Genomic DNA, 71,204 nt, shown 5'->3' with positions numbered 1-71,204 from the left:
GTAGACCGCAGTTCCCCAGACTCTGTATCTCTCACATGTGTTTGTAATGTCTGTTCGTTTGCACTGCTTCTTTCTGGATATTCTCCAGCAGTGGGTTCACTCTCTCTTAATTCAATCTCATCTGTTGCTGGCTCTCTAGCCCTCCGCTCCTCTGTAACTAAAGACTCTGCAGGCACATCAATCCCTAATATCCTGGCTGCCCTCTCCTCTATGGATTCGTTCTCTGGGATGCCCTCGGCACATTTCACTTCGTATAGATTGTTGAGATCCTTGGTTGCTTGGTTTTGATTGGTCTTCTCAGCAGTAGCACTCCCACCCACATTCTTATCATCTGTGAGTGACAGCTGCTCCCTCCAATCTTGACACAGAGTCTGAGCCTCTGAACGATTCGAGCAAGAGTCGGAGGATAGCTGTGTGTCTACTTCGTCCTCAGCTGGTTCTTCATATGTTTCAGCTCCTTGTGGACTACCACTGTCACCGACGATCGTGGCGCTACTTTGATCAGACAAGTCTGGGCTTGACTCCTCATGGAGCGGAGACATTGGGCTTGGTCTGGACATCTGGCTCTGGCTCTCTTTTTTACAAATGGGGCATTCCTCTTCGGAGTCTAGACCGGCGCCCCCTGGAGGCACTGTATTGCCTCTACCACCACCAAGTTTAGATTTGGCTGTCAAAGTTTTGTTAACTTCTGTTGAGTCTCGAGTCTTTTGTAAAGACTGACATATGTCCTCATAATCAGGGGGACTCGTAAGTGTGGAGGCGTCCTGCATCGGCTGCCTATCTGCCCAGGGGACTTCTGCTGCCGTGTGCGTTGTTGGCGTCGTTGGGCTTAAGTCTCTGATCTCGCTGGGATCCCTAGGAGAGTCAATAAAGTCACTAGGGGCGGTAAAGTCACAAGGCGGTGGTGTCTCCGAAGGTGAAGAGAGGTCTAGCTTCACCGACCTGCCACTGCAGCTACTTCTCCGTGACAAATTCGAAACAACCCTGTATTCTCTGAATCCTGTAGGATCGCGTGGCGGGACAGGGAGCTCCTCTCTTAGCTGCTTGCTGAATGTCACTGACTTTCTTTCAGCGGGTCTTGAGAAGGCGCTCTTGACCTCCCTGTACTCTGGGTCGACGGACACAGTCCAGCTCTCGATACTGCGCCTAAGGCTGCTGGGTTTGCTGAGCCCCGCCTCCCCCGCCAGCCTTATCTTGATCCGCTCAGGGATCTGCACAGCGCCGCCATTGTTGGGAACGTTATTGCTGGCAGTGCCTAGCTCTAAGATGTCTTTGTAGGCCTCGTTGAGGTCCTCGATGCACTGGTCAACACTGGGCCTCTTGCTGCTCTGCTGCTGTGGTTGTTGCTGTTGATCCTGGAGCTCTTTGTTGATAGTCTCTAGCTCCTCAATGGCATCCCATGGCCGTCTGCTGACGGGCTTCAGCAGGAACTGACCGAAGCCCTCCTGCCCACTGCAGGCCGCTGCTGGTTTGGCCTCCATCGTGTTTCCTGAGGGTGGTGGTGGTGGCGCTGCTGCTGGCGGCTGAACTGTGCTCTTGTTCAGCTGGCTGGAGATTGAGAAAGTGGCCGTCCTGGAAAAGGCGCTGTTGCTGGATGGTTTCAGGCTCTTCACCCCTTTTATGGGATAGCTGAATGCAGTGCTGCCCACACCGCTGGGGTCTGGGGTGACGCCTGGGTCGGGGGAACCTGGGGCAGGGACTTGAGGGTCTTGTGCTTCCTTGTTTTCAGGACCTGGAGGAGGAGGAGGGGGAGGCTGACGCTTTCTGGCCTCTGGGCTAGTTTGAGTCTCCTGGTCACGGTATTGGTTCCCAGGCCAGGATCCTGAGAGTTTCAGCTCCTTGTGATGGTTTATTTTTGGGGGTTTAATGGGGAGTTTTCTCACTATTTTGCTGCTTGATCTGCTGCTTGCTATGCTACCAGTTAGTGCTTGCAGCTCAGCCTCTGCTGAAGATGTGCTTTGGAGACTTTGGTTTGTTAAGTGGCCAGTTTTGTTCTCGCTCGGACTGTCCACTGGGCTTGGTGGCCGGACTGGGCTTGGCGGCTTCTCATCATTGTTGTTTTGATCATGGGACGTACTGCCCTGCGTTGGGGGGATGGGAACAGACACCAAACAGAATATTGTTTCGCTAAGTTTCTTTTTTACGCTCTTTTTCTCTACTTTCTCTGCTTTCTCTGAGGAGTCAGGCTTTCTTGGTTTCTCTTTCTCTGAGGAGTCAGGCTTTCTTGGTTTCTCTTTCTCTGAGGAGTCAGGCTCTTTCTTTTTCACTTGAGTCACAGTTTCTGACACACCTTGGTCCACAAGCCTGATCTGCTGAGGGGGCGGTCTAACCTGAAAAGCGGTTGGATAGTTACCACAGCTCTGGTCAGGAGCTACACTGTCTACACTTCCTTTGTTTATTAAACCCCTGTGGCACCATCTAGTACTACTACCGTCGTTGTCATTGACAGATGTCTTACGGCTGTCGGTATTGAGAGATAGCCCATGTGGGGGGGAAAAGGCACTATCATGTGTGGATTGTCCTAAAACCTTAGCACAGGGAATCTCTTTGTTGATGTTTCGGATAAGCTTGTCCGAGTCAGTGAGAGAATTTCCGCCAGGCCCTCCTGAGATGTGTCTCACTCGCGGATCATCAAAGGGTAAATAGTGAACATGCCCCAGATGTTCCTCGGTGTATCCAGGGTTAAGATTTGGGTTAGGGTTAACCTGTTTCCTGTAGGGTATACCTCGATCCCCATAGTGTTCCAGCCACGACCCTCCTGTCTGTCTGGAAAACCACCTTCCCGCCTCTGAGCTCACAGGCATCTGCATCTGTATCTGCATCTCCCCCCTCCACTTATAGTTCACCACTTCATTGCGGTTGATTGGGCCTCCCCTGATTGGGGGAGGGGCTCTCTTATAAGACGGGGGCGGGATGTAACCGGGGGGCTCCATGCCAAAGATTGCGGAGTGTTGTGCGAAATAGTCTTGTCTCTGCAGTTCTCCACCCCTTGGATGATAGATAGGCCTGTTGTCCTTCTGTTGTTTGGACCCACCCTGTTCATCTACTACAGCTACAGAAAGCATCTCCTGGCTACCCCTAGTCTGCTGGTGTATCTCGTACGACGGAGGCTTGACAGGCCTGCTGAACCTGGGCTTTGGTAAAAGTGCAACATGACCGCCGCTTTGCCAACTGTTTCTGGCCCACCGGTCCCGGCCGACTGCGGCGCTGTGGTAATACCTACTATAAGGCCCGGAAAAGACGGTGCTGTTCACTCTCTGTCTATCAACCTGGCCCGGTCGAAGCTGGACACTGACCAAACTGGACTGTGTGTCTGTGTGTTCAGTAGCTCCATCAGGCGACAGCACTCTGGGGAGGGACTGGGACTTCCCTCTGGTTCTGGGAAGGATAGAACCAGCGCTCTCTGGAGTCCTCAGGCGGTGCTGCCGGTCCTGAGCCCACCTCTCGCCCTCCCCATCCGACAGCTGCCTCCCCAGCCCCACTGCAGGCTTCCACTCCTCTGTGCCCAGGCTCTGGCACTTCCGCTCCCCAGTCACCCCAGTCAATACCCTCAGCTGTCCAGGAGCCGCGTCAGCTTCCCTCAGCCAGGAGATGGGGGTGTCATCCCATAGCTGCTTCTGTTGCTGCTTCTCCCTCTCCCCCCTGTGGTCCTCTGCTATCAGGGCCTGTGGCCTCCATGCCACCTCAGAGGCCTTCATAAAGCTAGCGGACGCTCTCAGCTCCCGGCCATCGGCGTAATCCAGGAGGACACTGAAGTCCTGGCCTCTCCTCCTCCAGTAGGAGACATCCCTCTCGTCCAACTGCTCTCTTCTCTCGATCTGCTCAGAATAGGTTAAGCTGGGAGCGTCATAGAACCTGGAAAGACAACAAAGCACAATTGGTTGGTGATCATCATATAATGAAAATAGAAAAGAAAAAAGAAGAAAGAGAAAGAAAGAAAGAACCATGAAGTGTTAAGGTACTGCAGTTATAATACTGTACCTTCATTAATATGAAAAATGTTATATTTGAACCCATGTCTTACATAGGAAAATCTACAAATATTATTAAGAGTGAACATGTAGGTTGTAATACAAACAACCTGGATATGGGATTAACTTGGTTTTTGCACATAACACCAAAAATAACAAAACTCTTGAAGCATTTCCGTTCATAGATTTATAAGCTTGTAATACCAACATAATTCAGTTAACCTCCCTTATATTTGTAATGATAAAGTCTGCTGACCTTTCCATGACCTGCCAGTCTATAGTTGCATCCCAATTGGCACCCTACTCCCTCTGTAGTGCATTAGGCCCTGGTCAAAGGTAGTGCACTATATAGGTAATATGGAGCCAATTGGAAGACATTCTAAAAACGGAATCTCAGATGCAACTTCTGGCTCCCACAAAACAAGATCAAAGAGAGAGAAGACAAAATAATCATGAATGAGCTTTATCTGGAACGCTCTCTTATGGAACCATACCTGCGCTCCATACTCTGTTTAACTGTGATGACACAATGCTGACCAGCCCGCCGTGGTTTTATACGATCTGAGAGATATTGATAACTGTGACATTTTAAATGCTGGTATGTCTGGCTAGCCTCCACGCTGATGTTTTGGCTTTGGGAGTGAAGAAGAGGGTTACATCCTAAATGGCATCCTGTTCCATAAATAGTGCACTACATAGGGAATAAGGTACGATTTGGGACGTAGCCTAGGAATCAATATCTCCATCTCCAATCCAAGAGGGCGGAGTCAGGCAACACACATATATCTGACGGAAGTGCTTGAGTCAGCGGCTCCCAACTCCCTTGAAGATGCCGTGAAATTGTGCGGCTGCTGCAATATGATCTGCATATTAGAACACACGCTGACCTTAATTCAGAAAGCTGGGCGTTCGTTCCCTATATAGTGCCCTACTTTTCACCGGGGTCCATAGGGCTCTCTGGTCAGAAGTAGTGCACTATGCAGGGAATAGGGTGCCATTTGAAGTGCTTTGAAAGGCTGTTCATGACACACATCAACACCATCATCCCAGACACCCTGGACCCACACCCAGTTTCCATACCGCCCCAACAGATCCACAGATGACGCAATCTCAATTGCACTTCACACTGCCCTCTTCCACATGGACAAGATGAAAATAACTACATGAGAAAGCTGTTCATTGACTAAAGCTCAGCGTTCAACACCATAGCCCCCTCCAAGCTCATCACTAAGCTTGGGAAACCTGGGACTGAAAACTTCCCTCTGCAACTGGATTCTGGACTTCCTGACGGGCCGGCCCCAGGTGATGAGGGTAGGCAACACCACCTCCGCCACGCTGATCCTCAACACGGGGGCCCCTCAGGGATGTGTGCTTAGTCCCCTTCTGTGCTCCCTGTTCACCCACGACTGATGATCGTAGACTATAGGAGAAAGAGGGGAGAACACACCCCCATCCACATCGACAGGGCTGTTGTGGAGCGGGTCGAGAGCTTCAAGTTCTTTGGCGTCCACATCGCTAAGGACTTAACCTGGTCCACATACACCCACAAAGTCGTGAAGAGGGCACGGCAGTGTCTCTTCCCCCTCAAAAGGCTGAAAAGATTTGGCATGGGCCCTCAGATCCTCAGAAAGTTGTACAGCTGCACCATCGAGAGCATCTTGACTGGCTGCATCACCGCTTTGTATGGCAATTGCACCGTCCTTGACCGCAAAGCTCTACAGAGGGTGGTGTGGACAGCCCAATACATCACTGGAGACGAACTCCCTGCCATCCAGGACCTCTATACCGAGCGGTGTCAGAGGAAGGCCCAAAAATTCCCAAAGACTCTAGCCACCCAAGCCATAAACTGCTCACTCTGTTATCGTCTGGCAAACGGTACCGGAGTATCGCTCTCAGACCAACAGGCTCCTTCTACCCCCAGGACATAAGCCATAGCCAGACTGCTAAATAGCCAGACTGCTAAATAGTCAATTAATGGTACCCAAACTATCTGCACTGACACTACGCACACTCACTATACATACACATCATATACACACTCACTAGACTATATATACACACTATATACAGACTCACTAGACTATATATACACACCATGTACACACTCACTAGACTATATATACACACTATATACACACTCACTAGACTATATATACACATTATATACACACTCACTAGACTATATATACACACCATGTACACACTCACTACACTATATATACACACTATATACACACTCACTAGACTATATATACACATTATATACACACTCACTAGACTATATATACACATCATATACACACTCACTAGACTATATATACACACCATATACACACTCACTAGACTATATATACACACCATGTACACACTCACTAGACTATATATACACACTATATACACACTCACTAGACTATATATACACATTATATACACACTCACTAGACTATATATACACATTATATACACACTCACTAGACTATATATGCACATCATATACACACTCACTAGACTATATATACACACCATATACACACTCATTAGACTATATATACACACTATATACACACTCACTAGACTATATATCCACACCATATACAGTTGAAGTCGGAAGTTTACACACCTTAGCCAAATACATTTAAACTCAGTTTTTCACAATTCCTGACATTTAATCTTAGTAAAAATTTGGATTAAATTGTTTAACTTGGGTCAAACGTTTCAGGTAGCCTTCCTCAAGCTTCCCACAATAAGTTGGGTGAATTTTGGCCCATTCCTCCTGACAGAGCTGGTGTAATTGAGTCAGGTTTGTAGGCCTCCTTGCTCACACACGCTTTTCAGTTCTGTCCACAAATTTTCTATAGGATTGAGGTCAGGGCTTTGTGATGGCCACTCCAATACCTTGACTTTGTTGTCCTTAAGCCATTTTGCCACAACTTTAGAAGTATGCTTGGGGTCATTGTCCATTTGGAAGACCCATTTGCGACCAAGCTTTAACTTCCTGACTGATGTCTTGATGTTGCTTCAATATATCCACATAATTTTCCCTCCTCATGATATCATCTATTTTGTGAAGTGCACCAGTGACTCCTGCAGCAAAGCACCCCCACAACATGATGCTGCCACCCCCGTGCTTCACGGTTGGGATGGTGTTCTTCAGCTTGCAAACCTCCCTCTTTTTCCTCCAAACATAACAATGGTCATTATGGCCAAACAGTTCTATTTTTGTTTCATCAGACCAGAGGACATTTCTCCAAAACGACGATCTTTGTCCCCATGTGTAGTTGCAAACCGTAGTCTGGCTTTTTTATGGCGGTTTTGGAGCAGTGGCTTCATCCTTGCTGAGCGGCCTTTCAGGTTATGTCGATATAGGACTCGTTTTACTGTGGATATAGATACTTTTGTACCTGTTTCCTCCAGCATCTTCACAAGGTCCTTTGCTGTTGTTCTGGGATTGATTTGCATTTTTCACACCAAAGTACGTTCATCTCTAGGAGACAGAACGCACATCTCCTTCCTGAGCGGTATGATGGCTGCATGGTCCCATGGTGTTTATACTTGCATACTATTGTTTGTACAGATGAACGTGGTACCTTCAGGCGTTTGGAAATTGCTCCTAAGGATGAACCAGACTTGTGGAGGTCTATACTGTTTTTTCTGAGGTCTTGGCTGATTTATTTTGATTTGCCCATGATGTCAAGCAAAGAGGCACTGAGTTTGAAGGTAGGCCTTGAAATACATCCACAGGTACCCCTCCAATTGACTCAAATTATGTCAATTAGCCTATCAGAAGATTCTAAAGCCATGACATAATTTTCTGGAATTTTCCAAGCTGTTTAAAGGCACAGTCAACTTAGTGTATGTAAACTTCTGACCCACTGGAATTGTGATACAGTGAATGAAAACTGAAATAATCTGTCTGTAAACAATTGTTGGAAAAATGACTTGCGTCATGCATGAAGTAGATGTACTAACCGACTTGCCAAAACTTTAGTTTGTTAACAAGAAATTTGTGGAGTGGTTGAAAAACAGGTTTTAATGACTCCAACCTAAGTGTATGTAAACTACCGACTTCAACTGTATCTACCTCAAATACCTTATTATTATCTATCCTGATGCCAAGTCACTTTACCCTGCCTTCATGTACATATCTACCTCAAATACCTCGTACCTCTGCACATTGATCTGGTACTGGTACTCCCTGTATATAGCTCCACAGTGATCTGGTACTGGTACTCCCTGTATATAGCTCCACATTGATCTGGTACTGGTACTTCCTGTATATAGCTCCACAGTGATCTGGTACTGGTACTCCCTGTATATAGCTCCACAGTGATCTGGTACTGGTACTCCCTGTATATAGCTCCACATTGATCTGGTACTGGTACTTCCTGTATATAGCTCCACATTGATCTGGTACTGGTACTCCCTGTATATAGCTCCACAGTGATCTGGTACTGGTACTTCCTGTATATAGCTCGACAGTGATCTGGTACTGGTACTCCCTGTATATAGCTCCACATTGATCTGGTACTGGTACTTCCTGTATATAGCTCCACAGTGATCTGGTACTGGTACTCCCTGTATATAGCTCCACATTGATCTGGTCTGGTACTCCCTGTATATAGCTCCACATTGATCTGGTACTTCCTGTATATAGCTCCACATTGATCTGGTACTGGTACTCCCTGTATATAGCTCCACATTGATCTGGTACTGGTACTCCCTGTATATAGCTCCACAGTGATCTGGTACTGGTACTCCCTGTATATAGCTCCACATTGATCTGGTACTGGTACTTCCTGTATACAGCTCCACATTGATCTGGTACTGGTACTCCCTGTATATAGCTCCACATTGATCTGGTACTGGTACTCCCTGTATATAGCTCCACAGTGATCTGGTACTGGTACTTCCTGTATATAGCTCCACATTGATCTGGTACTGGTTGTCACGAATCCCGCTTCCTGAGTCTGGGTTTGCCTGTGTGTCTGTCCTGGAGTGTGTTTCAGGTGTCCTGGAACGCACCCTGTCTGGTTGCCGGGCGAATTAGCTCATTGGGAGATTGATTTCACCCGCACCTGTTTCCCGTCAGTAATCTGCACACCTGTCCTGATCATCATCTCTACCCTTCAAAAGCTCTGACCTGACTTCCATTCCCTGCCGGATCGTTAGCCATGAACAGTATGTTGTGCCTGAGTACCAGACTCCAGTTGGATAGAATTTGTTTTGTTGTTTTCATTTACGTATTGCTTGCCTTGAACTTACCTCCGTTTGTTTTGTCTTCAGTTACTCACCTGGATCATTCACTCCATTCCCGCCTGGTTGACAGAGGATTCTGCTACTACATTGGATTCACCTATTTCCTCTCATCTACTCACCACCGCTGCCCGCTACGCCATCTGGATATATCTACCTTTTCACATTTCACTGTAAATAAATACTCACCTTCTTCCTACGCTCCTTGTCCTGGTCTGCTTCTGGGTTCGATCTTGAAAGATCGTGACAGAACGATCCGGCCAGTAATGAACCCAGCGGACCTGGACTCCGTTTGCCATGCCATTACCCTGCAGGAGAAGAAATTGGGACAACACAAGACGGCGCTACAGGAGATAGCGAGTTCGATCCAGAATTTATCTGCTAGCTTGACACAAGTCCAGGATCAGCTCAGTTTGCAGGTGATTCATTCACCACCGGTTTCACCCATCTCACCTGCCGTGTCTGAAGCGGTTCCATTTCGTGAACCCAAGGTACCGACGCCTGATAAATATGAAGGGGATTTGGGAAAATGCCGTTCGTTTCTTATGCAGTGTGGGTTAGTGTTTGATCTACAGCCCCATTCTTACGCCACTGACAAGGCTAGGATAGCCTTGGTTATTGAACTGTTGCGTGGAAGAGCTCTGGAATGGGCTTCAGCCGTTTGGGAACGACAGGGAACCTGCACGGCTTCATATCAGGAGTTCACGGGAGAGATGAGGAAGCTTTTTGATCATCCAGTCCGAGGTAAGGACGCAGCTAAACGTTTGTTCTCTCTTCGCCAAGGAGATCGCAGTGTGGCAGATTTTATGATTGAGTTCAGGACATTGGCTGTGGAGAGTGGTTGGAATGAGGAGTCACTACAAGCGGTTTTTTACAAGGGGTTGTCAGATGAACTTAAGGATGAGCTGATTTCTTATCCAGAGCCTAGTGACTTAGACAGCTTGGTCGCTTTATCTATTCGGGTTGATAATAGAGTCCGAGAGAGAAGGAGGGAGAAGCAGTGGGGTCTATCCAATCAATCTGTAACTCGGTTACCATTCGGTTCAGGAGGTGAACCAGGACGTATTGATCGTTATTCTCCACACGGGATTAGTGGAGGAGTCTTGCCACCAGATTCTGAACCAATGCAAGTGGGGCGACACGGGCTAACTAAGGAGGAGCGCCAACGTAGACGTGAGACCAATAGCTCTTTCTACTGTGGTAGATCGGGACATTACAACTCCGCTTGTCCACAGCGCCCGTTAAACTGCCCGGCTCGCTAAATGTGGGAGGAATTTTAGCGAGCCAGTTTCAATCTCTCAAGGATCTTGTCAGACCCCGTTTTCCTGCGACCCTTATGAATAAGGATCAGAGTTTTGACCTGAACGCTTTTATCGATTCAGGTGCCGATGGCAACTTTATGGATGCCGACTTGGTGGAACAGCTGGGGCTTTCCAAGGAGCAATTGCCGGAAGCCATTGAAGCAACCACTCTGAACGGCAGTAGTCTGGCACGGATCACTATGAGGACTGAACCGGTTAAGATGTTGGTGTCGGGAAATCATTCAGAGTTTATCTCTTTCTTCATTTTGTCCTCGCCCCATGTTCCTCTGGTTCTTGGTTACCCCTGGCTGAAGGAACACAATCCCTCGTTTGATTGGGTGACAGGGAAGGTAACTAGTTGGAACATTGAGTGTCATGCTAACTGCCTTAGGACTGCCTGTTCTCCTGCTGTTTCCAGTCAGGTCAGTGACTCTGCTCCTCCTGATTTGTCCCTGGTTCCAGAAACATATCACGAGTTGGGTGAGGTATTCAGTAAACAGAAGGCTCTGTCTCTTCCTCCCCACCGACCTTATGATTGTGCGATTAATCTGTTTCCTGGATCTGCCTTTCCCAAGGGACGGTTATACAGTATCTCTCGACCGGAACGTGAGGCCTTGGAGACCTACATCAAGGAGTCTCTAGCTACAGGTCTCATTCGGCCATCGTCATCACCTTTGGGAGCAGGATTTTTTTTTGTGAGCAAGAAGGATGGTTCTCTTCGACCGTGTATTGATTATCGGGGTTTGAATGAGATTACGGTTAAGAACAAGTATCCCCTGCCCTTGATGAGCTCGGCTTTCGATTCCTTACAGGGTGCTACGGTTTTTACGAAGCTTGATTTACGTAATGCTTATCATTTGGTTCGGATCAAGGAGGGGGACGAGTGGTTGACTGGGTTCAATACTCCGATGGGACATTTTGAGTACCAGGTGATGCCGTTTGGACTGACCAACGCTCCGGCGGTGTTCCAAGGTATGGTGAATGACGTTTTGAGAGATATGATTGGTATTTTTGTGTTCGTTTACCTGGATGATATCCTCATCTTCTCAAAGGAGCTTTCTAGCCACGTTCTGCATGTCAAGCAGGTCCTGCAGCGGTTATTGGAGAACCGTCTGTTCGTGAAGGCGGAGAAGTGTGATTTTCACGCCCATACAACGTCCTTCCTCGGGTACATCATATCCAGGGGAGAGATCAAGATGGACCAAGAGAAGGTTCGGGCGGTTCGGGATTGGGTCCAGCCCGGTACAAGATTGCAGCTCCAGAGATTCCTGGGGTTTGCGAATTTTTATCGGAGGTTTATCCGTGACTACAGCCGGGTGGCTGCACCTTTAACTGCCCTGACGTCTTGCACCAGAAAGTTCTGTTGGACTCCTGAGGCAGACCGAGCATTTCTGGACTTGAAGAGCCGATTCACCAACGCCCCGATTCTCTCTCAACCTGACACTTCCCGTCAGTTCGTTGTGGAAGTGGATGCTTCTGATGTGGGTGTGGGCGCCATCCTGTCCCAGCGTAGCTCCACTGACGGTAAACTCCATCCCTGCGCTTTCTACTCTGGTCGTCTTTCTCCAGCTGAAAGAAACTACGATGTGGGTAACCGGGAGCTTCTCGCTGTGAAGCTTGCCTTGGAGGAGTGGCGGCACTGGTTGGAGGGAGCGGAGCAACCGTTTGTGGTCTGGACTGACCACAAGAATCTGGCTTACGTACAATCGGCTAAACGTCTCAACGCCCGTCAGGCTAGGTGGGCCTTGTTTTTTGGACGTTTCAATTTTTCCCTGACGTTCCGACCTGGGTCTAAGAACGGGAAGGCGGACGCCCTGTCCCGGATGTTCTCTAAGACGGAGGAGAGTGGGGTCAAGACTGAGACGATTCTTCCCCAGAATGTTGTCGTGGGAGCCGTTACATGGAGGATAGAGGAGGATGTGATGGCGGCCCTTCGGACGCAGCCCGGCCCCGGTAACGGTCCACCCGGTCGGTTGTTCGTACCCGAGTCGGTCCGTTCTGCTGTCCTTCAGTGGTCCCACGCCAGCAAGATAGCTTGTCACCCTGGCGTTGCTCGGACTATGGCACTACTGCGCAGACGTTTTTGGTGGCCTGCCATGGGAGAAGATACCCGGAGGTTTGTTGCAGCATGTCCTGTTTGTGCCCAGAACAAGAGTACCAATCGGCCCAGCTCTGGGCTTCTTCACCCCCTACCTATTCCTCGGCGACCTTGGTCGCATCTGGCCCTGGATTTTGTCACGGGATTGCCCCCTTCTGTTGGGAACACGGTCATTCTGACCATTGTGGACAGATTCAGCAAGTTTGCTCATTTTGTTCCTCTCTCCAAGCTTCCATCGGCTACGGAGACGTCCGAGATCCTGGTCAGGGAGGTTTTCAGGGTTCACGGATTGCCCAGTGACATTGTGTCTGACCGTGGTCCTCAGTTTACCTCTGCTGTCTGGAAATCCTTCTGTTTGGCCATTGGAGCTACAGTCAGTCTCACTTCTGGATTTCACCCACAATCTAATGGTCAAGCGGAGAGAGCCAACCAGAAGATGGAGTCCACGCTGCGTTGTCTTGTCTCCTCTGATCCCACCTCTTGGTCATCTCAATTACCCTGGGTTGAGTATGCCCATAATACCCTTCCTTCATCTGCCACTGGGATGTCCCCCTTCCAATGCCTTTACGGATACCAACCTCCTTTGTTTCCTTCTCAGGAGAGGGATCTCTCGGTTCCCTCTGTCCAGACCCATATTCGTCGTTGCCACCGGACCTGGCATCGGGCCAGGAAGGCTCTCCTTAGAGTTTCTGACCGGTATCAGATACAGGCGAACCGTCGCCGTATTCCTGCCCCAGCTTATACGGTTGGAGATAAGGTTTGGTTGGCTACACGGGATCTTCCTCTACGGACGGAGTCAAGGAAGTTGTCACCTAAGTTCATTGGTCCGTTTGTAGTGGAGAGAATCATAAATCCTGTGGTGGTTCGACTCAAGTTGCCTGCAACACTTAGAGTGCATCCCACTTTTCATGTCTCCTGTCTCAAGCCGGTTCACCTCAGTCCTCTGTTGCCTCCTCCTCCTCGTCCTCCTCCTCCTCGGATGATCGGAGGTGGTCCTGTCTACACGGTGCGCCGCATCATGGACTCCAGACGGCGGGGTCGAGGGTACCAGTTTCTAGTGGACTGGGAAGGATATGGTCCAGAGGAGAGGAGTTGGATTCCTCGGCGACAGATTCTGGATGACGACCTGATTCGTGACTTCTACCGCCTCCATCCTGGCGCTCCAGGTAGTCCGCCCGGTGGCGTTCGTCGGAGGGGGGGTACTGTCACGAATCCCGCTTCCTGAGTCTGGGTTTGCCTGTGTGTCTGTCCTGGAGTGTGTTTCAGGTGTCCTGGAACGCACCCTGTCTGTTTGCCGGGCGAATTAGCTCATTGGGAGATTGATTTCACCCGCACCTGTTTCCCGTCAGTAATCTGCACACCTGTCCTGATCATCATCTCTACCCTTCAAAAGCTCTGACCTGACTTCCATTCCCTGCCGGATCGTTAGCCATGAACAGTATGTTGTGCCTGAGTACCAGACTCCAGTTGGATAGAATTTGTTTTGTTGTTTTCATTTACGTATTGCTTGCCTTGAACTTACCTCCGTTTGTTTTGTCTTCAGTTACTCACCTGGATCATTCACTCCATTCCCGCCTGGTTGACAGAGGATTCTGCTACTACATTGGATTCACCTATTTCCTCTCATCTACTCACCACCGCTGCCCGCTACGCCATCTGGATATATCTACCTTTTCACATTTCACTGTAAATAAATACTCACCTTCTTCCTACGCTCCTTGTCCTGGTCTGCTTCTGGGTTCGATCTTGAAAGATCGTGACACTGGTACTCCCTGTATAAAGCTCCACATTGATCTGGTACTGGTACTCCCTGTATATAGCTCCACATTGATCTGGTACTGGTACTTCCTGTATATAGCTCCACATTGATCTGGTACTCCCTGTATATAGCTCCACATTGATCTGGTACTGGTACTCCCTGTATATAGCTCCACAGTGATCTGGTACTGGTACTCCCTGTATATAGCTCCACAGTGATCTGGTACTGGTACTCCCTGTATATAGCTCCACAGTGATCTGGTACTGGTACTTCCTGTATATAGCTCCACATTGATCTGGTACTGGTACTCCCTGTATATAGCTCCACATTGATCTGGTACTGGTACTCCCTGTATATAGCTCCACAGTGATCTGGTACTGGTACTTCCTGTATATAGCTCCACATTGATCTGGTACTGGTACTCCCTGTATATAGCTCCACATTGATCTGGTACTCCCTGTATATAGCTCCACATTGATCTGGTACTGGTACTTCCTGTATATAGCTCCACATTGATCTGGTACTGGTACTCCCTGTATATAGCTCCACAGTGATCTGGTACTGGTACTCCCTGTATATAGCTCCACAGTGATCTGGTACTGGTACTTCCTGTATATAGCTCCACATTGATCTGGTACTGGTACTCCCTGTATATAGCTCCACATTGATCTGGTACTGGTACTCCCTGTATATAGCTCCACAGTGATCTGGTACTGGTACTCCCTGTATATAGCTCCACATTGATCTGGTACTCCCTGTATATAGCTCCACAGTGATCTGGTACTGGTACTTCCTGTATATAGTTCCACATTGATCTGGTACTTCCTGTATATAGCTCCACAGTGATCTGGTACTTCCTGTATATAGCTCCACAGTGATCTGGTACTGGTACTCCCTGTATATAGCTCCACATTGATCTGGTACTCCCTGTATATAGCTCCACAGTGATCTGGTACTGGTACTTCCTGTATATAGCTCCACATTGATCTGGTACTGGTACTCCCTGTATATAGCTCCACATTGATCTGGTACTGGTACTCCCTGTATATAGCTCCACAGTGATCTGGTACTGGTACTTCCTGTATATAGCTCCACGGTGATCTGGTACTCCCTGTATATAGCTCCACAGTGATCTGGTACTGGTACTTCCTGTATATAGCTCCACATTGATCTGGTACTGGTACTCCCTGTATATAGCTCCACAGTGATCTGGTACTGGTACTTCCTGTATATAGCTCCACAGTGATCTGGTACTCCCTGTATATAGCTCCACAGTGATCTGGTACTGGTACTCCCTGTATATAGCTCCACAGTGATCTGGTACTGGTACTTCCTGTATATAGCTCCACAGTGATCTGGTACTGGTACTTCCTGTATATAGCTCCACATTGATCTGGTACTCCCTGTATATAGCTCTACTGTGATCTGGTACTGGTACTTCCTGTATATAGCTCCACAGTGATCTGGTACTGGTACTCCCTGTATATAGCTCCACATTGATCTGGTACTGGTACTCCCTGTATATAGCTCCACAGTGATCTGGTACTTCCTGTATATAGCTCCACATTGATCTGGTACTCCCTGTATATAGCTCCACAGTGATCTGGTACTGGTACTTCCTGTATATAGCTCCACAGTGATCTGGTACTGGTAGTCCCTGTATATAGCTCCACATTGATCTGGTACTGGTACTCCCTGTATATAGCTCCACATTGATCTGGTACTGGTACTCCCTGTATATAGCTCCACATTGATCTGGTACTGGTACTCCCTGTATATAGCTCCACATTGATCTGGTACTCCCTGTATATAGCTCCACATTGATCTGGTCTGGTACTTCCTGTATATAGCTCCACATTGATCTGGTACTGGTACTTCCTGTATATAGCTCCATTCTTGTGTATTGTATTTTATTCCTCTTGTGTTAGTTACTATTTTATTTTTTATTATTAATTTTAAACTCTGCATCGTTGGGAAAGGTTTGTAAGCAAACATTTCCCTGTTAAATCTACACCTGTTGTATTTGGCACATGCGATAAATAAAATTGGATTTGATTTGATTAATTTGGAACGCAGGCCTGATAAGATGCACTGCCTGCCTGCCTGCCGCTGAGCAGAAAAACGTAACTTACTCTTGTATATAAAGTGCCAGTTACGTGATCACGTGATGTCAACACAAACAAGGTACCGCTGGCCCCCAGACATCTTCTTTACCAGGAGTTTGATGTACTGCCCTCGGGACAATGTTACCGGGCAGGCACCAGGGCCTAACATAAATAAAGCCAAACGATCCTTTGTCCCAGCGGCGGTAAGGCTCCTGAATGTTTAAAACCACAAGCAGCACCAGCGGGCTGGCCTACAGTTGACATAGTAGATGACAGATTGTGCTCATGTGTATAGTGTATATAGTGTGGTCATTGATTGGTTATGAACTTTTTTTCTACCTGTAGTTATTGTCTGTATGTGTCCTTGTCTATGTTTTGGCACAGAGCCGCAATCAGAATTTACCCCACGAGGATAATAAAGACATTATCTTATTATCTTGCAGGGACAGACAACTCCATAGTCTTATTTCTTAGCCATTTAATCCAATGCTACGAGGATCCCAAAATAGGATTTAATTTAATTGTGTAAAAAATATAATCAAATAAAAAAAGAGTGTCCCTTCAGGCTGAGTGATGTACCTGATTATCGTAACATGGTCAGCCACATTCATACATGCTCTCAGTCCCATGGACAGCAGGCAGAGTGGCTGGGCCTGTTGTTATGGAGTAAAGTGTTGCTTCCCAAAGTGCACCCTGGCTATTTAGGTTAGACCTCAACAGTAGACAGAGTAGAGGGATACTGTTCACCCACATTAGGTACGGTGATAATAGCAAATGAACTGGTTTCTGGATGTAACTCAGACAATCATATGTCTATGAAAAAATAAAACAAACCCTAAAGTAATGATCATAGTTATCTGGCAATTAGTTATTTCAGTGAATGATCTAAACTGGCAATATACAGTCAGACCCTGATCAATTTCACCTCTTTTTGCTCGTCTCCACCCCCCCAGGTGTCGCCCATCTTCCCCATTATCCCCTGTGTATTTATACCTGTGTTCTCTGTTTGTCTGTTGTCAGTTCATCTTGTTTGTCAAGTCAACTGCTTTTCCCAGTCTCTCTTTTTCTTGCCCTCCTGGTTTTGACCCTTGCCTGTCCTGACTATGAGCCTACCTGCCTGACCACTCTGCCTGACCCTGAGCCTGCCTACCGACCTGTACCTTTGCCCCACCTCTGGATTATTGACCTCTGCCTACCCTGAGCCTGCCTACCGACCTGTACCTTTGCCCCACCTCTGGATTATTGACCTCTGCCTACCCTGAGCCTGCCTGCTGTCCGGTACCTTTGCCCCACCTCTGGTTTACTGACTCCTGCCTGCCTTGACCTGCCTATTGCCTGCCCTGTTGGATTATTAAACCATTGATAATTTGACATTGTCTGCATCTGGGTCTTACCTACATACCTGATACTATTGGTCCTAATCAAAAGTAGTGCACTAAATAGGGAATAGGATGCCATTTGAGACGCGTGCACTTGTTTACACTACCATCCAGTGTGTAATATGTATTATCAACACAGACATTAGTGTAAACAACTCAGGCTCTGTGCACTGCACACACACTCTGCAGAGTGAGGATGCCTCTGGACAAGTGTGCACGTATCCATACACTTGTCCAGAGGCATCCTCACTCTGCAGGGTGTGTGTGCAGTACAGGGCGCCTGAGCTGTTTACAGTGTGGTGGTTGGTTACGCTCTCAAGGCATCACGTACAGTAAGCTACTCTGCCCAGCGTCCTGTGCTGCTGTTTACATGGTCTGGCTGCGTCCCAAATGACACATTGTTGTTATAATCTCCACCCGGCACAGCCAGAAGAGGACTGGCCACCCCTCATAGCCTGGTTCCTCTCTAGGTTTCTTCCTAGGTTTTGGCCTTTCTAGGGAGTTTTTCCTAGCCACTGTGCTTCTGCACCTGCATTGCTTGCTGTTTGAGGTTTTAGGCTGGGTTTCTGTACAGCACTTTGAGATATCAGCTGATGTAAGAAGGGCTATATAAATACATTTTATTTGATTTGATTCCCTATTTAGTCCACTACTTTTGACCAGGGCCCATAGGGCTGCAGGCTGTGTACCTGTATGTGTGTTGGTAGAGATGCTGGTGGTGGAGGGATGGACTGATCCAATGGAAAGACGAGTGCTCTCTTTAAACATGGATTCACATCGCAATGTAAACAAGCCAACAGCGCAGAAGGGCGGCAGCTGTACATTATTCCTCATATCACAGCATAAAGCACCCTATTCCCTATACAGTGCACTACTTTTGACCAAGGACCATAGGGAATGTAGAGAACAGGGTGCCATTTGGAGCACAGACCTCATATCCGATCATATCACAGTGGTGCAGAAGCCTCAGTGTTCGTTCTACAGCCCTGGAAGGAAGGAAATGGGGGGACAGAAGAAAACACCCTCCTGCGCAGTGCAGACGGAGTGGCTCGGCTTTACATGCAACGCCGAAGGGCCCGGAGAGAAAGAAAAAGGGAGGGAAGGTATGGGGTGAGGGGGGGTGAGGGAGTCTCAAAAGAGAGAGAGATAAGGGGGGGGGGGGGACTCACCCGCTATCCGTGGCGAGAGAATCTCCCAGGGGCTGTGCTAGGCTGTCACCTAGGTTACCGCTGCCAGCTTCTTTTCTCCTTTGGTTCCTTTCCCCGCCGCTCTCATTGTCACCGCTGCCGGGGTAGACCTTCGCCAGTAGTGCCTGCCTGCTGCTGCTCCTGAAGACGCAGGCCCCCCTGTCTGCTGCCTGTTCATACCCGTTCAGTGAGCCAACACGGCCAGGCCTCTGGTTCTCTGCTGCTGGGATTTCACGGTGGCAATCGGTCGTGGCGGCGACGTGGCGCTGTTTCTCGCAAGGTGCGGTGGCGGATGAAGTTGAAGAGGGGCAGGGGACGCTTGTCTTGGGCAATTTGTATCCGTGAGAAATGAGGAGGTCGTCCACACTGTACATGGTGCTGTGTGTCTCTCTGTCTGGCTTGGCAGCAGGAGGGCGAAGGGGGTTCTGCTGTTCTTATGCTCAGTGCTGCTGGTGAGAGCTGGAGCAGAGCTGCTCAGTAGAGGCCATCACTATGGGGAGAAGAGAAACGGGGAAAAAGGTAACGTTTAGCTTTTAGCATCTCATCTTCAGAAATATAGATACCCAGTGCTTGTACGGGAAACTAATGTATGTACACTATACTGTAAATAAGGGGAGAACAAACAGGGAGAGTGAAACGGGAAGAAGATCACGTTCTGACAGCGCTGTCCCAAAAGTGCACTACTTTTGACCTCTACAGTATGTCCCAAATGGTATCCTAATCCCTACAGTATAACGTGCACTACTTTTGACCATCTACAGTATGTCCAAAATGGTATCCTATTCCCTACAGTATAACGTGCACTACTTTTGACCATCTACAGTATGTCCCAAATGGTATCCTATTTCCTACAGTATAAAGTGCACTGCTTTTGACCAGGGCTCAGGTTAAAAGCAGTGCCCTATAGAGGGAACACGTGCCATTTTGGGATGCCATTTTGGGATGCAACCTAAGTGATCATGTCTTCACAGTACTGTGTGTATAAAATGATCAACAGTATGTTGGCTGCTGGAGAAAAGGGAAACAGCACAGATCTGATGAAGGTCCCCTGGTTGGCAGCCACAATAATACATCTGTTTACATGCAGATTTCACATTAGTCACACAGTACACAGAATGTTCCTGTGGGGCGACTTCACAGGATAAGAGAGGTCACTGGATACGTCCCAAAATGCACCCTAAGTGCACAACTTCTGACCAGAGCCCTACGGGACCTGGTTAAAAAGTAGTGCACTATTTAGGGAAAGTAGTAGTGCACTAATAGGGTGCCATTTGGTTAGTAGACTATTTGTATTTGTAGGTGTTCCTGTTACAGCCCAGTTAAAACAGGCACTACCTCTATAGCAATCAAACTCCCGGAAGTCAATCCTTTTCTAAAACACGGAATCTCTTCTAAAAAATATAATGAAGTAAAATGACGTGAAAATGTATTTCCTTAAATCCTATAAATGTATTTCCTGAAGCGAGGATAGCAGAGTTGCTTCCAAAAACATCTGAAGCCCTACCTTACTTCAAATAGTATCTTAAATGACCGCCCCCCCCCCCCCCGCTCTGCTAAATGACTCAAACGTACAAATGCGTCTCAAACTTGCAACATAAATACCTTGTTCTGTCTTCCACTGCAGGATTCCCGGGCTATACTGTGTGTGTGGGTGTGGTTGTGTCTACTGTATCTGCATGTGTGGTGTATGTGTGTTTCTCTCTAAACAGCCCAGCTTGTCTGATATACATTGCATTCAGACCCCTTGACTTTTTCCACATTTTGTTAGGTTACAACCTTATTCTAAAATTGATTAAATAGTTTTTTACCCTCGTAAATGTACACACAATACCACATAATGACGAAGCAAAAACAGGTTTTAAGAAATATCACATTTACATAAGTATTCAGACCCTTCACTCAGTACTTTGTTGAAGCACCGTTGGCTGTGATTACAGCCTTGAGTCTTCTTGGGTATGACGCTACAAGCTTGGCACACCTGTATTTGGGGAGTTTCTCCCATTCTTCTCTGCAGATCCTCTCGCTCTGTCAGGTTGGATGGGGAGCATCGCTGCACAGCTATTTTAAGGTCTCCAGTGATGTTGTCCCGAATTCAGTCCTGCGTTGTCTTTGTGCTTTGGGTCGTTGTCCTGTTGGAAGGTGAACCTTCGCCCCAGTCTGAGGTCCTGAGTGCTCTGGAGAAGGTTTTCATCAAGGATCTCTCTGTACTTTGCTCCATTCATATTTCCCTCGATCCTGACTAGTCTCCCAGTCCCTGCCGCTGAAAAACATCCCCACAGCATGATGCTGCCACCACCATGCTTCACCGTAGGGATGGTGCCAGGTTTCCTCCAGACGTGACACTTGGCATTCAGGCCAAAGAGTTCAATCTTGGTTTCATCAGACCAGAGAATCTTGTTTCTCATGGTCTGAGAGTCCTTTTGGTGTCTTTTGGCAAACTCCAAGTGGGCTGTCATGTGCCTTTTACTGAGGGGTGGCTTCCGTCTGGCCACTCTACCATAAAGGCCTGATTGGTAGATTGCTGCAGATATTATATTCCTTCTGGGAGGTTCTCCCATCTCCACAGAGGAACTCTGAAGCACTGTGAGAGTGACCATGGGGTTCTTGGTCACCTCCCTGACCAAGGCCCTTCTCCCACGATTGCTCAGTTTGGCCGGGCGGCCAGCTCTAGGAAGAGTCTTGGTGGTTCCTAATTACTAGGCCACTGTGTTCTTGGGGACCTTCAATGCTGCAGACATTTTTTGGTACCCTTCCCCAGATCTGTGCCTCAACACAATCCTGTCTTGGAGCTCTATGGCCAATTCCTTCGACCTCATGGCTTGGTTTTTGCTCTGACATGCAATGTCAACTGTGGGACCTTATAGACAGGTGTGTGCCTTTCCAAATCATGTCCAATCAATTTAATTTACCTCAGGTGGACTCCAATCAAGTTGTAGAAACATCAAGGATAATCAATGGAAACAGGATGCAACTGAGCTCAATTTCCAGTCTCATAGCAAAGGGTCTGAATACTTATGTAAATAAGGTATTTCTGTTTTTATTTGTAATAACTTTGCAAAAATGTGTAAAACCTGTTTTCGCTTTGTCATTATGGGGTATTGTGTGTAGATTGAAAGTCTTAACGTAACAAAATGTGGAAAAAGAGAAGGGGTCTGAATACTTTCTGAATACACAGTATTAATTAGTGCCCATCACAGACTCAGCCTGCCTGGAGATGACAGTGGCAGGGCTTATAAAGCAACAATTCTGTGATCAAAGGCTTTGCACACATTAGCATGCTGATTATCAGGTTTGGACGTGATTAGTGGCTTGCCATTCAGTTTTCATGAAAAAGTCGGCATTCAATGGACAAATGTCGAGTCATAAGCGATATGATTGCCTGGCCAGACTAACACTAAGTTAGAATACACTTTTAATCTAGTCCGAGTGGCGCAGCGGTCTAAGGCACTGCATCTCAGTGCAAGAGGTGTCACTACAGACTCTGGTTCGATTCCAGGCTGTTTCACAACCGACCGTGATTGGGAGTCCCATAGGGCGGCGCACAATTGGCCCAGCATCGTTAGGGTTTGGCAGGGGTAGGCCGTCATTGTAAAATAAGAATTTGTTCTTCACCCACTTGCCTAGTTAAATAAAGGTTAAATAAAATATACAAACAAAAAGGGCTCTGGTTGAAGGTAGTGCATTTGGGTGCCCTTTGGAACATCCTACTGTATGTAAAATCCTACTGTATGTAAACTCCTACTGTATGTAAACTCCTACTGTATGTAAACTCCTACTGTATGTAAACTTCTACTGTATGTGTTTTAGATACCCAGAAGATGAAGACGAAGAAAAAGTTGCTCTGATGCTAAATGTTGTTACCGGTGTGATTACTACTAACAACATTGATGCTAAATGTTGTTACCAGTGTGATTACTACTAACAACATTGATGCTAAATGTTGTTACCAGTGTGATTACTACTAACAACATTGATGCTAAATGTTGTTACCAGTGTGATTACTACTAACAACATTGATGCTAAATGTTGTTACTGGTGTGATTACTACTAACAACATTGATGCTAAATGTTGTTACCAGTGTGATTACTACTAACAACATTGATGCTAAATGTTGTTACTGGTGTGATTACTACCAACAACATTGATGCTAAATGTTGTTACCAGTGTGATTACTACCAACAACATTGATGCTAAATGTTGTTACCAGTGTGATTACTACTAACAACATTGATGCTAAATGTTGTTACCAGTGTGATTACTACTAACAACATTGATGCTAAATGTTGTTACAGGTGTGATTACTACTAACAACATTGATGCTAAATGTTGTTACCAGTGTGATTACTACCAACAACATTGATGCTAAATGTTGTTACTGGTGTGATTACTACTAACAACATTGATGCTAAATGTTGTTACCAGTGTGATTACTACTAACAACATTGATGCTAAATGTTGTTACCGGTGTGATTACTACTAACAACATTGATGCTAAATGTTGTTACCAGTGTGATTACTACTAACAACATTGATGCTAAATGTTGTTACTGGTGTAATTATGTTATTGCTACACAGGTATAAGTGCAATTTAAAGGGGTAGTTCCCCTAAATTACAAATTACATGTTGGTTTAAGTTAGCATTTGAAGACAGACTCCAGGTAAACAAAACCAAAGCATTGATTGCTGTCTTACCTGGTCCATAGACTGCTTATAGGTCAAGGAAACCATGTTATTGTGTAATTTGGGTGGACTATCCCTTTAAACAGATCAGTGGCCTTGTGGTTAGTGTGCTTGCCCTGAGATTGGAAAGTTGGTAGTTTGATCCCTGGCTGAGTCATACCAAAGACTGTAAAAATGGGACCCCGATGCTTCTCTGCTTGGCACTCAGCATTGAGGAGAGTGATTGAGGGTATGGCCCTGCGATAGACTAATGTCCTGTCCAGGGGGTGTACTTGTACGTCAAGCTGTTGACTATGGATGCAAGGCCTGACCATCTATGATATCAAAATGACAGTGTTTGTTTACATTTACTTTGTTTACAAACACTGGAGTAAAAATAAATGTATATTTTAGGTTCTGATGGGGTACGACAATTAGACTAAATTCATTAGGCATTTATAAGCTATATTCTACATGAATCAAATGGGTACATATCATTTATTTACAGGTCAACAAATTGATGTAGCAACTGCAGATTACCCTTTTAAGTGTTACCAAGAATTGAATAACTAAGATTCCTGTAACAGAATCACGCCCCCTTTTAAATGACAACAATAAGACATTATAGAGAGAGAGAGGCCGTGTTCGGGAGCATCAAAACCGTGATGTACAATGGGTAAATTGTGACTGACTCTACAAATAACAATGAGTAGTTATTTATGATGCGTGGAGTCTCCTCCTTAACCAGGCAGACACGGGAACAGTTTACTGCACCTCTCTCACTGTGTTCCTCAACCCATTCACCCTTTAAGGGGAGCACATTTACCTTCCAACCTTGTACTAAACACACCTGATTCAACTAATATGGTTTGGTGATTACTTGTATCAGGTATGTTAGTGCAGGACTGGAACAGAAAACGACCCTCCCTGGATGAGTGTCCACAGAAATGGCTTGAGGAACACTGTTCTAATACAAGATCAACACTGCAATGTAAACCCATTAAAGGGGGCAATCTGGGATTCAAACAAAAACAAAGTGGAAACCCTGCCGCTTTTTTGGTTAACAGATGAGGGATGAGGCTGAAAAAATGCAACCACTCTCAAATTCATAAAGAATCGATGGCTATATATCATTAATTTAAAAGTCCAAAACAGGATGTATAAATCCCAGATTTCTCCTTTAATCTGCTTGTTCAAAACAGCTGTCCCTTTGCCATAAAACTAGCTGACACATACAGTACATCGTTCGTTCGCTTACACAAATGCACACAATTTCAAATTCAATGTAGTTGGGTAGTCAGTAACAGATGTCCATGGAAACTTTAGCACTTTCGGTAGGACACCAACACAAAGGGTGCATCTACTTTTGACTAGAGGCTAATGGGCCCTGGTCAAAAGTAGTGTACTATACAGGGAATAGGGTGCTATTTGGGATGCGGATAAAGTCTAGTCGCTCGTTATAAACAAGTCAAGTAAATGGCATAGTTTGTGGGGCGAAAGGGTAGCCAGGGTTCGGTAATTCTACTATTACCATGTGTGTTTAATGTTTGATAATATAGTCATAGTATGGAGAAACATTTAACCTTGAAATGTTGTGGTAAGCCTATGGGTGGCCGGGTCAGATTCATATCTGCCTTTTCCTGATAGTAGTTCTTACAAGTATGTGAATAAATCTGTGGAAGCATCCCAAATAGCACCCTATTCCCTACATAGTGCACTACTTTTAACCAGAATCCTATGGGCCCTGGTCAAAAGTAGTGCACTGTAAAGAGAATAACGATACTTCACATAATATACATCCACATCATTTCACACTTTCCATATACTATTTACATCAAGTTGCTATTTATTTTTCTTAATTTCTATTTATATTCCAGTATATTCTCTTGACCTCAATTTGACCTTCGAACATTAAACATCATTTAAAAACCTTGTATACATCACAAATGGCCCCCTATTCCCTATATAGTGCACTACATTCGACCAGGGCCCATAGAGGACTATATAGGAAATAGAAAGACATTTGTTACTCCCCTTATGAGTCCTCAGTAAATACCCAAAGGGGGCACTTGAGATAGAACTTTGAGTAAATAACGTCTTAAAATAACCTCTAACGTCTAGAATAACGTCTAGAACTTCTAACATCTAGAATTAAGCAATATGGCCCGAGGGGGTGTGGCAAATGGCAATAAGGTACCTCGTGGGTTTGTGGTATATGTCCAATATACTACGGCTAAGGGCGCATTGCGTCGTGCTTAAGAGCAGTCATGGCATATTGGGCATTTGCCACACCCCCTTTGAGCCCCTTTGATAGCCCCTTTGATGACTCCAGGCTCCTTGTGTGTGGTGTCAAACAGTTGAAGCACCTGCTGCCTGCCTCTCTACAATAACCTACAAAATATTTCCTTAAGGGTTTCATTTTGAAACTAGCACACCATGCAGGAGCATTGTAGAGGACTGAATATAGGTAACCTAAGCCTCGTCCGAGCATAGAATAGTCCATAGGGGCAGAACTCCCTTCTCCTGTTCCAGGAGTGAGGCAGCTTGATGTACAAGTACACCCCCTGGACAGGATGCTAGTGAATTTGGCAACTAAAATTGACACAGTAGATGAAAAGCACGTGCTCTATGACTCTCTCTGTTGCCATGGTGAAGAAAACCCATAGACCAAACAAACTGTACAGACAGAAAAGTAGTTTGGAGAAGATGAAGAAGGTGGCTACTGAAACCATTCAGTGTCAGTATCCGAAATGGCACCCTATTCCCTATATAGTATATCACATTTGACTAGGGCCAATATGGTTCATATTTGAGCAAGGTCACCACTGGACACCATAGAAGAAGCACTTGGGCACATGTGTCTCCAGGTTGTATCCAAAATGGCACCCTATTCCCACAGGGTTCTGGTCAAATGTAGAGCACTATATAGGGAATGAGGTGTCATTTGGAATGCGCACATGTGCCTCCTTGTAGGTTCCAGCAGCAACTGCAATGACAAACAGTCACACACCGACTCACAAGACTAATACCCTGACTGATTCAACGCATGCAAGGAAAAATGGCAATGCTGAGGTTGTTGAAACCACATCAGAGATTCTGTCTGCTGTTGATCTGGCTCACACCTCTTCCTCCCCTCATCTCCCCTAATGTCCCCTCCCCTCCTCTCTTCTCCCTCCCCTCCTCTCCCACCCCTCCTCTCTTCTCCCTCCCTCTCTTCTCCCCTCATCTCCCCTAATGTCCCCTCCCCTCCTCTCCCACCCCTCCTCTCTTCTCCCTCCCTCTCTTCTCCCTCCCTCCCTATCTCCCCCTCCCTCCCCTCCTCTCCCACCCCTCCTCTCTTCTCCCTCCCTCTCTTCTCCCTCTCTTCTCTTCTCCCTCCCTCCCTATCTCCCCCTCCCTCCTTTCCCCCTCCATCCCTCCCTCCTCCCCCTCTTTCCCTCCCTTCCCCTCTACCCCTCCCTTCATTTTCCTCCCCCCTCCCTTCCCTTCCCTCCCTCCCCTGAGTAGTCAGGTAGTAAGTAGTGCACTGTGACACCGTGCAGCAACACCGTGCAGAAAAACCATGCAACCAACACCAGCCTGCATCCCTAATGACACCCTTTTCACAATATAGTACACTTCTTTTGACCAAGGCAAATAGGAACGCAGCCCTTGCAACACCATGCAGCCTACCTCTGTGCTAATGATGGATATCTAGAATGTCATCTTATTGCAGACCTGAAAGTCAGACAGACACTTTATCCTATGTTGTTTTCCTATGTCCTATATTTCGGACCTAAGCTAGTGTCTGAACTTTGACCCATGACTTAAGCTAGTGTCTGAACTTTGACCCATGACTTAGGCTAGTGTCTGAACTTTGCTATCTAAGTTGAACCATAAGTTGAATACCACGTTTGGACCTTGTCCTGGATATATATAAAAACAAATAGCATATGCATTACGCTTATTTTCATATATGATTCAACCTGCCTCTATAAAGGCATAACCGTCTGAAACAGAGAAGCCGCCACGGCCTATCAATAACTGATTATTCCTGTTACTATGTAGACTAGATAGATACATTATGGTTAGCTATAGAGCCTTGCTATACTGCAGTGTTAGATGGTACAGCCTACATATAATTGACTGTTAAGAATGATTTCTCAAGGCAGCTTTGCACTCCCATACAATACAAAACATTGCTTTACGCAGCAGGCTAGGTTACTGCAGGTATATACTTGCGCCTATGAAGAAGAAAAAAGGTATATACGTGCACACACACTAAGTTAAAAATGTAGTGAACCGTAGTGCATTGCCAACGGTCGTTAGCCAAATTATAACCCCATTGCAATTTTACACGTCTCCCCAAAAAATACACCCCACCATGTCATCAAATACATATTCACATCGCGCCATCAATCGCTGTTTAACGTTGATCAATCGAAGGCTGAACATGTTCCGTGTGTGCAAGTTTAAAGCGCCGTTAATTATAAGGTTTGCAGATGCGTCTTAGCTGACTGTGTGTGTTTACCAAGACCCACACAGCCACCCTGCGCTACCGTGTACGTGAAGCAAAAATAGACAGCCCCTCCCCTGAAAAATTATATCTGCATGGCAAAGCATTATCAGAGTATAAAAAATGCATAAATATTTGCGAGATCATTATAAACGCGAAATGACAGAGATACGCATCCTACCTGGAAGATGCTTGGCGCGGCCGTTGCAGTCCCCCTGCGCCCAGCTTCAGTTGCTGAGAGCACTGCACAGCCCTTCTGCTGAGCATGCCTATTACGATAAGGAAGGAAAGACGCGCTGCCTGGACGGAGTGGAGTTTCCTCCACCAGCTCATCAGCCTGTGCTGTGCTGTGCGTTCGTCGTTCCTTTAAAAGGGATTTCAAAATGGTTTCTTCCAAACTGTGTAATAAGTTTTTTTTTTCTTGACAGAGGCGTCAATAAATATTATTGATTGTGTTTCAATGGAAGCATGTATCCGTACATACCATTATGCCATAAATATATGTCTCTGAATACATTCATATATATACGTGAGTATTCATGGGTTTACACGTACCACACACACACACAACACACACGATGATTATATTCTGTCATTCAAACCATAATTCCCCTCAATGTAAAAGACAGTGTAATACGTGTGTAATTACTCTATAATACCTGAAAGCAGCTCACCCATTCCACAATACATCTACCCTTAGACTTGGTTTGACAAGGGGAGACCCTCATACAACGAACCACATGAGGCCACATGTTGCCGATGTACCATAGCATCTGCACTCCGTGGTCTCTCTGTGTTCTTATTATATTCACAACCCCCTTTGGACAGACACCACGCATACAGTGACAGAACGACCACTCTGAATACCCCATCAGCCTTAGAATCTGTTTTTTCCCTGCTTTAGTAGGTAGGGGTGCTCATTCTCTCCCTCCTCTGACATCACTGTACTATTTTATGACATGCTATCATCTCCTCCCTCTGCTATTCACTGTAAGGCCTATGCTGTCATAGGGTGCGTCCCACATAGCACCTTATTCCCTACACAATGCACACATTTTGAACAGGGCCCTATTCCCTATATAATGCACTACTTTTAACACCCAAACAAAATATTTGTATAAAAGGGAATAGGGTTCCATTTGGGATGCCCCCTCTGATGCCCCCTCAGAACATGAGCTCCTTTAACACGTCGTCTGTAATACATTTCTCGGTGAGGTTCATGTGGTCACGGTGGTCACGGTTCCCTTTGAGTGCAGCATGTCACAGCTGGCACGGGAAGGAAGGCCTGAGCAAGAGTTCATTTAATTAACCAAACTATCTTGGCATTGGATGGGACAGGGACACACTCGCTGGCGAGTCATCACCGTTAGCAATGCACCACCAAGGGCAAGTTTCAGCAACTGCCATACAGTTAAAACTTAACACTGAGGGAACATGCTGCTGTGCTATCTGTGGGAAACTGTGCTCTGATAGTTCATGGTGGTCTTTAATGAATGCTCACTGTACTGTAGAGAGGGTCTAGTAGTCTCTTCTTTTACTGTAGAGAGGGTCTAGTAGTCTCTTCTCTTACTGTAGAGAGGGTCTAGTAGTCTCTTCTCTTACTGTAGAGAGGGTCTAGTAGTCTCTTCTCTTACTGTAGAGAGGGTCTAGTAGTCTCTTATCTTACTGTAGAGAGGGTCTAGTAGTCTCTTCTCTTACTGTAGAGAGGGTCTAGTAGTCTCTTCTCTTACTGTAGAGAGGGTCTAGTAGTCTCTTATCTTACTGTAGGGAGGGTCTAGTAGTCTCTTATCTTACTGTAGGGAGGGTCTAGTAGTCTCTTATCTTACTGTAGGGAGGGTCTAGTAGTCTCTTCTCTTACTGTAGAGAGGGTATAGTAGTCTCTTCTCTTACTGTAGAGAGGGTCTAGTAGTCTTCTCTTACTGTAGAGAGGGTCTAGTAGTCTCTTCTCTTTCTCCAGAGAGGGTCTAGTAGTCTCTTCTCTTACTGTAGAGAGGGTCTAGTAGTCTTCTCTTACTGTAGAGAGGGTCTAGTAGTCTTCTCTTACTGTAGAGAGGGTCTAGTAGTCTCTTTTCTTTCTCCAGAGAGGGTCTAGTAGTCTCTTCTCTTATTATACTGTAGGACGGTTTAATAGTATTTTCTCTTACTGTGGAGAGGGTCTAGTAGTCTCTTCTCTTACTGTAGAGAGGGTCTAGTAGTCTCTTCTCTTACTGTAGAAAGGGTCTAGTAGTCTGTTCTCTTACTGTAGAGAGGGTCTAGTAGTCTCTTCTCTTACTGTAGAGAGGGTCTAGTAGTCTCTTCTCTTACTGTAGAGAGGATCTAGTAGTCTCTTCTCTTACTGTAGAGAGGGTCTAGTAGTCTCTCATCTTACTGTAGAGAGGGTCTAGTAGTCTCTTCTCTTACTGTAGAGAGGGTCTAGTAGTCTCTTCTCTTACTGTAGAGAGGGTCTAGTAGTCTCTTATCTTACTGTAGAGAGGGTCTAGTAGTCTCCCTCCCCATGTTCTGGGCTCTACGCTCTGTTTCCTCCTCCCGGGAATAATATGTCTGGGTTTTTTTTTTTTTTAAAGCGAGGGTGCGTTTGTCTACTCTTATCAGCAGAGGTGTAGGGAGAGGATGCGTTTGTCCACTCTTATCAGCAGAGGTGTAGGGAGAGGGTGCGTTTGTCCACTCTTATCAGCAGAGGTGTAGGGAGAGGATGCGTTTGTCCACTCTGATCAGCAGAGGTGTAGGGAGAGGATGCGTTTGTCCACTCTTATCAGCAGAGGTGTAGGGAGAGGATGCGTTTGTCCACTCTTATCTGCAGAGGTGTAGGGAGAGGGTGCGTTTGTCCACTATTATCAGCAGAGGTGTAGGGAGAGGGTGCGTTTGTCCACTCTTATCAGCAGAGGTGTAGGGAGAGGGTGCGTTTGTCCACTCTTATCAGCAGAGGTGTAGGGAGAGGGTGCGTTTGTCCACTCTTATCAGCAGAGGTGTAGGGAGAGGGTGCGTTTGTCCACTCTTATCAGCAGAGGTGTAGGGAGAGGGTGCGTTTGTCCACTCTTATCAGCAGAGGTGTAGGGAGAGGGTGCGTTTGTCCACTCTTATCAGCAGAGGTGTAGGGAGAGGGTGCGTTTGTCCACTCTTATCGGCAGAGGTGTAGGGAGAGGATGCGTTTGTCTACTCTTATCAGCAGAGGTGTAGGGAGAGGGTGCGTTTGTTCACTCTTTTCAGCAGAGGTGTAGGGAGAGGGTGCGTTTGTCCACTCTTATCAGCAGAGGTGTAGGGAGATGCGTTTGTCCACTCTTATCAGCAGAGGTGTAGGGAGAGGGTGCGTTTGTCCACTCTTATCAGCAGAGGTGTAGGGAGAGGGTGCGTTTGTCCACTCTTATCAGCAGAGGTGTAGGGAGAGGGTGCGTTTGTTCATTCTTATCAGCAGAGGTGTAGGGAGAGGGTGCGTTTGTCCACTCTTATCAGCAGAGGTGTAGGGAGAGGGTGCGATTGTCCACTCTTATCAGCAGAGGTGTAGGGAGAGGGTGCGTTTGTCCACTATTATCAGCAGAGGTGTAGGGAGAGGGTGCGTTTGTCCACTCTTATCAGCAGAGGTGTAGGGAGAGGGTGCGTTTGTCCACTCTTATCAGCAGAGGTGTAGGGAGAGGGTGCGTTTGTCCACTCTTATCAGCAGATGTGTAGGGAGAGGGTGCGTTTGTCCACTCTTATCAGCAGAGGTGTAGGGAGAGGGTGCGTTTGTCCACTCTTATCAGCAGAGGTGTAGGGAGAGGGTGCGTTTGTCCACTCTTATCAGCAGAGGTGTAGGGAGAGGGTGCGTTTGTCCACTCTTATCGGCAGAGGTGTAGGGAGAGGATGCGTTTGTCTACTCTTATCAGCAGAGGTGTAGGGAGAGGGTGCGTTTGTTCACTCTTTTCAGCAGAGGTGTAGGGAGAGGGTGCGTTTGTCCACTCTTATCAGCAGAGGTGTAGGGAGATGCGTTTGTCCACTCTTATCAGCAGAGGTGTAGGGAGAGGGTGCGTTTGTCCACTCTTATCAGCAGAGGTGTAGGGAGAGGGTGCGTTTGTCCACTCTTATCAGCAGAGGTGTAGGGAGAGGGTGCGTTTGTTCATTCTTATCAGCAGAGGTGTAGGGAGAGGGTGCGTTTGTCCACTCTTATCAGCAGAGGTGTAGGGAGAGGGTGCGATTGTCCACTCTTATCAGCAGAGGTGTAGGGAGAGGGTGCGTTTGTTCACTCTTTTCAGCAGAGGTGTAGGGAGAGGGTGCGTTTGTCCACTCTTATCAGCAGAGGTGTAGGGAGAGGGTGCGTTTGTCCACTCTTATCAGCAGAGGTGTAGGGAGAGGGTGCGTTTGTCCACTCTTATCAGCAGAGGTGTAGGGAGAGGGTGCGTTTGTCCACTCTTATCAGCAGAGGTGTAGGGAGAGGGTGCGTTTGTCCACTCTTATCAGCAGAGGTGTAGGGAGAGGGTGCGTTTGTCCACTCTTATCAGCAGAGGTGTAGGGAGAGGGTGCGTTTGTCCACTCTTATCAGCAGAGGTGTAGGGAGAGGGTGCGTTTGTCCACTCTTATCGGCAGAGGTGTAGGGAGAGGATGCGTTTGTCTACTCTTATCAGCAGAGGTGTAGGGAGAGGGTGCGTTTGTTCACTCTTTTCAGCAGAGGTGTAGGGAGAGGGTGCGTTTGTCCACTCTTATCAGCAGAGGTGTAGGGAGATGCGTTTGTCCACTCTTATCAGCAGAGGTGTAGGGAGAGGGTGCGTTTGTCCACTCTTATCAGCAGAGGTGTAGGGAGAGGGTGCGTTTGTCCACTCTTATCAGCAGAGGTGTAGGGAGAGGGTGCGTTTGTTCATTCTTATCAGCAGAGGTGTAGGGAGAGGGTGCGTTTGTCCACTCTTATCAGCAGAGGTGTAGGGAGAGGGTGCGATTGTCCACTCTTATCAGCAGAGGTGTAGGGAGAGGGTGCGTTTGTCCACTATTATCAGCAGAGGTGTAGGGAGAGGGTGCGTTTGTCCACTCTTATCAGCAGAGGTGTAGGGAGAGGGTGCGTTTGTCCACTCTTATCAGCAGAGGTGTAGGGAGAGGGTGCGTTTGTCCACTCTTATCAGCAGAGGTGTAGGGAGAGGGTGCGTTTGTCCACTCTTATCAGCAGAGGTGTAGGGAGAGGGTGCGTTTGTCCACTCTTATCAGCAGAGGTGTAGGGAGAGGGTGCGTTTGTCCACTCTTATCAGCAGAGGTGTAGGGAGAGGGTGCGTTTGTCCACTCTTATCAGCAGAGGTGTAGGGAGAGGGTGCGTTTGTCCACTCTTATCAGCAGAGGTGTAGGGAGAGGGTGCGTTTGTTCATTCTTATCAGCAGAGGTGTAGGGAGAGGGTGCGTTTGTCCACTCTTATCAGCAGAGGTGTAGGGAGAGGGTGCGATTGTCCACTCTTATCAGCAGAGGTGTAGGGAGAGGGTGCGTTTGTTCACTCTTTTCAGCAGAGGTGTAGGGAGAGGGTGCGTTTGTCCACTCTTATCAGCAGAGGTGTAGGGAGAGGGTGCGTTTGTCCACTCTTATCAGCAGAGGTGTAGGGAGAGGGTGCGTTTGTCCACTCTGATCAGCAGAGGTGTAGGGAGAGGGTGCGTTTGTCCACTCTTACCAGCAGAGGTGTAGGAGAGGGTGCGTTTGTCCACTCTTATCAGCAGAGGTGTAGGGAGATGCGTTTGTCCACTCTTACCAGCAGAGGTGTAGGGAGAGGGTGCGTTTGTCCACTCTTATCAACAGAGGTGTAGGGAGATGCGTTTGTCCACTCTTACCAGCAGAGGTGTAGGGAGAGGGTGCGTTTGTCCACTCTTATCAGCAGAGGTGTAGGGAGAGGGTGCGTTTGTCCACTCTTATCAGCAGAGAGACCTCGTCTTTGATGCCCATCCTAGGGTTTTTCCCAAATGGTGCCCTATTCCAGACCCCTAAGGTCCCTGGTCAAAGGTAGTGCACTACGAAGGGAATAGAATGCCTTTCGGGAAGCAACCCTACTGCTTTAGGCGATGACAGCAGTATCTCCCGCCACAGGAAGGCCCAGGCTCCGGCCTTGTGTTTGACGTCCAATCAGATTACAGATCCTGCCAGTTGTGAACACCAACGCTGAGTGCTGCGTCATCTTTTCCAGCACTGCTGCCTCCCTGATGAGGCAAGGCTGGATACTCTTGGCACCCTATTCCCTACACAGTGCATATCCCTATGGGCTCTGGTCATAAGTAGTACACTAATAGGGTGGCATTACAATACTACTAGCTAGAAGTGTTTTCCTGCCACTGTAACAAGAGTATATCATTAAATGACAGATGGGAATTCATTCAGTCTTAAGGCCGTGATACATTTGCAATTTTGGTGGGGGGGGGGCAATATGTCAGGAATGGTTGCTGCAACATTTTTCCATAGACATTTTTTAATAATCTGGGAATATTTATCGACAGTGCCATTTAGTGGGCAATTTTTAATAATCCTCCAATCACAGCACAGATATAATGTGATCAGTCTGCAGTTCTAAAATATTTTTGGAAAACGTGGCAGACGTTTTTGAGCTGAAGAGAGAGAAAATCCACTCCTGTTTTGGAGTGAAATGTTGTCAATTCATGTCTCAAATGTTTCTGCACTACAATATTTGATCATGCCTGCTATGTTAGGTGACAGTAATACATAGTGTTCAGTTTGTCATTTCTAACTGACAAAAATATATTAACACTGGGGTGCATGCTAATCAATCAGCATGCTAACCAAAACCCATGCTAAGTCAATGGGACAAACAGGCTAATTCGCTTGCCAACTAGCCATGTAGGTTTTACCTTTAGTTTTTTGTTTTAGATTGTTTTTTTTGTATGTTAAACTAGCTGGCTAGCTGGATGAATACCACATATGCTTCCTAGCTTAGAATTGTGACATAAAACGTTTGCTAAATGTAGTTATCCTTATGTCTGCATTGCCACTGAAAGGACTGGCAGAAGGTTGAGTGGAGGTCCTGGAGAGGGGCAAGGCCTATTCGTTTCTTGTTGTTACAATTACAATTCCTGTAAAGATGTGGCAGTGAACAGGTAGCAACAAGCTGTAAGAGATGAGGAAATAAATGAGGAAATTGAGTTTTAAGTTCATATCTGCTTCATATGAAATCTATTATTCATGTCTATGTTCTCATTGCTCATCATTGCTCCAGTGTCTCATACCCCACTCCATTGCTCCAGTGTCTCATACTCCACTCCATTGCTCCAGTGTCTCATACTCCACTCCATTGCTCCAGTGTCTCATACTCCACTCCATTGCTCCAGTATCTCATACTCCACTCCATTGCTCCAGTGTCTCATACCCCACTCCATTGCTCCAGTGTCTCATACTCCACTCCATTGCTCCAGTGTCTCATACTCCACTCCATTGCTCCAGTGTCTCATACTCCACTCCATTGCTCCAGTGTCTCATACCCCACTCCATTGCTCCAGTGTCTCATACTCCACTCCATTGTTCCAGTGTGTCATACTCCACTCCATTGCTCCAGTGTCTCATACCCCACTCCATTGCTCCAGTGTCTCATACCCCACTCCATTGCTCCAGTGTCTCATACTCCACTCCATTGCTCCAGTGTCTCATACCCCACTCCATTGCTCCAGTGTCTCATACTCCACTCCATTGCTCCAGTGTCTCATACTCCACTCCATTGCTCCAGTGTCTCATACTCCACTCCATTGTCAGCAATATTGCCTAAAAGAATTGCTAGTGTATCATCATTTTTACCTGTGTCTGTCTGGCAGTCCATGGTGGTCTGACCCTGACTGAAGCCATGTTGAGCCTGTCTGACCTCAACCCCAACTTGAAGTCATGTTGATCCTGTCTGACCCTGACTGAAGCCATGTTGGGCCTGTCTGACCCCAACCCTAACTGAAGCCATGTTGGGCCTGTCTGACCCCAACCCTAACTGAAGCCATGTTGGGCCTGTCATGTTGAGCCTGTCTGACCTCAACCATAACTGAAGCCATGTTGAGGCTGTCTGACCTCAACCATAACTGAAGCCATGTTGAGCCTGTCTGACCTCAACCCTAACTGAAGCCATGTTGAGCCTGTCTGACCTCAACCCTAACTGAAGCCATGTTGGGCCTGTCTGACCCCAACCCTATCTGAAGTCATGTTGAGCCTGTTATGTTGAGCCTGTCTGACCTCAACCCTAACTGAAGCCATGTTGGGCCTGTCTGACCTCAACCCTAACTGAAGCCATGTTGGGCCTGTCTGACCCCAACCCTAACTGAAGCCATGTTGAGCCTGTCTGACCCCAACCCTAACTGAAGCCATGTTGGGCCTGTCTGACCTCAACCCTAACTGAAGCCATGTTGGGCCTGTCTGACCCCAACCCTAACTGAAGCCATGTTGGGCCTGTCTGACCCCAACCCTAACTGAAGCCATGTTGGGCCTGTCTGACCCCAACCCTAACTGAAGCCATGTTGGGCCTGTCTGACCCCAACCCTAACTGAAGCCATGTTGGGCCTGTCTGACCCCAACCCTAACTGAAGCCATGTTGGGCCTGTCTGACCCCAACCCTGACTGAAGCCATGTTGGGCCTGTCTGACCCCAAACTGAAGCCATGTTGGGCCTGTCTGACACCAACCCAAACTGAAGCCATGTTGGGCCTATTTCAGAACAGAGGGTTGACTCACTGGGTAATAAAATCATTTTGATACAAAATTACAACTTTCATTAGTACTCAGATTATTACAGAGGAGTGTAACAGAAAAGCAGTAAAATGAAAAGCCACAAGTAGCATTTAGTTCTTATGGAAGTTGGATCATACTGGAGACACAGGACGTGACCCTAATGGCCCCCTAATCCCTATATAGTGTACTACACTTGACAAAGGTCCATAGAGCTCTGATGAAAAGAAGTGCACTATAAAGGGAATAAGGCCCCATTTGAGATCCATCCACATTCTCTAACACTGTCATCTGAATTGAACTACCAGTGTGGGCCCTCAGAAAGTTAAATATTCCATAAAAACATTTGCTTTCTCATCATAGATCTAGAAGATATAAAAAGACTATAGAACTAGGGATGCTGTTTTGGGTTTTGCCACAAAGACTTGTGGTGGAGCCTTATGGTTCATCTTGCTGCTGGACACTTCAAGACCCTGGACAGACTGTAAAATGAGAGAGAAACTATCCAATAAGTACCATAACATTTTTACCTACATAGTGCACTGCTTTTGACCAGAACCCTATGGACCCTGGTCAAAAGTAGTGTACTGAATAGCGAATAGGGTGCCATTTGGGACTTTGTCAAATCCTTCTCAAATGAATCCTCGCTGCTAGAAATGTGGAGAAATGTCCCAGGCAAAATAAAGTACACTACAGTTCCTGAACTCATGGGGAAACTATCAGAGAACTAACTATATAACGTGAAGACAGAATAACTGTGTCTTTTGGGAATGTTTGTTGACCTGGTAAATACTTTGTAAGAACAACCTACATCCACTGTCCGGTAGCATATACATGGAACCAGAGCCATACAGTATATTTAGAATATAGAATATTTCCAATATATTAAATATATGACTCTTCGTGGAACTATAACACAGTAATATATGTGCATAAGACCTAATTGTCAAGACATAGTTAATCAAAGACTGAGCGCTGGGGTGAAAAATGTCCCACACACACAATAGTATTCCATCTAGAGTACTGTACAGTTCTCCAACTAACAAACCAGCAGGCCAATGTTCTGTTCCCAGTTGGAATGTTGTGACTCACTGGCATTCCTTGGAGATAAGCCATGGGAGGGTCAGATAGTATCTGTGTCCCAAATGGGAACCTATTTACTATATCATTCTCTACTTTTGACCAGAGCCCTACACCCCAGTAATAGGGGTTGACAAGTCTGTGACAACAAACATGAATTAATTCCTCTCCCCAGAAGAGATGTATTTATGTTCATGTCAACTGGCACGACTAAAACAAAGCAAAGGGAACGACAGCGACAATCTCGCAGAGTCACAAATTCATGACTTCATTCCACGAAAGAGAAGCATACATTTCCATTGCGCCTATAATTTTGGCTTGGCAGGGTTTACACATGATGGCCTCTCATTAAAAACTAGAATTAGTGCTTGTGAATCACACATGTGGTTCAACTGTGAAGCATACAATGGGAAAACACTATAAACTCCCGACACTTTAATTATCTAAACCAAATTGGGCTGAGAGATCTTTTGTATTGTGGCATTACCTAAAGAGCGGCAAGACTAAATACAGTGTGTGAATGGATGCTTATTGTAGATCATCACACATAGTGCGAAGACCCAGAGCTACTGTAGATTAGACTTTAGAACTATGGTACTGTTCTCTAAAGGGAGGCTTTACATGCTCGAGGCTCATTAAGACAACCCATAGGGCTCTTGTCTAAAGTAGTGCACTATATAGAGAATAGGGTGCCATTTGGGCCACAGCAATGTTCACTAGGACCAAACTAATGAGGAGTTTAAAGCTGTAATGAAGACACATGGCCGTTGTGTTCTTGTGTTCGACCAGTACCCTTTCAGGGCTCCACAAAGGGACAGGCAGTTTCCATGGAGCAATGCAGAACTCCTTTTTTTGTTGTTTTGCATTTGTTACTTACTGACCATAACTAACTACGGCTACACCATTCTACTACTGCTGACTACCCTGATCCTCGATCCCCTTCCAGCTTCTCTCTCTCTCTCGAAGGATACATATATCCCAAATGGCACCCTATTCCCTATAGTACATAGGGCTCTGGTCAGCAGCAGTGCATAGGCTGCTATTTTGTACGCAGACAAACCGCAGTACCTCAGATCATAATGCTGTAATAGCGGGTTTTGCATGCAATATACTATTAGTCTCTAACTAGTTTGTTGGGCAGTATGTTAGAATTAGATGAGTCTCTTTGCAACACAGCTACCTTAATCCCACTCATAAGATGAGAATGTCAACGCTTGGTCCATGTACTCTGTCACCCCTCAATACTGTAACTTTATTCATGATTGCAACAGGGGGAAAAGGCAGAACTTTGTGTATTTCATTAAACTTTTTTTTAAATCAAGATTCAAAGAAATGAATGGATGCATGAATTAGGTTTAATTTAAGTGTCTCAGTCGTAGGAAGAAATCATATTTATATTTTAGATAATTTAGTAGACGCTCTTATCCAGGGCGACTTACAGTGGAGCGCATACATTTGCATACTGGTCCCCTGTTGGAATTGAACCCACAACAAGTCCCATGCTCTACCAAGTGAGCCACATTAAACCGGAAAGGAGGGTCTGTTGATAAATATGGTGTACATACATTTGAAGTCGGAAGTTTACATACACTTAGGTTGGAGTCATTAAAACTTGTTTATCAACCACTCCACAAATGTCTAGTTAACAAACTATAGTTTTGGCAAGTCAGTTAGGACATCTACTTTGTGCATGACACAAGTAATTTTTCCAACAATTGTTCACAGATTATTTCACTTATAATTCACTGTATCACAATTCCAGTGGGTCAGAAGTTTACATACACTAAGTTGACTGTGCCTTTAAACAGCTTGGAAAATTCCAGAAAATTATGTCATGGCTTTAGAAACTTCTGATAGGCCAATTGACATAATTTGTACCTTCAAACTCAGTGCCTCTTTGCTTGACATCATGGGAAAATCAAAAGAAATCAGCCAAGACCTCAGAAAAATAATTGTAGACCTCCACAAGTCTGGTTCAACCTTGGGAGCAATTTCCAAACGCCTGAAGGTACCATGTTCATCTGTACAAACAATAGTACGCAAGTATGAATACCATGGGACCACACAGCCGTCATACCACTCAGGAAGGAGACGCGTTCTGTCTCCTAGAGATGAATGTACTTTGGTGCGAAAAGTGCAAACCAATCCCAGAACAACGGCAAAGGACCTTGTGAAGATGCTGGAGGAAACAGGTACAAAAGTATCTATATCCACAGTAAAACGAGTCTTATATCGACATAACCTGAAAGGCCGCTCAGCAAGGATGAAGCCACTGCTCCAAAACCGCCATAAAAAAGCCAGACTACGGTTTGCAACTGCACATGGGGACAAAGATCGTACTTTTTGGAGAAATTTCCTCTGGTCTGATAAAAACAAAAATAGAACTGTTTGGCCATAATGATCATCGTTATGTTTGGAGGAAAAAGTGGGAGGCTTGCAAGCCGAAGAACACCATCCCAACCGTGAAGCACGGGGGTGGCAGCATCATGTTGTGGGGGTGCTTTGCTGCAGGAGGGACTTGTGCACTTCACAGAATAGATGGCATCATGAGGTAGGGAAATTATGTGGATATATTGAAACATCTCAAGACATCAGTCAGGAAGTTAAAGCTTGGTCGCAAATGGGTCTTCCAAATGGACAATGACCCTAAGCATACCTCCAAAGTAAGGACAACAAAGTCAAGGTATTGGAATGGCCATCACAAAGCCCTGACCTCAATCCTATAGAAAATGTGTGGGCAGAACTGAAAAAGCGTGTGAGCAAGGAGGCCTACAAACCTGACTCAATTACACCAGCTCTGTCAGGAGAAATGGGCCAAAATTCACCCAACTTATTGTGGGAAGCTTGTGGAAGGCTACCTGAAACATTTGACCCAAGTTAAACAATTTAAAGGCAATGCTACCAAATACTAATTGAGTGTATGTAAACTTCTGACCCACTGGGAATGTGATAAAAATAAATAAAAGCTGAAATAAATCATTCTCTCTACTATTATTCTGACATTTCCCACTCTTAAAATAAAGTGGTGATCCTAACTGACCTAAGGCAGGGCATTTTTACTCGGATTAAATGTCAGGAATTGTGAAAAATTTAGTTTAAATGTATTTGGCTAAGGTGTATGTAAACTTCCAACTTCAACTAACTGTTGACTCCGCCCAGAAAGAGGATACGAAAGATGACTATTAGATGTAGGGTATGCTGTCAAATGGCCCCATATTCCCTTCATTTGAGCAGGGTCCATATGGGTTTTGGGTTATACACAATATCTCTTTGACCCTATGGTCTTCAGAATTCATTGGGCCTTTGATCTTCTCCCAGTCCCTGCCCTCTAGCTATGACCCCTGTTGCCTAGGAGACCCCTCACTGTGCCAGGCAAAAGACCTGAGCTCTTTAGTGCCACCCTGTGGACCAAATAGGGATTTCATCCTAGGGACTGAACTAATCTGCATTGTCATCATACTGTATGAGTAGGGCCCTGTGTTTTGCACAGTTTTGGTCCAATTCTCATTTCTGAATGAGGATTAAATTGCAGGATAAAACATTGTTATGTCCCATGATTGCAGAAAACACAGGGCCCTAAATACAAGGCCTGTTTGTATTACTTCTGGAACAACCAACAGAGGGAGAGTACTCACACAAGCAAATGCTTCTGAGCTTTAATTTATATTCATACTGCTTTTCCAGAAATATAAATGATGTTACTAGGCATGCATTGTCCCATTCAGGAACACATTGTGGAATCTGCAAATAAATTATTTTAGCTAGAAAACATCACTTCAGTTGTAGCAAGCAAACATTGCAATTACACACTGTACTGTTTATCACCTTTATTAAATTTGAGCTAAAGAAGTATACCAACAAATTCAATATCGATCACTCTTTATTAAGAACTAAACAATCCTGATCCCTCAATGCTCAGAGTACCACAATCTTCTCATTCAGGGCGATCTGTGCTTGAGTCAGATTAGATAGATAGGTCACCATCAACAGGTCCTGTGAAAGAGAAACGGTATACATTCACACAAATGTCATGAGTGCAAGGGACAAATATTTACTATAGCTGTTCAACTGAATCAATTCCACAAGATGAGGGGCCGTATGTATCAAGCGTCTCAGGGTAGGAGTGCTGATCTAGGATCAGATTCCAGTCCATGTAATCGTGATGTAAAAAAAGGCAAAACTGATCCTAAACCAGCACTTGATAAATACAGGCCCAAATCCAAGAGGCATAATTACTTACGTTGATGTTAGAGTTGAGCATGGTCTCAAAGTCCTCTGCTGTGATCTTAGGAACCTTGTTGACCAGATCCATCAGGTAACGTCCAACACTGTTATCTGCCGTCTGCTTACCAGACTGAGAAACATACAGAAAGAAAAGCTTAGGTTATGGCCACAGAGACACAAATTAAGTCGTAACTCAACTAAAATCAACTATTTTCCGATGAGCTGCATACGGTAAAAAGGTTGACATAACGGACGTCTCCGTAATGTAATATGGGATGCAGCCATAATATAGGCTCTGTGTGTGTGTGTGTGTGTAGGCTACTCACCAACACATCCTCAATGTAGGTCAGTACCGTGGCCAGCATATCCTGAACGCGGCCCGCTGCCCCGCCCACCTGGCAGAGGTCAGAGGTCAGCCCATTGGTGGTGTTAGGAGCATCTCGCGTCCTCTGGAGAAGGTCAACTAGAATATACAAATTACTTTATCAATTTTATTAAGGATTTCCCCACCCCAACAAGAAGACATGACTCAACAAATAAAACCATGTCCAAACCAAGAACAATTGGGACAGAGAATCGTTAGCTGGACAGAAAACAAGGAAAGAAGAATTAAGGTTCTGACCTCCTATCCTCTCTGTGTCGTAATACTTGTATTTCACACTCAGGGGAGTGAACATCACACCAACTGTCTTTCCCGGCACACCCATCTGGGCACTGTCATGGCAAACGAAGCAATGGGAAAAAATTACATGAATTTATTTAAATTATCATAAGGAATGCCAAAGTGCTTAAAGTAAAGCAAAGTAATGAAACAGCACATGCAAACATAACAAAACAACTGAAAGATGAGATCAGGAAGTCACAGGGAGTTGAAGCAACTCTGCTTGGGATGGAGTCAACAACAGCTTTTCAGTGGACCAACTAAAGTACTGAGACAGAAGAAGAGAGACTGGTGTAAGTGAGGGAAGTCCCAGACCTGACGTAGGCGCGGATGTTCATCTTGCCACTCTGCAGGGCGGTGTCCATGGTCAGGTGGATGGGGTTTGTGGCCTCTCGGCTGTAGTACTCATGGATCAACACAGAGTGCTCGGTAATCTCAAAGCCTGTAGCATACCTGACGAAGGAGAATGGTTTCACTTCAGAGCAGTGTCCTGACACAAGCACACAGTTTTACTTTGAACAAAATGTACTTTTTTCCCTTTCTAGTTAATTGAATAAGTTGTCAATAATTGTCAGTACCGGTGTGGGACAAAAGCTTTTTTCTAATGGGACTAGGGAAGAATATAAGCCTACTCACCATCCAACAATGACCTCGCTGGGTGACACCCTCTTATGAAGATCATACATGTTCTTGGCGAACTCCATGTCCACAGCAACCTGTCACCATCACAAAGACACCAGTGTCACTTCTAGGACTACATGTGCAAGCTTTCTTAATTTCTACACTACAGCAATAGCTAGATAGTATATAGTTGTATCAGTGACACTTCTCATCACCTCGTCTTCAGACTCATTGTGGGGGACGGAGAAACAGTTGGTGACCTCAACAGAGTGCTTGTCAATGGTACCTGAGGAAGACAAGGAATGCATTAAGTTACGATACCCATGTTGTGCCTATGATACGGGGACAAATTTAACTATTCTATGGAACCTGTTACTCGCTAGCTAGCAAAGTTTCAACAACATAAACATTACACAGTAATCTAGGCAAGCTAAAATATTTTAATACTTGGTCAAATCTTTATAATCAGAGGAGTTTTGGTATATTTTCGGATCAAGAGGATGTGAGCGCCTGGCAATGCATCAGCAAAGTGATGCAAGCTAAGTTAGCCGTAGCTAGCTTGTTAAGACAGGCTGTTAGCCTCCCTGCGCGTCTGATCAATTTTCATTAGAGCTAAAGTAAGTTTCGGGTTAAATTACCAAGCAAGGTTCCGATCACACGACTCGCTCCCTCATTTCTCCGTTCGTAAGAATCGCCGATGGAGGCGAGAACGACAGGGTGAATTTTCACCACGGGGCCATACACCGACATCTTGAAAAAGGAACACTTTTACGCTTCCGGTCGCCTTATCGGCGTGTGACAAATACAGAAAAGGTGCGTCACCTGCTGCATTGGAAGTAGTATTGCACACAGAGGCGACCTAATAATACAACAAATAAAGCCTTATAATAAAAAATAATAGCCTAAATGTGATTAACCATTGAATGCATCAGAAGACCAATTATTTCTGAAAAACAGTATTAAATACTGTAATTGAAATGCTGTTAGGCTATTTGGCTGTTCAGAAACTGGGTGTTTCACATGGATATGAATTCATTTATTTTCAAAACGTCATCCTCCACAGACCGAATATCATTACGACCTTCTGCAAGCCTATTGAAGAATAGGTCAACTGGATCATAAAATGGTCTCTATAGCAACCTCGGGTTGTAAATGCCTCCTCACATCATCGGCATCTAAATGTCCAGACTTTACCATATGTGTAAAACAGTTGACAAAACAGCACAATGGTTTAAATATCTAATGCCTGTCGTGATCATGAATCTGGGTGATGGTTTATGAATGATGGTGATGACAGCATCCTCCTCGACTGTCGCTCCCATAATCTAACACCTGCGCAGCTGCCGGTAATTCATACAATTTTATCTGATGCGGATCGCTGCTGCTGGCTGCACTGTCTATACCCAATGGTCTGTACGGACGAACTGCCACCATTTTAAACTCTTTGAAGACAAACTTGGAAAATATAAGAATATGCTATTTGTGAGCACGCTGTTCATTGAGGATTACAGACATCTAAAAAGCAGAGTCGTTTGGTTGGGGTTGCCTTTGTTTTCTGTTGAGAGAGTAGAGGACTGAACTGATGCTGCGTCGAACACCCTCCTGATCAGCAGAGCCGATGGTAAACATAAAAAAAATTGTCGGATGATCGAACCTGAGCGGACGATCTCCGAGGCTCACTCTTGGACCATCCACTCATCTGTAAGGTCCTTTATAAATAAATAAAGGGACGGGATATTATTTTAAATAGGATAAGGCAATTACCAGATGAAAGCGGGACAAACCCCTCTACAGGTATGATAAATCACTGTTGTTTTCTTTATGATTGATAAATGTGTATTTTCTAATCGAATACATTAAGAAATGTTTGATGCGTCATTGTTGAATAGTCAACACCGTACGCTATAGGCTATTCCATCACCCCACGCGTTTAGTTACCGAATATTCTATCCAGGTAGTGTTTTATATCACTGTAGGAAACCGGGCTCCATTTTATACGTAACACGGTGATTATGCACATTATAAGAATGGAACCTGTCTTATTGCTGTTTTGTGTTCATATAGGTCTATATTACAGAATACGTTAAAAGTGACATTGTACGTTTTCTGAGAAATAATAGCCTCCTTCCTGTAATTCCTGTAATTTATTGTGCTCCCATAACAGACAGGCACAGACACAGGCTATGCATGACCAATCTAATCTTAAGGCTATATGTACAGCATATGCTTTTGTCTCGGCAATATGTGACTCTTTCTCGGACCAAATTCACTTTCCCCATCCCCCACAGTCAGACAGGAGAAATAACCAATCTGTCCTTGTCAGTGGAATTATTCAGCTCTGACTCTCAAATGGCACCCTAGTCCCTTCATTACTTTTGACCAGAGCCCAATGGACCCCCTAATCAAAAGTAGTGCACTACATAGGAAATATGGTGCCATTTGGGACGTAGATCAGGGCTTCACTCATTCCTCTCTGTAACATCTGACCTATTCCATTAATATAGATTAGACTGTACTGAAGGTAATAGGAGAGTTTGTGCAGAGAAAGTTGAGTCAAGGACAGATAGAGACATGGGTATTGAGTCAAGGACAGATGGAGACATGGGTATTGAGTCAAGGACAGATAGAGACATGGGTATTGAGTCAAGGACAGATAGAGACATGGGTATTGAGTCAAGGACAGATGGAGACATGGGTATTGAGTCAAGGACAGATGGAGACATGGGTATTGAGTCAAGGACAGATGGAGACATGGGTATTGAGTCAAGGACAGATGGAGACATGGGTATTGAGTCAAGGACAGATGGAGACATGGGTATTGAGTCAAGGACAGATGGAGACATGGGTATTGAGTCAAGGACAGATGGAGACATGGGTATTGAGTCAAGGACAGATGGAGACATGGGTATTGAGTCAAGGACAGATGGAGACATGGGTATTGAGTCAAGGACAGATGGAGACATGGGTATTGAGTCAAGGACAGATGGAGACATGGGTATTGAGTCAAGGACAGATGGAGACATGGGTATTGAGTCAAGGACAGATGGAGACATGGGTATTGAGTCAAGGACAGATGGAGACATGGGTATTGAGTCAAGGACAGATGGAGACATGGGTATTGAGTCAAGGACAGATGGAGACATGGGTATTGAGTCAAGGACAGATGGAGACATGGGTATTGAGTCAAGGACAGATAGAGACATGGGTATTGAGTCAGAACAGATAGAGACATGGGTATTGAGTCAAGCACAGATGTAGACATGGGTATTGAGTCAGGACAGAGACATGGGTATTGAGTCAAGGACAGATAGAGACATGGGTATTGAGTCAGGACCATTTCTTGAGGGACAGAAGACTACTTCCCAAATGCCACCCTAATTCCTATAGTGCACTTATTTTGTCCATAGGGCTCTGTTCAAAAGTAGCATACTATAAAAGGAATAGGTTGCCATTTGGGATGAAAACATAGTGTTATTCAGTGTAGTGAAGGGCATAAGTTCTGCTCAACACTAGCCCTTCAACACTCTCTGTAGAACATATATGCAGCATGCAGAGCCCTCAAAATACCCCACATTTCTATGACCTCACAATAATAATTCGGATCAATTTCCCCCTTCTTGTTTTGTATCCTAGGACCTTAACGTAAAGAACCGGATTAAACAGTCAATAACCAGTGGACAGAGTCTGCCATAGGGGAGATTATCAAAAACTCAGTAAACACACATACACCATCATTCCTGATGGCGCTTGAAGACTCTGCCTTCACCTCGCGGCCAGAGTCCCTCTCTCTGCCCGTGGTGGAGAAAGGGAAGGGACCAGTGGAAGAGGCTACCGAGGTGACGGCCTCCACCGGAGTGTTTGATGTGTCTGAGGATCTGGGCCATGTGGTTACCACGGATACCACCCAGCCTGGCGTTAACAGATCGTGGAAGTCCAAGTTGGCAGAGAGGCAGGCCAATGCAGCATCCGAGGAGTACGTTAAGAAGCTGCCTCGGGTGGTGGAGAAGGAGAGGGGTAGATTTGGCTGGGGTGAGTAGTGTAGTGCTGTTGCCTTTATCAGTGTCCAAAATTGGCACCCTATCTGCTCTGGTCAAAAGTAGGGCACTATGTAGTGAATAAGGGGCCATTTGGAACGCACACTTTATCTCCCAGGACTGTTCTTCTTTTCTGCCCTGAGACATTGTTGGCGCCACGAGAGTGAATCTATCTAGAACGAGAGGTTACTAAGCGACCGTCTGACAGTGTTCTGTGACCAATGTAAGGTTTTGTGTTTGGCTTTAAATGATTTACACTGACAGACAGGCTAAATCCCAAATTACACCCTATTTCCTATATATTAGGGTGCCATTTGGGACGCACAACTGTGTTCTCTCTGGCTCTCTACAGTCTGCAGATAGGTGGTTATTGAATGCATCTTCTTTCTCCCTCCTCCTCCTCCACCTCTACCCACCCCCTCATCTACCTCTACCCCCCTCTTGCTGCTTTACCCCCTCCCTCCTCTAACCCCTCCCCTCCTCCACTTCTACCCCCCTCCTCCTCTACCCTCCTCCCCTCCTGTGTAAAATGCCTGTTCCTCTGGTTTCTCCCCCCCAACCCATCTTCCTATTGCTCGTTCCCTTAGTCCCATAGTTCTACTGCCGATATGTCACTGTAGTCTTTCCCTGTCTCACTCCTCTTTCTTTCTCTCTCTCTCCCCCTCCCTCCCTTCCTGGCCTGGTTTCCTGCCTGCAGCCAAGAGACGTAAGACTCAGCGCTATGTGGAGAAGAATGGTCGCTGTAACGTTTCACACGGCAACATGAGGGAGACGTACCGTTATCTGACAGATATCTTCACCACGCTGGTGGACCTCAACTGGCGCTGCTCACTTTTTGTCTTCGTCATGGCCTACGCCATCACCTGGCTCTTCTTCGGGGCCATTTGGTACCTGATAGCCTACCTCCGGTGAGAGGGACAGACAGACAGACAGCAGGCCAGAGGACACTTTGGATAGTCCCAAATGACACCCTATTCTCCTATCGTGCACTATATAGGGAATGGGATGCCATTTCAGAGTCACTCTACATGATGCAATTTCTTCTCTGTAGCGCAAGTATATTAGTAAATGGATAGTTTCACAACCTATATTTTTGTTTGCTCCTCTCTCTCTCTTCCTCTCTTCCTCTCCTCTCTCTCTTCCACTCCTCTCTTCCTCTCCTCTCTCTCTCTCTCTCTCTTCCACTCCTCTCTTCCTCTCCTCTCTCTCTCGCTCTCTTCCACTCCTCTCTTCCACTCCTCTCTTCCTCTCCTCTCTCTCTCTCTCTCTCTCTCTCTCTCTCTCTCTCTCTCTCTCTCTCTCTCTCTCTCTCTCTTTCCACTGCTCCCTTCTCCACCTCCCACTATTTGTATTTATTTCACCTTTATTTTAGCAGAGTCCCATTGAGACCAAGGTTTCTTTTACAAGGGAACCCTGCATGTACACAATTTACAAAAACAACATAATAAAAAATGTGGTTTCTCCCCTCCCAGAGGGGATCTAGATCATCTGGAGGATGAGACATGGACACCGTGCGTCAACAACGTGAACGGCTTCATCTCTGCCTTCCTCTTCTCCATCGAGACAGAGACCACCATTGGTTACGGCCACCGTGTCATCACTGACCAGTGTCCAGTGGGCACCATGCTGCTCCTGCTCCAGGCCATACTGGGATCTATGGTCAACGCCTTCATGGTGAGACTCATTGGTTGCACCCCTAATGGCTCCCTACGTAGTGAACTAATTTTGACCAGGGCCCATAGTGTTCTGGTCAAAGGCTCTGGTTAAAAGTAGTGCACTATATCGGGAATAGGGTGCCATTTGAGATGCAGGCCCATACAGTCCCTACTGTATTTTTTACTGTACCCTAAGGACATATTCTGACACTAATACAATCACATCTGTTTCTCTCCATCGTACAAATAGTTTGATGAACTTGTAATCATATCAAAAAGCTGCCCCTTAAAAATGACCTTTTCTCCGTCTATGCCTTTTGGAGCTGTTGGGATGAAGTGGAAGTCACATTTCCATTGGACCTTTGTTTGGACAACGAAGTGATCTTCTCCTCCTCAGGTGGGCTGTATGTTTGTGAAGATCTCTCAGCCCAATAAGCGTGCGGAGACCCTGGTGTTTTCTAAGAATGCAGTGATCTCTCTGAGAGACGACAGACTGTGTCTGATGTTCCGGGTGGGAGACCTGCGCAGCTCACACATTGTAGGAGCCAACATGAGGGCCAAACTCATCAAGTCTAAACAGACTCAGGAAGGTGAGGCTAGTATACAATCAACCGCCATACAAGGGTCTGCATCCCAAATGGCACCCTATTACCTATATAGTGCACTACTTTTGACCAGAGCTCTATGGCCCCAGTTAGAAGTAGTGCACTACATGGGGAATGGAGTGCCATTTGAGATACAAACATGAACAGTCCACATGTTATTTTCTAGTATGGAAGTGATATACTGTGTACAACATATTATGGCTCTTTCCATGACATAGACTGACCACGTGAATCCAGGTGAAAGCTACAACGCATTTGGAAAGTATTCAGACCCCTTTACTTTTTCAACATTTTGTTACGTTACAGCCTTATTTAAAAATGGATTAAATCGTTTTTTTCCGCCCTCAATCTACACACAATACCCCATAATAACAAAGCAAAAACTAGATTGTAGAACATTTTGCAATGTATAAAAAAAAAAAAAAAATGGAAATATCACATTTACATAAGTATTTACATTTACATTTACATTTAAGTCATTTAGCAGACGCTCTTATCCAGAGCGACTTACAAGTACATACATTCATACTTTTTTTTTTTTTGTACTGGCCCCCCGTGGGAATTCAGACCCTTTTACTCAGTACTTTGTTGAATCACCTTTGGCATCGATTAAAGCCTCAAGTCTTCTTGGGTATGACGCTACAAACTTGGCACACCTGTATTTGGGGAGTTTCTTCCATTCTTCTTTGCAGATCCTCTCAAGCTCTGTCAGGTTGGATGGGGAGCGTCGCTGCACAGCTATTTTAAGGTCTCCAGAGATGTTCGATCGTGTTCAAGTCCAGGCTCTGGCTGGACCACTCAAGGACATCCAGAGACTTGTCCCGAAGCCACTCCTGCGTTGTCTTGGCTGTGTGCTTAGGGTTGTTGTCCTGTTGGAAAGTGAACCTTCGCCCCAGTCTGAGGTCCTGAGCGCTCTGGAGCAGGTTTTCATCAAGGATCTCTCTGTACTTTGCTCCATTCATCTTTGCCTCGATCCTGACTAGTCTCCCAGTCCCTGCCGCTGAAAAACATCCCCACAACATTTTTATTTAATTTATCTAACCTTTATTTAACTGCTGCCACCACGCTTCACCGTAGGGATAGTGAAAGGTTTCCTCCAGACGTGACGCTTAGCATTCAGGCCAAAGAGTTAAATCTGGGTTTCACCAAACCAGAGAATCTTGGTCTGAGAGTCCTTTAGGTGCCTTTTGGTAAACTCCAAGGGGGCTGTCATGTGCCTTTTACTGATTGCTTCCGTCTGGCCGCTCTACCATAATGGCCTGATTGGTGGAGTCCTGCAGAGATGGTTGTCCTTCTGGAAGGTTCTCCCATCTCAACAGAGGAACTCTGGACCTCTGTCAGAGTGACCATCGAGTTCTTGGTCACCTCCCTGACCAAGACCCTTCTCCCTTGATTGCTCAGTTTGGTCGTGGTTCCAAACTTCTTCCCTTTAAGAATGATGGAGACCACAATTCCTTCGACCTCATGGATTGTTTTTTTCTCTGACATGCATTGTCAACTGTGGGACCTTATATACTGTAGATAGGTGTGTGCCTTTCCAAATCATTTCCAATCAATTACATTTACCATAACAAAGGGTATGAATATTTACAGTCTGTAAAAAAGTTATTTCTGTTTTTATTTTTAATAAATTAGCAAACATTTCTAAAAACCTGTTTTCGCCTTGTCATTATAGGGTATTGTGTGTAGATTGATGAAGGAAAATAAATTATTTTATAAATTTTAGAATAAGGCAGTAACGTAGCAAAATGTGGGAAAAAGGAAGGGGTCCGAATGCACTGTATGATCCCTTATTGATGTTACTTGTTAAATCCACTTCAATCAGAGGAGGGGAGGAGACAGGTTAAAGAAGGATTTCTTATGCCGTGAGACAATTGAGACATGGATTGCGTATGTGTGCCATTCAGAGGGTGAATGGGCAAGACAAAAGATTTAAGTGCCTTTGAACAAAGTTTGGTAGTAGGTGCCAGGCGCACCAGTTTGTGTCAAGAATGGCAACACTCCTGGGTTTTTCACGCTCCAGTTTCCTGTGTGCATCAAGAATGGTCCACCACCCAAAGGACATCCAGCCAACTTGACACAACTGTGGGAAGCATTGTGTATTGATAACCGATCTGGCCTTAATAGCCACAGGTACTCTTAAATCTCTACCCGGTACACCCAGAAGAGGACTGGCCACCCCCCCGGAGCCTGGTTCTTGTTTTTTCCTAGCCACTGTGCTGCTTCATCTGCATCGCTTGCTCTCTGGGTTTTAGGCTGGGTTTCTGTAAAGCACTTTGTGACATCAGCTGATGTAAAAAGGGCTTTATAGATTTGATGATTGATTGAGTATTTTTTTGTTGTCCAGGGCTGCATTCCGTTCCAAATAATCATCTTCTCTTCCTCCCTTCACTTGGAGTGAACACTCGGTGACGTATGTATGACGTTTCCCCAAGGGAGCCTTTCCCGAGCGAGGGGGAGTGGAGGAGGGAAGAGGTCGCATGTAAAGTGGATTGGGACATCCCTCAGGACTAGGCTTAATCTGTATCCAGGAAACCGTCCCTCAAAGTTTTATAACTCACTTCTCTCTCTCGTCCCCCTTTCTCCCCTTCTCCATCTCTCTCCCCCTCTCCAGGTGAGTTTATCCCTCTGGATCAGACAGACATCAGTGTGGGTTTTGAGACTGGGGACGACCGCCTGTTTCTGGTGTCTCCACTGGTCATCTCCCACGAGATCGACTGCCGCTCGCCCTTCTGGGACATGTCTCAGGGCCAGCTGGAGAAGGACGACTTTGAGATGGTCGTTATCCTGGAGGGAATGGTGGAGGCCACTGGTTAGTCCATGGTTGAGTCCCAAATGGCAACTTATTCTAAAACAAGTTTTCAAAACGGCACACTATGAAAGACAGGCAACCGACTCAACTATTTACTGTTCATTTTCAGTGAATCAACGATGCATTCCGCTTACAGTTACTTCAGGTTCCCATAAGGCTCTGGTAAAAAGTGGTGTGACCAGAATAGGGTGCCAATTATAGGATCTCTATGGGTGCACCATGCCATGGAAGTAGAAGTGGCTTTCCTGCCCACTGAGAAAAGATTTGCTTAGTCATCATAGCAGCTGATGGGGCGCTGCCAGGGGAGGTTAATGTGTTCTTACAAAGTGTGTGTGTGCGTATGTGTTGGTACCCCCAGGTATGACGTGCCAGGCGCGGAGCTCTTACCTGGCAGACGAGGTCCAGTGGGGTCACAGGTTTAGTCCGATGATGTCACTGGCCGAAGGCTTCTTTGACATTGACTATGGCGCCTTCCATCAAACCTTTGAGGTAAGAACACACACAGACACTCCAGAAAGGGGAGTGGGTTGCTGTTAGATATAACCTGCTGCATGGCAATTCAACATGTGGAAATGAATGGACAATAACGGCCCGCTGCTTTTAATCATGTACCATGTGATCACTGCCACTAGTACAGAACAACACAACTAAAGAAAAGAAAATCTGAATGTACACTTTTGGAATTACAGTAACACTGCAATGCAATCTAAGTATATGCACAGAGCACAATGGATGATAAGGACACAATGACAGCTCATGGAATTACTCAAAAGATAGCAATAACAAATGAAATGGCAACAATGTTTACTACATAAATAAATAATAAAATAACAGCCCCCCCTATTTGTCAGTCTGGCATGTCTCCTCACCTACTCTTGTCATGTCACTAAAATTATTTTACCCTGATTCTGAAAGTTATTTTCCAAGTTGTCTGATACAGTAACCGCCACTCATACCCCTCTCTTCTGTAGGTGGACACTCCCTCTTGCTCAGCGCACGAACTCTCATTGGCTGCGGCCCGATTGGAGGCTCATCTCTATTGGTCGATCTCCAGTAAATTGGACGAAGAGAAATGGGAGGGATCTTCTCTGACCAATCAATCAGGGAAGCAGCTAGACAATGGGAAAGGAGGGGTTGTTGGCCCTGTTTCATTTATTGTTGGTGAGATCACTGGAATAGAAGAACAATCCGGTCCAGGGGAGTTGAATGGAAGTGTCACCACTGAACAGTCAGAATCAGAGGCCTAAAGTAGATTGGGGCACCCTATCCCCTATGCAGTGCACTTATTTTGAGCAGAGCCCTGGTCCACAGTACTATAAATGTCATGACAGGATGAACCACAACTGCAGTACTGTAAATTACTTTTAGCTAATGTATAACATACAGCCATAGAACATTTTTCCCCAAGGGAGAGTTGGGTGGTTTAAATGGTCCATTTTGCTCCTCTGTTGCTGTGTTGGATAACATTGACTTGAACATGACAAATTATATCAATTCAATTGTGTCTTTAATTTCTCTGGTGATATTTGATTGTTACCATGAATGTCTGTGCTTTACTATAATTATATTCTATTGTTATAGCTCCAATATCCTCTGCCAACAACATACATTATATTAATTAATACACTTTTTTTATTTATTTTAATTTTAAGAATTAAGTATTGACAATTCTTTGTCAGGAAAGAGGATGTTGTTCAGCCAGGTGATATAATGGAATGTTCAGAGACATAGAAAGAGAACGGTGTTTTGGAACTTTCAGAGAGATAGAAAGAGAAACATGTCATGTGTTGGCTGAATTGGGGAGTCAATGTATAAAAGGAATGATGTATTATGGATAGCGTCATAGAAGAGAACATGTATGGTTTTTCACTTTAGCATGTATAGAGCATATCAAGGAATCGATTGAAATAGTATCTCTTTATCTCTAAAAAAAAAAACAAGGATTGTTTTTAAAAGATTATATAGAAGTGTACATTATGATCACATTAAAACAACCACCATTTTGTGATTAATTTAGATGTAGAATCATTACTGTGTTAACAATTTTAAAGGGTTACATCATATGTACTGTAGCTTATCACTGAAGATGTCCCAACTGGAGACTAGTGGAAGTGTTCATCCAACAAAACCAAGTATTTTCTCTCTTGGGAATGTTTCTGTGTGCTTTCACGTAGAAAGTAAGTAGCACAATGAAATATTTTCTTTCTATAGCCTCTTAGGATTTAAGCACAACTGTGTTCCGCTCTGCTCACCCCAACCTCCTGCTTCTGCTGCTGTGTACATATGAGCCTTTTTACTTGATGTTTTTAATATTTAAAAAATCTGAATTATTATCTATCAAAATTAATAAACTATATTCCACACCCACTTTCTTCCTCTTTGCTCTCACTTTTATCAGTGTGGTAATCCGCAATTTGCACTATTTATCCTTGGGAGTATTCACTGTTTCACTGAAAATCTGTCCATTTGTGTAAATGTTATTTTTTTGGGTTGAGACATTCTGTGCACTGGCAGTACTTGACGGATCAGAAGTTTGCCAGGTCACTCATTCGGCACAGCATCTGTGAGAAGAGACTATTTTGTTCACATTGTGGCACTAAAGTGCTCAGGCCTGTTGCATGGCACAGTCATGGGTCCCCTCCCTCTGTCTCCTAGGTAACAGGAGTCTAATGCTGCATTCAATTGCAAGTCGGAACTAGGAAACTCGGAAATGTCCGACTTGGTTGAACGGCCTGGTCACGTAGGTACAAGGAGTTAACAGGTCTGAATTGTCCGATTTTACTAGGTCTGACTAATACGTGAACACGGCAAGGAGAGGGCAGGGACCCAGAAAGGAATAAAGGTTCAATGAATGCTGAGGACCAGATTATCAAAGACAGATGTGCTGAATTCCTCCAAACCCTTAGTCATTCCTGTAGATCTGAAAATAATGAATACGTTTAACCTCGCCTTCTGATTAGCTGGCTTGAGTTTTTCCCTATATTGTTTTTCAGATCGGAGTACACGAGTACCAGTCTGGAAGGTTCTGTGACTCTACTTAAACTTGTGTGGTTCTCGTCACTCCCACAAGATGACGTAGTCGCGGTTTCCATGGCATCGAAAAAAGCTGAGCGACCATCTCCCTGGAAACAGTTGCCCGACACATTCCCACAGATAGGTTTAGTTATAAAAAATATTTGACGTTCCCCTTTGGGACAGGAATATATCCTGTCGCTGTGAATTTATTTTGTTTAGATAATCTTGATTCGCCTATTTTAGGTACACAGAGATTAGCCATTAGGTTTAACGCGAGATTGACGTATTCAGCAATATTGTTTGTTGTAACTTGCTAACGTTAGCTGACTTTGTGAAGCCTTTGCTCGAGCAAGTGAATATTCTTTCACAATGTCAATGGAGGGGTTGTCATCAGTCCAGAATCTACAAGCGCTCTCTGCCCTCTTATCCACGCGGGACGAGGATGATGAATATAATTGTAGTGTAAGGCATTGCTAACGTTAATCATTGAGATGAGCTGCACTTCTCCAACGTTAGTTTTGCGTAAACAAACTAGCTAATAAAATTGGTTTTGGCAAACAAACTGTAATAACTTGTCCAGTTAGCATGCTAGCAAAAACCGATGATCATGCAGCTAGTTAACGTTAGATATGTGACAATAGCTACTTTGCGCTTGCTTTCTATGTCAGTCTTTGAAAGTGATTTATTCTTTGAAATATTTTCTGAACAGAATATGACATCATCCACCGTAATGGGACCTGGAGATATTGGTCTCCCTTCACCTGCTTCCAACAAATCAGGTATGCTTTTATCAGATGGCCTGTACCAAAAAAGTAGTGGAATATGGAATAGGGTGCCATTTTGGGATGTAAACAGTAACAAGCTGCGTATGTTGGGGCTCTCGAGTGGTGCAGTGGTCTAAGGCAATGCATCTCAGTGCTAGAGACCCTGGTTCGATTCCAGGCTGTATCACAACCGGCCGTGATTGGGAGTCCCATAGGGCGGCGCACAATTGGCCCAGTGTCATTCGGGTTAGGGTTTGGCCGGGGTAGTAAGAATTTGTTATTAACTGACTTGCCTACTTTAAATAAAGGTTAAATATATATTTTTAAATTGAAGTTACAACTATAGAGATCCTATGAAATGACTAATTCTATGGTTACAACAGCCTACACCAAGAAGGACAGTAAAGCCATCTGGAGTGAGGAGGAGGTGACAGAGGGGTCACAGTTTGATGACCTCACAGACACCCGGCCAAAGCCTGAGTAAGTCAAGTTTGCAGTCTATCACCATGAAAAAGAAAACAACATTCCAGACAATGCAATTGGTACTCCCATCCCTCACATCTGATTTCTTCGTCATTGTTGTTGGCTGGGGAACGTGTGTGTGTGTTCAGGTATGACATATTGCTGAAGCAGAATGTTGGGACAGAGGACGTGTTTCTTGGGATGAGCAGAAAGGATCCCTCTTCCATGTGCTGTGACAGCATGCTGGTAACCATAGAGATCCTATAATTCATTCTATACGTAATTCTATAGGATTCTATACATAATTCTATAGGATCCTGTATGTAATTCTATGCTATTGGTAACCATGTAGCTACAGTGTTGTGCTCTGTAATGCAATGTTACATCTTCTTGCGTCTATTACTTGGCTTGAATAGATGAATAGAATGTGCTCCATCTGGGTTGAGGGCAAGTTTTTTGGAGTCTATTACACCCATCTGAAATTTATCGTACAGAACAATAATATAATAATAATATAAACTTTATCTCCTCAGGTGAAAATCAAACTGCCAGACACCAAAGCAACAGATGTAGTCTTGGATGTGAGGGAGAAATTCCTTGATCTGCGAACGCCAAACTTGTAAGATTCTTTAGAAAATTCTTTAGAATGTTGCCTGCCATCCTTCTGTAAAGAGTTTCAGACTTTCTATCCACAGTCAGAAAACTATTTGCTACTATTTACTGACCTCCTCTCTTGCTCCTTCTTTCTTCATAAAGAATGCTTTATCTCTATATTTATCTCTATCTAAAGCACGTGTCGTCATCTCTCTCTCTCTCTCTCACACTCACAATGTATTTCTGTCTCTCGCTCTTTCTTTCTCTCATATCTATTTTACTCATTAAAGCTAGAATCCTTAATTGAAACCATAACAAAGCGGACACCCCCCCTCTGTTTTGATAAAAAAAGAATGGGCCTGGAAAAAATGTAAGAACTCTCAAATTAACAAGACAGGGCTATGGATGCAAGGATTTATCGTTTTAACCATGTTTTGAGGCTATATAGTGTTTGTTTACATTTACATTGTTTACATGTTAGGTTCTGATGGGGTATGACAGTTTAACTAAGATCAAATCAAATTTTATTTGTCACATGTGCCGAATACAACAGGTGTAGACCTTACAGTGAAATGCTTACTTACAAGCCCTTAACCAACAATGCCGTTTTAAGAAACATAATTGTTAAGTAAATAGATAAGTAAAAAATAACAAATAATCAGAGTGCAGCAGTAAAATAACAGTAAAATAAGGCATTTATAAGTTATATTCTTCAAGAATCAATGGGTTTATATAATTAATTCAAAAGTCCAAAAATGGATGTAGCAATTAAGGAGTCTAGCTTTAAATCCTTTCTTCTCTCTCCACACAGTAAACTGGGCCTACATCTTCCTCACCCAGTCCACAGTCAGGATGGAAAAGCCCAGTTCTACAGTGAAAGACAGGAGCTGGAGGTCACTCTACCAATGAACCGCCTCATGGACCAAATCAACCTGCAACGATGAGAGAAAGTTAGGAGAAAGGAAAAATAATTGAGGAGCAAACTGAACTCGAGAGGAAATTAAGCAAATCTTGGAGGACACGTGCATGTGGTTATGGGTTCCTGAAGTCCTGAAGTCTCTATCTATCTAGGGGTTCCTTCAGTTCCTACATACCTGACCTGTGCACAGGTGAGAGCAGAGCCTCTGTCTTCAGTCATGAAGCAGAAGAGATGGCTATTTCATTATAAAGTCTGACCATTTAATGTTCATTGAATATATTTTTTTCTGTTCCATGAAAAATATTGGCAGCGTTTCAATAAATACATTTGTCTGGTTTATTTTCCTCCTTGTGCTATATTCACCAACACCCTCTGCTATATTTTAGCGTTACCATTCTTGTTTGTTACTATGCAATATGCTGTGTTATCATAGGCAGTTGTGGGCTGTGTTGACCAATTATGGGGAAGCGTGCATGGTCTGACAGTCACAGCAGCGAACGTGTGATCATGTGACGCATACGTTTCAGACAAAATCCTGGACACAACAATATAACGGCTCCATATCATTGCGCTGTACGGTTCTGCACCTCCCACGCATTTGCTCTCGGTATGGCGGACGGTGAGAGGTCCCCGTTACTAGCAGATCTTGGAGATGGTGCTCTTGTCGGCGGTAACGGCGGAGTGTCACCAGGCTCGGCTCCCTATGGTTTACCAAATAAACCACAAAGTGAGTATCCATGGATGTTCTCCTACCTAGCCAAAGCGTCGGTCACTATGATTTGCAGATAGTCAAGAGCACGAAAGGTTGCTTTCTTGGTATCTACATGGACAGTTAGTATCTGGGGAATGAATCGTGGTTGCTAGCCAGCTGTTGATGCAAGCATGCCTGTTAGCTAGCTAACAAGCGGTTAGCTGGCTGCTACGCCCATCAAACCGAATAACTAGCTAGTCACCTGGCTAGCTAATTGGCTCCATTTTTGTAACGTTTTGGCATTTTGTCGGCTAGTCATCATAGTTGCAGGGATGTACTAAACAGAAACACCCATGATGTTTTGCGTTTTATGTATGGAACTAACTATAACTTTGTCTACCCAAAGATGGCTAACTAAGTAGCCCAACTAGCTAATTGCTCAGTATAGTATGCAAGATACCAGGTGATCCACGTGTTTCTAATATTGTTGGTAATTCTGAGATGTTGGTGGCCTATTATAAAATGATAGCTAGTAGTGTAATATTTCTACAGTTATTTGAAGATATACCGCCAGTGATGTCTAGCTAGCTAGTTTGCAAATCTCTGTTGTATGTAACCAAAACACCTGATTTGATTGACACCGCTCTGGGCCACTAGGGAAGCTCATAATTACTGCAATATAAGACGACGACCAACGGAGACAGTAATTGGGAGGGGCTACTGTACTTACCTACATATTAGAACAACGGCATGAGTTGCGGGGTAAAACAGGTGTTTGTTCACAATATGCCTTTTAATGTATTTATTTACAAACTGATTTATTTGAAGTTATTTGTATAGTGGTAACTGCTGATTTCTGTCAATCGTACTACGTTCCATACACACACAGAGAGAGAGAAGTCCCTGCAGTTTTTTTTATAAAGCTCATTTTCAGTTGGAACTCCAGCCTCAAGTTCTGTGTAACCCATTCTTGTTTCAGCGGCAGTGCACTACTCTGCCACTATGTGTACATTTTGTTAAGGCCTTAGTTAGTTGAATGCACTGACTGTAAGTCGCTCTGAATAAGAGTGTCAGCTAAAATGACCAACATTTTAAATGTGCCTCCCTCTCTCTGTATTTCAGGCTTCCCTCCCTTCCCCAGCCCCACCCAGCCCTCAGTGCCCCTGGGGGAGGACCCACCTCCGTACTCCCCCCTCACCTCCCCAGAGAGTGGCAGCGCGCCAGTCATCAGCTGTAGGGTGTGTCAGAGCCTCATCAGCGTGGAGGGGAAGCTCCACCAGCATGTGGTCAAGTGTGGGGTCTGCAACGAGGCTACGGTGGCTAACCTGTTTAGTGTTTACTGCCTGCATGTTCATTTAGGTTGCATCTCAAATGTTCACTGTGTAGTGCACTACTTCTGAACAGAGTCCTATGTGTACCTTACATCTACCTGCGTGTTCATTTAGGTTGCATTGCAAAATGGTACCCTGATAATGACTTGTTAATCTTGTTTGGCTTGTTCTCCCTCTTCCTCCCTCTCCTCCCTCTCCTGCTCCCTCTCCTCCCTCTCCTCCTCCCTCTCCTCCTTCCCCTCTCTCTCCTCCTTCCCCTCTCTCTCCTCCTATTCCTCCTCTTTTATGTGTCTCTGTCTCCCTCTGTAGCCCATCAAGAATGCACCAGCAGGGAAGAAGTATGTCCGCTGTCCCTGTAACTGTCTACTCATCTGCAAAGTCACCTCTCAGAGGATCGCCTGTCCCCGCCCCTACTGGTAGGGGGGCTAATTTTTATATATTTAGAAACCAAAAAGGGGTGATATTAATTAACAATTTTGATCTGAATGTGCAAACTGTTCAAACGGATCCCCAAATAAGGTGGATACTTTTAAATATGCTATTGGGCCATAAACAGATTTGGCTCATTAATCTACTGTCCAAATAATGATGATCCACACTGCTTTCGAAAGAAAAGAAAGAAAAAAAATATATATATATATATATATATATATACATGCATGCATACAGTTGAAGTTGGAAGTTTACATACACCTTAGCCAAATACATTTAAACTCAGTTTTTCACAATTCCTGACATTTAATCCTAGTAAATATTCCCTGTCTTAGGTCAGTTAGGATCACCACTTTATTTTAAGAATGGGAAATGTCAGAATAATAGTAGAGAGAATAATTTATTTCAGCTTTTATTTATTTTGTCACATTCCCAGTGGGTCAGAAGTTTACATACACTAAATTAGTATTTGGTAGCATTGCCTTTTTAAATTGTTTAACTTGGGTCAAATGTTTTGGGTAGCCTTCCACAAGCTTCCCACAATAAGTTGGTTGAATTCTGGCCCATTCCTCCTGACAGAGCTGGTGTAACTGAGTCAGGTTTGTAGGCCTCCTTGGTCGCACACACTTTTTCAGTTCTACCCACACATTTTCTATAGGATTGAGGTCAGGGCTTTGTGATGCCCACTCCCAATACCTTGACTTTGTTGTCCTTAAGCCATTTTGCCACAACTTTGGAAGTTTGCTTGGGATCATTGTCCATTTGGAAGACCCATTTGCGACCAAGCTTTAACTTCCTGACTGATGTCTTGAGATGTTGCTTCAATATATCCACATACTTTTCCTCCATGATGCCATCTATTTTATGAAGTGCACCAGTCCCTCCTGCAGGAGAGCACCCCCACAACATGATGCTGCCACCCCCGTGCTTCACGGTTGGGATGGTTTTCTTCGGCTTGCAAGCCTCCCCCTTTTCCCTCCAAATATAACAATGGTCATTATGGCCAAACAGTTCTATTTTTGTTTCATCAGACCAGAGGACATTTCTCCAAAAAGTACGATCTTTGTCCCCATGTGCAGTTGCAAACCGTAGTCTGGCTTTTTTATGGCGGTTTTGGAGCAGTGGCTTCTTCCTTGCTGAGCGGCCTTTCAGGTTATGTTGATATAGAACTCGTTTTACTGTGGATATAGATACTTTTGTACCTGTTTCCTCCAGCATCTTCACAAGGTCCTTTGCTGTTCTGATTTGCACTTTTCGCACCAAAGTACGTTCATCTCTAGGAGACAGAACGTGTCTCCTTCCTGAGAGGTATGATGGCTGCGTGGTCCCATGGTGTTTATACTTGCGTACTATTGTTTGTACAGATGAATGTGGTACCTTCAGGGGATTTTGAAATTGCTCCCAAGGATGAACCAGACTTGTGGAGGTCTAAAAAAAAAAAAAAAATATGAGGTCTTTGCTGATATATTTATTTTTTAGATTTTCCCATGATGTCAAGCAAAGAGGTATTGAGTTTGAAGGTAGGGCATGAAATACATCCACAGGTATACCTCCAATTGACTCAAATGATGTCAATTAGCCTATCAGAAGCTTCTAAAGCCATGACATAATTTTCTGTAATTTTCCATGCTGTTTAAAGGCACAGTCCACCTTGTGTATGTAAACTTCTGACCCACTGGAATTGTGATACAGTGAAATAATCTGTCTGTAAACAATTGTTGGAAAAATTACTTGTCTTGCACGAAGTAGATGTCCTAACTGACTTACCAAAACTATAGTTTGTTGACAAGAAATTTGTGAAGTGGTTGAAAAATGAGTTTTAATGACTAAAACCTAAGTGTATGTAAACTTCCGACTTCAACTATATAGATAGATAGGTATATCTCTCTCGCTCTTACGAGCAATACATGACTCAATTATTATGGTGAGAGATTATAATAAGGTTTTAAGTACCTCAATGGACTTTAAAGGACATCACACTACAAATGATTACCCTCATGCACGTAAGGAAATTACAAATATTATGGACATTTTGGAACTAGTGGATATATATGGAGGCTTAAATATCCTGACCTAGTGAGATATACATGGAGGAGGTTTAATATCCTGACCTAGTGAGATATACATGGAGGAGGTTTAATATCCTGACCTAGTGAGATATACATGGAGGAGGTTTAATATCCTGACCTAGTGAGATATACATGGAGGTTTAATATCCTGACCTAGTGAGATATACATGGAGGAGGTTTAATATCCTGACCTAGTGAGATATACATGGAGGAGGTTTAATATCCTGACCTAGTGAGATATACATGGAGGAGGTTTAATATCCTGACCTAGTGAGATATACATGGAGGAGGTTTAATATCCTGACCTAGTGAGATATACATGGAGGAGGTTTAATATCCTGACCTAGTGAGATATACATGGAGGTTTAATATCCTGACCTAGTGAGATATACATGGAGGAGGTTTAATATCCTGACCTAGTGAGATATACATGGAGGAGGTTTAATATCCTGACCTAGTGAGATATACATGGAGGAGGTTTAATATCCTGACCTAGTGAGATATACATGGAGGAGGTTTAATATCCTGACCTAGTGAGATATACATGGAGGAGGTTTAATATCCTGACCTAGTGAGATATACATGGCGGAGGTTTAATATCCTGACCTAGTGAGATATACATGGCGGAGGTTTAATATCCTGACCTAGTGAGATATACATGGCGGAGGTTTAATATCCTGACCTAGTGAGATATACATGGCAGAGGCTCAATTAAGCTAGTCGTCTTGACTACTTTCTTATGTCATTCTCTCTGGCACCAGAAGTTTAAACTATTGATGGGGGACAGAATGCGGGCGGACCATTAAATCATTGATATACAGTGCATTCAAAATGTATTCAGACCCCTTCCCTTTCCCCACATTTTGTTAAGTTACAGCCTTATTCTAAAATTGAATAAATAAACCATTTCCTCAATCTACACACAATATCCCATAATGACGAAGCAAAAACAGGTTTTTAGACATTATTGCAAATGTATTACAAATAAAAGTCCCTTTGCTATGTGACTTGAAATTGAGCTCAGGTGCTTTTGGTTTTTATTGATCATCCTTGAGATTTCTACAACTTGATTGGAGTTCAACTGTTGTATATTCAATTGATTGGACATAATTTGGAAAGGCACACACCTGTCTATATAAGGTCCCACAGTTGACAATGCATCCTGACAAGTCTCCCAGTCCCTGCTGCTGGAAAAACAACACCACAACATGATGCTGCCACCACCATGCTTCACCGTAGGGATGTTGCCAGGTTTCCTCCAGATGTGATGCTTGGCATTCAGGCCAAAGAGTTCCAGCTTGGTTTCATTCGACCTTAGAATCTTGTTTCTCATGTTCTGAGAGTCCTTTAGGTGCCTTTTGGCAAACAAGTGGGCTGTCATGTGCCTTTTACTGAGGAGTAGCTTCTGTCTGGCCACTCTACCATAAATGCCTGCTTGGTAGAGTGCTGCAGAGATGGTTGTCCTTCTGGAATGTTCTCCCATCTCCACAGAGGAACTCTGGAGCTCTGTCAAAGTGACCATCGGGTTCTTGGTCACCTCCCTGACCAAAGCTCTTCTCCCTCGATTGCTCAGTTTTGCCGTGTGGCCAGCTCTAGGAAGAGTTTGGTGGTACCTTTCCCCAGATCTGTACCTCGACACAATCCTGTCTCGGAGCTCTACGGACAATTCCTTTGACCTCGTGGCTTGGTTTTTGCTCTGACATGCACTGTCAACTGTAGGACCTTATATTGACAGGTGTGTGCCTTTCCAAATCATGTCCAATCAATTGAATTTACCACAGGTGTACTCCAATCAAGTTGTAGAAACATCAAGGATGATCAATGGATACTTATGTAAATGTATTTCAGTTTTTATTTGATAAATTACTAAACCTGTTCCTGCGTTGTTTATTGTGGGGTATTGTGTGTAGATTGAGGGGGGGGGGGGGGGGACAATTTTAATAAATTTTAGAGTAAGACAATAATGTGGGAAAAGTAAAGGGGTCTGAATTCTTTCCGAATGCACTTGTTTTTGGTCGCAGGTTCAAGAAAGGCAGAAAAATTTCAGCATTTACCTGGTGTTAACTCTGCAAATAGACCTGCTGGGTGATTTGAAAATTCCATTGATCAATAATATAGTACTTTTTATCAAAAATGTTTCTTTAATTTACAATCAGTAGAAACTGTTAGAATAGAAAGGTTCAGAACCTTTGAAACTTCACAGTTGAAAAATATATGGCAAATAGAATTCCTTTGACCTCATGGCTTGGTTTTTGCTCCGATATGCATTGTCAACTGTGGGACCTTTTTATATAGACAGGTGTGTGTGTGTGCCTTTCCAAATTATGTCCAATTAAATTTACCACAGATGCACCTGAGCTCAATTTCGAGTCTCATAGCAAAGGGTCGGAATACTTATGTAAATAAGGTATTTCAGTTTCTTATTTGCAAAAATGTCTAAAAACCTGTTTTCTCTTCGTCATTATGGGGTATTGTGTGTAGATTGCGGGGGGGGGGGGGGGAAAGTTATTTAATCAACTTTAGAATAAGGCTGTAACGTAACAAAATGTGCAGAAGGGGTCTGAATACTTTCCAAATGCACCATATGACTGAAATGGCACCCAATTCCCTATAATAATGCACTACTTTTAACCAGAGCCATATGGCCCTGGTCAAAAGTAGTGCACTATATAGGGAATATTTTGAACGCAACCACTGCCTGGATATGAAGATAGTTTGTCCAGGTGGCATGTTGTCTACTTGGTGAATACAGTTGTTACAGTATTTGAAACCCCTTAATTCACACTGATACTAGTACAGCAAGGGCTACGTTAGGCTAACCCAGGCCCCTAGATACGTTTGTTGACCGGTATGGAACTTGCGCTCAGTTGCATTTAAACCTAGCTAGTAATACTGACTTCGACTGAACAGCGAGGTAAGTGGTTGCTGAGTTTTTTTAAATTTTCTTCCTGGCACTGACTATGCTGATAACGGCTATTTGGAAAAAGGGTCTACTTGCAATGACTGACTGGTTGTTTTTCCCTACTATAGTCAGTGGGATGCACTGACTGGAAGTCACTCTGGATAAGATCAACTGCTAAATGACTCAAATGTTATGTTTGTTTTCCTGTGTGGTAACGCTGTTGTATTTGAACCTAGCTAGTAATACTGACTTAGACTGAACAGTGAGTTTCTGTGATTGTGCTCCCCAGTAAGAGGATAATAAACCTGGGTCCAGTCCACCCTGGTCCAGCAAGCCCTGAACCCCAGCCGGCCGGAGCTCGCGTCTCCTGTGGACACTGCAACAACACTTTCCTGGTACGACCCTTCACCTCCCTCAAAGCTAGGCTCTATCTCAATGAGTAATTCCATGATTCCTCACATTCTTTCTCCTTGACTGTTAAGGAGACGGTTCCTCCCCTTTAGACCTTCTTGTCCAATACATTTTCAGAAGGATGCGAGGAAAAGGAATCTAGGGAAGATGATTTGAGAGAGCAACAGTGTACACCAAAGCAGTTATGAATGCCAGGAATTCTTGAATGTTGCTAACATGGATAATACTCTACTGGACTAATGAATTGACATATTGTATAATATTTTATATTTACATGACTTTCTTGTAATGTGTTTCAGTGGACAGAGTTTACTGACAGGACACTCGCCAGGTGCCCACACTGCAGGAAAGTGTGAGTACCTATTGGTTTCTCTGTCCATAGGCTGCTCGGTCAATACAGCCAAGTCCATCTGTGGTTATACCACAATTATGCTCAAGATGAAGTCCTTCAGTGGTGGCTGGTGGCACTTAAAATCGGAGGACAGACTCCTAGTAAAGATTGGAATGTAATTAATGGAACTTTTCAAATGTATGCTTTCCATGTGTTTTGATTACATTCCAGCTATTATGAGTTGTCCTTTCCACACCAGCCTCCACTGATGTCCTTCATAGTATATTTTAAATATGTATGTGTCCCCTTGTAGGCAGTCGGTCAGATTCCCATACCGTTAGTCTTCAGCATAAGCTCCTTACGGTCTTGTGTGCAACATCTCAAGTCTGAGCTCAGTGACGCTTACGTAACTTTTATTAGTGTGACTTGCTTCATCAACTAATCATTTAAACCTATGAAGTAGTTCCATTACCATTAAAAATGCTTTTGGACAGCCGAAGCAAGTCACACCAATTCTTCTGGGTATATTTCATGTAATACATTTTTTTTTTTTTTGTTACCATTTTCCCTTCTCTTTTGTCATGCCCTTCGACATGCAGCTCCTCTATTGGTCAGAGGTACCCTCGAAGGCGGAGCTTGTGGTGTGTTCTACTATGCTTGCTTTTCAGCATCTCCACTGCTGGGCTGGTGGTGAGTACACTGTCCACTATACATGACACCTCACAATAAACACACCCCCAAGAACACAATGTTTAAAAAATGCATAATATCGTCATGTTTCACAACCACTGCGACACCAAATCACCTAAGCCCGTTTTTAGCTAAGGGAAAACCCTGTATGTGTCTTGGGTCTACGTCTCTCTGTGTTCTCTCCTTTCTCTGTGTGTGTTCTGTGCTGCAGGTGGCTACTTTACATGACACACTGTCAGTTCTATCACAAACACACCACCCTTAGCCTTGTAACATGCTGCGTCTCTAAGTCGTTCTTCCTCTGTGTTTTGTAGGCAGGTACGTGGGTGAAGGCCCAGGCCTACGGGGGTATCTATGCTTCCTGGGCCATGCTGATCCTGCTGGTACTCCTGACCCTGGGTCGGGCTCTATACTGGGCCTGCATGCCTGTTAGTGAGCCCCTACAGAACTTCACATAGACACACACACACAGGTGAAGGGTGAAGTTGCCCCTAGATGCTGTTCTTGGGTCAGTTTTGCAATTTCCCCACTAATGGGTAAGGTCAGGATTGTGGGAAGGGACGCTGATCCTAGATCTGTACCTAGGGTGAACTTCACCCTTGAGTAGGGCTGGGCGATATATTGAATTTGATGTTTTGCGCGTTATTCCAAATGCCTGTATCGCAAGAATCTAGTTAGTTTATTTTTATCGTTTTTCTGAGTTTGTTGTCTTGTTGGTCTCGTCTCCTTCGCTTCTTCTGTGCACCTTCCCATTTACACCAGAGATCTGTATATAATGACAAGATGCTTATGTCTCCGCTATTACGTTGTGAGTCGTTGTCCCAAAGGCGGGAAGGCAGCCGATAAGCTTAGGTTAAGAAAACAACATAGAAACGCATTGGGCTTATTTTGGTGAGTGAAACCTCTCGCTTCGCCTCTTCCTCCCTGTTTACACACACACCAAGCCCCTCCCCCTGTCACACAACATCCTGTCTGACAAGCGGTTTCAACTTGCTATTTGCCGGTTTGGTCCAACAGAATCGGTCATATAGACACCAAAAAAACATTGCAACATTATTTTACTGGAAGAGGAGAAGTTAACCTTTTCAACGATACCCTTTTTATGTCTCAACTCCTCAAATTACGCACAGAGCAGACACTACTAAAACGGGAGTATCAATGAACGTCTGTTCTGGAGAATAAATGTTCCATGTTGCGTGTGGCATTACTGTTCTACTAGCTGTCTAGTCTAGCTTTTATAAATGTGCAAAAAACACAATTATATTAACTAGTTCTCTTTATGAGATAAGGTAGGCCACTTGATTTCCACATCTGAACGAAGTGGACAGACTAGCATTCTGTTCAAACAATTGGAGACGGACAAGAAGGGCGCGTTCATAACAATTCAACTGTTTTGCCTTGTTAGCGAGCAGATCCAAGTTGGCTAAACTCGAAACCATAAAGATTAGTTGGCTACTCACTAACTAGCACGTGGGCTTGTGCTTGAGAGATTGTTTGAGACGTGTTTCATTTTCTCTAATGCCTGCTACAAGAAGTTGGGTCATTATTAGGGAATGTGTATTATACTTGGTTCTGGTTAAATTTGTAAACAAAAAGGGCATTTTCATAGACTGACTTGGATGTCAGATCAGTGATTTGATTCAAAAAAGCAGGTTTAAACTATTTTGATAAAATAATTAAGTGATTAGTGGGTCTGACGATTGTTGTAGGCTCATATTTAGCCTAGATTTAATTTTACGAGCCCTGAATTAATCAGATTATTTCTGACTGTTTGAAATGTAGAGTATTTGACCTTTTTAATTGTACAACAAAGCTTATTTAGAGAGAACATAAACAATCTAGGTGTGTGTATATGTATCGTCCATAAGATGTGATTTTTAAGCCATATCGCCCAGCCCTACCCTGGTGCCTTTTATTTAACTGAAGATCAAACCAAGAAGTTCCCCTCCTTCCCTTTAATCTGTTGTCATTGTGTTTCCATACTGGATGATGAATAATATCCTAAACTCCTAAAAAAGCAGTAGCTTGACTTCTACATTACTTATGAATTGATGAATAGTTTGCTTTAACATGTTCAACTACTTTCCCTTCCCTGTTTTAATCGTTGCTTAGGCCAGTCTCTCTATGGCAGGCGCTGGCAGACACACCAGAGCCTCATATCATGGCATGGCTGAGTGGAACCAAGTCTTAAATGATGACATAGCCCTCGGATAAGACTGCTCCTCCGCAACCCTGAATATATCTTCTGTTTACATGAGATTCATTCATTTGTTTTGGATAACCCTTGAAGCGTTGTTGAAAGGCAAATTAAGCTAAATTGAGGCAAGTGTAAGGTGAGCACCACCTAAATTACCCTCCTTTTCCCAGACATGGAGCTGGGTTTGAAGGGAGGTTAGGATTGTGTCCCAAAGGGCACCCTATTCCCTAAATAGTGCACTACTTGTGACCAGGGCTCCGTCTGGTCGAAGGTCAGAAGTAGTGTACTATATAGGGAATAGGGTGCCTATTGGGTTGCTTGCTAGGGCATCGTCAGAGTGAGGTCTGTCAGTATGTTGGAGTTGATATTTATGCTGCATAATCTGTCTGGGAGTGTTTGTCTATGATCCAAAGCAGCTTAGAAGCCTTAAAGAAGTTGGAGGAAAAGATTCAACAATTTGACTGGACACACACATATATACGTACGTACACACTCTCATTCCCCACACATACATACCAAAATTGTGAGAGTCACTGTAGTGGTAGGCAGCCAGCGTGAAAAAGCATCTCTCCTCAAGGACTTCAGTTTACACACAAGTGATCTGATCATCTCTTTATTGTGCTCTTGGTTAATATTGTATTCTTATCCATCTAATAGCTTACAAGTGAGGTCAACATGAGCTCTCAGTGGAACTCATAGAGATGTACTAGAGAGCTTCAAGGTGGTGAAAGCTAGAGAAAAGACTGGCTTTGTGCCAAGTGTGCTGTCTATCCAACTCTATGGTCTTACTACACTAAATGTACCATGATGAGGCCCTGGTGACAGAGGCAGGCTGTGGTTGTTGTAGACCCCTTACTCTTCTAGTGGTGCACTAAATAGGGAGTAGGGTGCCGTTGGGGATTCAGTCAGGGTAAGAGGAAACGGTTGCTGAAGATAATCTATACACACTACCTGCATGTTCAAACACACTTCATCTAACCATATATCCTGTCTGTGGTTTGGATGTGGTCATAGTTATTTATTTTTTTTTATTTTTTTTACAGCAATGTTCACTTTTTTGTTTAAATTGTACACATTTGTTGTTCGTGTAAGAGTAATTATTGCTAAGCCGATATTGCACTTGTTTGCATAACACTACATGATTTGATTCTTGGATAACTTTTTATTTATTTTTTTGTTAATCAATAGGGTTATTTTTGCAACCATTGTTACTTATTTTAACGGGAATCTGCAAAGTTGTTATTTGACTTACTAACACATTAAGCCTCTGGACACGGGAACAGATTACCACAGACACATTCCTCATTTACATATAGACAATCAAACATTTAAACCACAAATGGCATCATTTTACACACACACACACACACACACACACACAGTGACAAACGGATGGATACACAAACAGCTCTTTGAGATGGTTACCCTGCTTGACAGAACTGTGACGGTAGCAGTAATGGATATTTTAAAATATCTTGTTATTTATTATAATGATCATGTTTTAATCATGATATTATGTACAATATTGATCATGTTAATGATGCCAATAATCAACAACCTGGCTGATGCTCATATGAGTTTGTTTACACACAATAAAGACATGATGTATGAAAATATCAGAATGTGTTTTAAGCTTTTTTTTTTGTTCCTTTTAAAGACAGTTTACTACAACATAATACATCACAATACAATAATGAAAACCAAACAGTGGCATTACAGATACTCAGACATATTCACAGGCTGTTTTATAATGGAATTACAGTGTCAGTTACATTCTATTCAAATGAAAAGTTGAGGTTCCATGATGCTTTGTGATGTGCACCAGTGATCAAAAAGTGTCAAAACATTTTATGA

The 71,204-nt window shown here is 44.5% G+C and overlaps 4 protein-coding genes across 5 annotated transcripts; 3 read left to right on the top strand and 1 right to left on the bottom strand.

The window, feature by feature from the left end:
• Positions 1–41,574: 41,574 nt before the first annotated feature.
• On the bottom strand, positions 41,575–44,220 carry LOC120055670 (eukaryotic translation initiation factor 3 subunit F-like). The gene is made up of 8 exons (XM_039003561.1): positions 44,075–44,220; positions 43,652–43,722; positions 43,452–43,531; positions 43,131–43,268; positions 42,777–42,868; positions 42,481–42,617; positions 42,171–42,284; positions 41,575–41,923 (listed from the first exon to the last, which is right to left on the bottom strand). Exons 1-8 carry the CDS (start codon positions 44,184–44,186, stop codon positions 41,846–41,848), a joined length of 822 nt encoding a protein of 273 aa, XP_038859489.1. The 5' UTR covers positions 44,187–44,220; the 3' UTR covers positions 41,575–41,845.
• Positions 44,221–47,176: 2,956 nt separating this feature from the next.
• Positions 47,177–53,789, top strand: LOC120055415 (G protein-activated inward rectifier potassium channel 3-like). Its single transcript, XM_039003278.1, has 7 exons — positions 47,177–47,465; positions 48,168–48,378; positions 48,943–49,144; positions 49,523–49,715; positions 52,345–52,542; positions 52,901–53,031; positions 53,514–53,789. Exons 1-7 carry the CDS (start codon positions 47,177–47,179, stop codon positions 53,787–53,789), a joined length of 1,500 nt encoding a protein of 499 aa, XP_038859206.1.
• Positions 53,790–55,716: 1,927 nt separating this feature from the next.
• Positions 55,717–58,622, top strand: dnaaf6 (dynein axonemal assembly factor 6). The gene is made up of 6 exons (XM_039003560.1): positions 55,717–56,019; positions 56,267–56,336; positions 56,705–56,801; positions 56,933–57,029; positions 57,317–57,402; positions 58,189–58,622. The coding sequence occupies exons 1-6, from the start codon at positions 55,927–55,929 to the stop codon at positions 58,319–58,321; spliced, it is 576 nt and encodes a 191-aa protein (XP_038859488.1). The 5' UTR covers positions 55,717–55,926; the 3' UTR covers positions 58,322–58,622.
• Positions 58,623–58,827: 205 nt separating this feature from the next.
• LOC120056169 (type I phosphatidylinositol 4,5-bisphosphate 4-phosphatase-A-like) lies at positions 58,828–70,966 on the top strand. Of its 2 annotated transcripts, XM_039004380.1 has the most exons (8): positions 58,828–59,023; positions 60,110–60,303; positions 60,628–60,734; positions 66,011–66,116; positions 66,432–66,484; positions 67,063–67,153; positions 67,468–67,581; positions 69,266–70,966. In XM_039004380.1, exons 1-8 carry the CDS (start codon positions 58,906–58,908, stop codon positions 69,365–69,367), a joined length of 885 nt encoding a protein of 294 aa, XP_038860308.1. In that variant the 5' UTR covers positions 58,828–58,905; the 3' UTR covers positions 69,368–70,966. The 2 variants fall into 2 exon arrangements, with proteins under 2 accessions (XP_038860308.1, XP_038860309.1); XM_039004381.1 differs by having other exon boundaries at positions 67,468–69,379.
• Positions 70,967–71,204: the final 238 nt, after the last annotated feature.

The sequence above is a fragment of the Salvelinus namaycush genome, chromosome 11, assembly GCF_016432855.1.
Source record: "Salvelinus namaycush isolate Seneca chromosome 11, SaNama_1.0, whole genome shotgun sequence".
Lineage (NCBI taxonomy): Eukaryota > Metazoa > Chordata > Actinopteri > Salmoniformes > Salmonidae > Salvelinus > Salvelinus namaycush.
This window is presented reverse-complemented; position numbering and strand designations above follow the sequence as displayed.

What these genes read in the sequence shown, in the direction of transcription:
- LOC120055670 (XM_039003561.1), bottom strand. Translation starts at nt 44,186, where the DNA reads ATGTCGGTGTATGGCCCCGTGGTGAAAATTCACCCTGTCGTTCTCGCC. An exon ending in TGTGATCGGAACCTTGCTTG is followed by an intron (nt 43,723 to 44,074) that starts GTAATTTAACCC and finishes TGTCTTCCTCAG; the next exon opens with GTACCATTGACAAGCACTCT. An exon ending in AGCGAGGTCATTGTTGGATG is followed by an intron (nt 43,269 to 43,451) that starts GTGAGTAGGCTT and finishes CTCCTTCGTCAG; the next exon opens with GTATGCTACAGGCTTTGAGA.
- dnaaf6 (XM_039003560.1), top strand. Translation starts at nt 55,927, where the DNA reads ATGTCAATGGAGGGGTTGTCATCAGTCCAGAATCTACAAGCGCTCTCT. An exon ending in ACCTGCTTCCAACAAATCAG is followed by an intron (nt 56,337 to 56,704) that starts GTATGCTTTTAT and finishes TGGTTACAACAG; the next exon opens with CCTACACCAAGAAGGACAGT. An exon ending in GATCTGCGAACGCCAAACTT is followed by an intron (nt 57,403 to 58,188) that starts GTAAGATTCTTT and finishes CTCTCCACACAG; the next exon opens with TAAACTGGGCCTACATCTTC.
- LOC120056169 (XM_039004380.1), top strand. Translation starts at nt 58,906, where the DNA reads ATGGCGGACGGTGAGAGGTCCCCGTTACTAGCAGATCTTGGAGATGGT. An exon ending in ACTGCAACAACACTTTCCTG is followed by an intron (nt 66,117 to 66,431) that starts GTACGACCCTTC and finishes AATGTGTTTCAG; the next exon opens with TGGACAGAGTTTACTGACAG. An exon ending in TGCCCACACTGCAGGAAAGT is followed by an intron (nt 66,485 to 67,062) that starts GTGAGTACCTAT and finishes TTCGACATGCAG; the next exon opens with CTCCTCTATTGGTCAGAGGT.
- LOC120055415 (XM_039003278.1), top strand. Translation starts at nt 47,177, where the DNA reads ATGGCGCTTGAAGACTCTGCCTTCACCTCGCGGCCAGAGTCCCTCTCT. An exon ending in GAGGGGTAGATTTGGCTGGG is followed by an intron (nt 47,466 to 48,167) that starts GTGAGTAGTGTA and finishes TCCTGCCTGCAG; the next exon opens with CCAAGAGACGTAAGACTCAG. An exon ending in GGGAATGGTGGAGGCCACTG is followed by an intron (nt 52,543 to 52,900) that starts GTTAGTCCATGG and finishes TGGTACCCCCAG; the next exon opens with GTATGACGTGCCAGGCGCGG.